Genomic DNA, 72089 nt, shown 5'->3' with positions numbered 1-72089 from the left:
CTTGGGCCTACAAGTACAACAAACTGAGTTTGGGATATTCATCCATCAGACTAAATATGTTGGTGACATCTTGAGCCGGTTCCAGATGTCTGATGCAATGCCCATTGGTACCCCATTGCCGACAAATCACGGAATTACTCCAGACTTGAAGGGTGAAGCTGTTAGTCCTTCATATTACCGCGCAATGATCGGATCTCTTATGTACCTCACAGCATCAAGGCCAGACATAATGTACCCAACGTGCCTGCTTGCCAGATATCAAGTCAATCCGAAGGCCTCACATCTTGCAGCTGTAAAAAGGATTTTTCGTTATTTGAAGGGTTGCCCTGACACCGGTCTATGGTACCCTAGGGATAATAACTTTGAATTGGTCGCTTTCAGTGATTCTGATTTTGGCGGATGCAAAATCGACGGCAAATCCACAACGACTGGATGTCAGTTTTTAGGAAATCGCCTAGTCACATGGCAGTGCAAGAAGCAGACTTGTGTCGCTACATCCACATGCGAAGCTGAATACATTGCTGCCTCGAGTTGTTGCTCCCAAGTTCTTTGGATCCAACAACAATTACGCGACTACGGTTTTGAATTCCTAACTACTCCTATTTACATTGATAATTCTGCTGCTTTACAGATCACTAGAAATCCTGTGCAGCACTCAAAGACCAAACACATCGAAATCAAATATCACTTCATACGTGATTGCTTTGATAAAAGGCTAATCGATGTTGTTAAGGTCCACACCGATGACCAACGGGCCGACTTATTTACCAAAGCATTTGACAAATCAGGATTTGACTTTTTATTATTGGTAAACGGCATTAAGGTCAAGCAAGAGTAAAACCAACATCGGAAAATCACTTTTGTAAATATCTTTGTGTTTTAAATTTGTCTTAGTTTATTGATTTTAGGGGGAGTAAATCCAAAATCTGAAAATCCAAAAACATCGAAAAATTTCAAAAACACAAAAACAATAGAAAAACAAAAATGAGTTTCCTGGCGAGCAAAAGAGAAAATGATAGTACATCAGTGGTCTATCCAAACCTCTTTAAACCTTAAATGAAAAACGATAAGCAGCTCTATATAAGATGTATCGGTAGGCTCACAATCATTTTAAAGTGTGCAGGGTGATATAAATCTTAAATCGACTGAAGACCAGGTGGGAACCATTCATTGGCATATGGTCTTAGTACCGAAATTTCGTTTGATAGATTGCCGAGGTTCTGAGATATTCGGTCTTTATGCTGCTTATCATCTGGGTATCATGGTTGTATCTTTTACCGAATAATAACGGGGACGCAAGTCTAGATCTTCCATGATACTATACATACGTGTACATAATACATACTCCATTCGACCTCAATAAGTGATAAACAATCACATGTCCAAACAAATAAGTGATAAAATATCACATTTATCCGGGAGTCAAGTTCGTCTCTCTGCTGTACGGAAGTACTGACCTGTTCACGGACTTGCTCCTGTGCCCTCATGCATATGAAAATCAAGTTCCTCATAAATAAGTGATTATATCACATAGGGCTTGTTTTCAAATCAAAATAAGTGAGAATCTCACATCATATACGGTCAAACAGATGATAATCGGTATACTCACCGGTAAGATGAACCCTCGTGCATACCTTGATACGGGAATGTGTCGTGATGTGGATGAACACCGGTCGGTAAGTATAAATCATACCTTAACGTATCCCCTCGCCATGATTACATCTGATAAGTTGAGTTTAAGTGGACAACAATACCGATAATTGTTATAGGATGCTTATCTTAATGTTAATTAATTGAACAACAAGAGTGTTTTGGCATGACCGTACACTGATATGATTCTCTTACCCTCGAAATTCGCAAAAAGAATGTGTGTATATATTTATTTACTGCTTTCAGTCTTTACATTTCAAATATTAAAAATACCAAAAAGATTTTAGGTGAGTTTTTAATATAAACTTTATAAAAGCCAAAAAGATTTTATTTCTATTTTATTTTCGATCGTACGATGTTGGAGCTCGAGTCTTCGTTACCTGAAACCTGAACGAAAACCGAATTGACTAAAGCTTCATAAACGGTCGAAATTTGCATGCTTTGAAAGTTAAAGACTAAAATTGACAAATTTATTAAACTTTCAAACTGTCGGACGGTGTTTGATTGTGACATGGTCATTCGTGTGTCATTTGTTTATACTAACCATATTCCAAGCAGTTGTTCTCATTACGCGTTTAGATTTCTTGCATGTGCAGATTCTAAAGGCAAGGAGAACATGGTCGATGACAAGCTTTGGAATGAAGACACGACGTGAAGGCAATCAAAAGATGAAGATGATCGAGTTGCCGCGGACCATCATCAACACCACAAGGATCTTTAGCTTTGAAGATCAAGTCATTCACGAGCATAACTCAAGGGGGAGCTTATGTTAAGGGGGAGTTTGTCAACACACCTCCTACATGATACAGGTAGTTTGTTGATACACTTTCTGCTTTCAAGACGTGAAGGCTTTCAAGATCCTCCGACATTGAAGACTTAAAAGGACATCAGAGTCTTGAAGACACGAAGATCAAAGATGATCAAGTTCGAGACAAAGCTACAGCCAAGGGGGAGTTTGTTGGTGCACTTGTGTCTGTACTTTGTCTGTGTTCGGTCACGATGTAAAACGATGTTCCTTGTTAGTCATGTAAGTTTGACCAAGTCAACCGTCCTCCTGGTTTGAGTTGGCCAAACAGTTAGTATATGGTTGTACAATGTTTGTGTCGAAGGATGGACCATCGAAGGATTGCTTCAATCCTTCGATGACCTCGAAAGATATGCTTCGATGGATGTTTGATGGACCTCGATAGATCATCCTTCGAGGTCCCTGTGTATCCTTCGATAGCTTTATGCTCGATAGATCATCTATCGAGCAGTCATCCTGATCCTTCGACAAGACTTGCTGTGTTTGGGTATAAATACCCATGCAATGTGTTCATTTGTAGTTAGATGCACACAGAGAGATAGAAAGATATTGAGAGCATTCTGTTCAGGAACACACACACACTAGAGGGTTTGCAAAACTGATTTGTAAACATTGTGCTTGTAACCGGAACCTTTCATTCGCATTAATACAAGTGGTGTTAATCGGTAAATCTTTGTGTGTTTGTGTTTGTGCTTGTGCTTGTTTCATCCCGGTTTGCTCACTAGCTTGGATTCCGCACTTGCTAGTGTGTTAGTATAACAAGGTTAAGGTTGAATCTCATCCTCCGAGAGGGACCTACACTTCAAAGATCACAGCTTTCATAGAGGAGACCGAGAATAAACCGCTAGAATCTTCGGTCCGGATCCATTTATCGGCTCAGAAGAAGGCTGAAAAATGCGAGAGATGATGCAGCAGGTCCGCAAGGCTGAAGAATGATGAGTTCTATACTTGTATTAGATTACCTGTACATAAAATCAAGAAAGTGATTGCTCATGCACTACATGATTCAACTACCAGTTCAGTGGTGCAATGTATCAAACACCTGGAGTGCATTGTACAAACTTACATTAAAAATTTGGTTTAAAACAAGTCACGAATAGAATCTACTTCCACTTCCATAAAAATAACAACTCCAAAAATACTCAATAGTATTTCGTTCCAATAAAAGAAAAAAAAAGCTATTTTCAAACTAACATTTTCTTGTTTAAGAGACCAATAAATTATCAGTGCCTATCTCAAGTGTGGATGAATAGGTATCAATGTCTGGTTGTCCATCTCTTCATATTGATGACGTGTTTGGTTCATATGTTACGAGTTAGGGGTTAAAATATGCTTTGTGTCAGTACGTCATCATGCGCATTCGATTAGTATCGGTTAGGTTCGTAATATTATTAGTATGCTACATGGACTCGGTACAGAAATTAGCACATATTTTACATGGACCGAAAACAAAAAAATGAACGGTACCGACAGTGATGTTGTCCTAATGGTATCGACAAGTTCAGATTGTCATGGTACTAGTAATGATATTTGTTTATCATCACAGATAGAGTTGTATAACGCAAATTATCGAAACCGAAAACCATAAAAATGAATACAGGTACATGTACCAATGTTGTTCGGTTGGACACTTCGGTTATCAAAAGAAAAAAAACAGTAAAAATAAGTACCAGTATAGATACCGATGTTTTTCAGTCGGTTTTGGTTTAGTTGACTACGGTAGCGGCACAAAATTCATTACCAAACAAAAAACCATACTGATGAGTACATGTACCGATGTTGTTCGGTACGGCATACTCCTCGAAACGAGTTAAACTAAGAATAGAGCTTGAGCTTAATTATGCTCGTTTACACTATGTAAGATCTATATATTTTCGGTTTCACATGAGTTAAATATATGCAGTTTTCTATATGAATATTGGACTATTGGAGTAGATAGTCTTAGCATGTGCAAACTCCCTTTTATGTGTAGTGTATGGAACGAATATGTTGAAATGATATTTGGTGGCTTTCACCTTTGCTTCTCAAAAATAAATGATTACCCATTGAGTGATGGATACTTTTGGTGCTATTGTTTAAAAAGAAAAAAAAACAATCATCTAGACACAACTCAGAGATGCACCAAGTAGTATAAGTACACGCAAACCAACTATAATTATGAAAAATGTTAGTGTTGTCACATATCTAAACTTCAATTGCCAAATTACAACCAATTAAAACTCATAAGTACCCGAGTACTCATTATTCAATTCCACATGCAATTTTTTTTTTTAATAGCAATGCTTACTCCTACTCTGTTACATAAATAATCCTAAACTAATTGCATATGCCAAAGTTTAAACCTGAAACCTCTCCTTTAAAAGGCAGTGCCTCGACAAAGTAGGCTAGCCACACATTGACAATTCCACATACATGCAAGAAGAAAAATGACTAATCGCCAACACAAATTAGAAGAGTAAGGACGTTTCCCTTTCAATACTGGACCCATCAATTGGGGTCAAATCAACTTGTAGTATGCGGGTCTACTAGGTGTAACCCATGATTATATACACAACCTAACCGGATTCATGGAATCCGGATTGTATGCTCTGCTTACGTGGTGAGTTGTCTGGAGTACATGTGTAGGTGACCACCAATAATACAAAATGGCTATGTCCTAAGAGCATTCACATCCAATCCACTAAAAATATACATACATTCCACTAAAAACAACTTCTATATCAATATATTTCCACTAAAAACAAATACTTTTTTCTCTCTCATTTTCAATATATATTACATTTTCTCTCTCCTTCACTCACAACCACTTTCAATATATATTAAAAAAGTAAAGGGGGTGAACAGTGTCCCCCCAAATATACAGATGAACAGTAACATTTTCTCTCTCCTCCACTCACAACCACCTTTTATACTTGTTATATTTTAAAAACTCCCCAGACAGATTTTGGTGGTTTGGATGAGAATGCTCTAAGGGGTCCACTCCTCTTTTTTTATAAGACTGCGGGGTATGGGGCAGGGGTTTGGGCGTGGGTGGGCTGAAAACGCCCAAGCCACCACCCCGGGTGGGCATGGGTTTGGGCGTGGCCCCTTTTTCGTGGGTTTGAAGCCGGGCGTGGGGCGGTCTGGCCAAGCTGACATGGCGGGCTCTAATTGGACAAACCAAAGAAGCCGTTGGGCTAGCCGTTGATTTAACTATCAATGGCTCAGATCTAGCGAAGCCCACCAAACCCACGCCCCCAACCCCCGCCCCACCATACCCTGTTTAAATGTGGGTCGCCCCATGTCTGCCACCCCAAGCCACGTGTCAACAAATGCCCTAACCCAAGCCCAACCCCCGCCCCACCATACCCCGCAGTCTAATGGCGTGTAATGGGATAGAGTGCATAGATTAATAATTAATTTTGTTCTGTTTTGTATGACTAGTTTCTTTGTAGATTGACATGATATATTATTTTGGGATGAGGGGTTGGAATAATATAATATAACTATGATGATATTTAAAAGATCGTCAAAATAGGAGGGGGGAAATGTAACATAAACAGACATAAATGTTTCCAACATGTGTTCATGTCTTCTAACATGTATATTTTCGTTTTATATGGCAGTTGGTGGAACTTCTAGACAGTCCGTTACATAATTACTTCAAGCAGAATGACTGCTTGAATTTTTTCTTTTGTTTTCGCTGGATTCTTATTCAATTCAAAAGGTAAGTTTATTCTTTACCCTGTGCCCAATTTACAGTTTCCGGATCAAAGTTGTGCGTCTTATTACTATAAACAAGAAAAATTGGGTGGGGACCCACAAAAGAGAAATTTGATTATACTTGAAGACAGGGGCGGACCCACCACCATGCCAAGGTGGGCGGGCGCACCCCCGAGAAAAAGTTTTTTTTATGTAAATTTCCGAAGAAAATCCCGTCCGCACCCCTTGGAATTTTTCGTCCGCACCCCTTGAGTAAAAAATATTATGGATTTATATTACAATTTTTTTAATAAAGTCTGATTTTTTATAAAAAAAAACTACCCAACAATAAACAAAAAGCCCATTTGTCCATTAGTCTATTACCCAATACCCAACAATAAACAATTAAGATTTAGCCCAAACCCCTTCAATTTCCTGATTTCCTCCTCCCGCCCTTCTGATTCTGCCCAGCGACTTCTTCAGCAAGCCAGCAGCAACAGCAGCCAGCGACTTCCATAATTCCGGCCAGAAACTGACCGGAATCCAGCAGGCAGCAGCAACACAGCAGCGACATCATCAAAGGGTTAGTTTTTTGGTTTTTTTTTATGATTTTACTTGATGATTTACTGCCTTAGATGATTTTTATGATGCTTTTTTTGATGATTTTACGTGATGATTTACTGCCTTAGATGATTTTTTTGATGATTATGTTATTTAGATGATTTTTAGGGGTGATTAAACAATTCTAGGGCTTGATGATTATGTTATTTAGATGATTTTTAGGGCCTTAGGGGTGATTTTTAGATGATTTTATAGAGCGATGAACTTATGGATCAATTTGTTTGTGATAGGAACCATGAGTAGAGACGTTATGGCGCGATTTCTTTTGTTTTACATGACCCGACCCGAACCGACCCGATATGAACCGATTTTTTTATTTTATATACCTAGGGGCCTAAAATTTTAAAACAGTTCCGCACCCCCATGGAAAAATTCCTGGGTCCGCCACTGCTTGAAGAAGTCTATATGCCTGTAAAATACCAAGGGAAATGAGGAATATGCAATGCTGTATACATTCTTCTATAATAATAACTTAATTTTGAATTCTTTTATATATATACATATATATATTGGAAAGACCAAGATTCTGTGGTAATTGACGTTGGTAATGTTATCTCAGGGAGTTTGAATACGAGACAACGCTAAGGTTATGGGAGGTTTTATGGACTCACTACCCTAGCGAGCATCTTCATCTATACGTATGCGTCGCTATCCTTAAAAGACACCGGGCCAAAATAATGGGCGAGCAAATGGACATTGACACCCTTCTAAAGTTCATCAACGAATTAAGCGGTCAAATCGACCTGGATCTCGTTCTTCGCGATGCAGAGGCTCTATGTGTGTATGCCGGTGAGAACGGTGTCGCCTCGATCCCGCCAGGAACCCCGCCGTCATTATCATCCCAAGATGCTTCGATTTATCAACAACAAGACGATGAGGTGCTGTAAAAAAGGATGCCCAGTGAACATAAATAAAAGCACATCAGAAAGTAGAGTGTTATACTGATGTTTAAGCCTTTGTTTTCTGCATGTTGATTTCTATATCGAAGAAAGTAATTAGTTTTGCAATTTGTAAACACAAAACAAGACATTCGTACTTCTATTACAATCTTAGATAATATACCGTTGATTTTGTGTTATGATACGTGCATGAACCCGGTTCTCAGTAGATTACTACCACTATTCTTATTCCTTAGTATTTTATGTTTTTCTTGCTGTTGTGATTTCTTGTGCCACACTTTATGCTTGTTGGATACTATAGTCTGCATGTCAACAAAGCCGCGGGTTTGTGAGGGAGCAGCCTGAACATGATCTATGTAATTCAATTATCTAAATGAGTTATAAACAGGTTGCAGTCTTGTAGATCATAAATGGGTTGTAATCATGTTGCAAATAGGTTAAAGTGGTCATACACAGGTTAGTTAGATGAAATAAATCTGTTAAACGAGTTGGACTTGCAAAACATGTTTTTTTGTGCATTAGTAGACGGTTGGCGAGACAACCTATTTAATTAAATGAGTTAAATATGTCTAACCCAAATATTATCTATTTATTAAATGGCTTAGATTACTCGGTGTGGGGACGTCCCCGGGCCGTCGCCGGCACACCGCCCCTGGGTCTCAAATATTTACACGTTACGAAGTGTTAACCCAACATTAGGCGAATTGCGAGGCTCTCCTAACGTTTTTGGAGGTAAATCTCTCAATCAAGTCTTATAGTCCATATTTTCTGATATTTCATTTTGAATAGCTATCATTGTCAACCTGATAAAATGGATTAATTTCAAGTATTAAAACTGAGTGAGCCATTAAGAATTTGTGTCTTTAAAAATGGCTTAAACATACTGGCTTTTTATTAAATACTTCCTCCGTCCCACTAAAAGTGTCATATTTTGAATTTTCAAAGTCTTTATTTATAAACTTTGACCTTAAATAATTTTGTTTGTGTTAGATAATACTTGATGAAAGTTATATGATTTGAGTGTGTTTTACAAGTGTTTTTATCGGGTTAATTTTCATCAAGTTTTATGTAACACAAAAAATATATAATTAAAGTCAAAGTTTATAAATAAAGACTTTGAAAATTCAAAATAAGACACATTTAATGGGACGGAGGGAGTATATATATATAAATTTAAAAAAATATGGCCCATGGATGCGATCACCCACCTGTTAGCCTATCTTGTATAAAGAGATTTGAAGAGGACAAAGTGTAAATATTTTACATTGAGGCACTACCAGTTTAGCAGCCATGTTTCCTTGTGATATGTGACACAATCTCAACAAGATATTGTCACTTGAGAGCTTGTCACGTTTTCTATTAACTCATCAAATCTGTTGCATACTAAAAATAAACATAATCACCAGATTCATATACTAAAATAAACATAGCCTTTAAAAAAAAAAAACTAAAAATAAACATAATCACCAGATTCATATACAAAAACCTTCCCATTGCACTATAACAACTTCCTAAAAGGTTTCTCCTCCCTAAACTTCTGATTCATCATCAAACAAAGGTTCATCATCTTACTTTTGAATAATCCTTCTTTCGAGGACCTGAACCATCTTCTCAAATTCCCTCACACACGTTACAACAGCTTGATGATCAAAACGCCCGATGACGATCAATCTTCCTATTTCTTTGTCGTTGGAAACAGATTCAACACCCGGAACACTAGAAACTGTCTTCTCTATCTTTTTTATTTCACTTTCACTATTAAAGTTCACTCCCAGCGTTACTTTCCATTTCTGGAAAAAAATAAAAATAAAAATGAAAAGAAACAGAAATAAGAATTTGCTAATGGATGTAACATTAAAAGCAAACAAAATTACGGGGATGACAAAAAACAAAAATAAAGGTGTATACATACACTCTGATTGGGGTTTCGGAACTTATTGAATTCCTCAAAGTCATATTTTAAAGCACTATCTGTTGTTCTCCATCTTCGTGAATCTATGACAATGAGTGCTTAGCATTATGCATCGTAATATCAAATATTAATATCAGTTGTTCAAATAACTAGGAACTTACCAGTAATATGAATATCGTGTCCAAAACAAACAGCAGGGATGATTGAGTTGAAGAAATTACGACGGCAAAGATAGTAGGCTCCTTTGGTTACCTCGAATCGAGACAGATCTCCTCCAATCACTTCTTCCTCACTCTTTTCTTCTTCTCTCTCTATTTCACCGCCATCCTTGTACACAAGGCTCGCACCATATCCACTTATTATTATTGTTCCTTCCTCCGTCAGGATATCCACATAAACGTCATCACCAGCGTCTAATAAGTTGCCAATTGGCCAATAACTTAACCACACAACATCTTCATCAACTCTGGGTTTGCAATACACCACAGGGCTGTATACCCAGGTGACACCCCTGGTTCGGTTATTGATTCTGGCGAACAAAGGATATCTATCTTCACCACCTGATGATCTGTATAAGGCCGTTACATTTAATCCATGAATTTTATGCTTCTTTGGATGCTTCTAGTTTGTGGTTATTTATTTTGGTTTCGGGTTTAGGTCGGTTGCATACCCTAGTATAATATTTCCATCTTATCATTTTGGCTACACACCTCAGTGTTTTCATGGACACCTTCCATAAGACTCTAATCCTCAAGTAGTGAGTCGAATTTGTATGACTAGAAATCTTGTGCAAAGAATTCCTCACCACACACAAGTTTTCTTATAGCTTGTTACATAGTTATAGGTTTTGAGTTAACACAATGATAAAACCAAGAAATGTTTGATAGCCTTCCATGCACTAACGGAGGTTATTGGTGGCCCGGGGTTCCCATGCCGACCCCGTCGATTTTTCGCACGTAGTGTTACTTTTACTGATTTTTTTTAGTGTAAAATATTGGATTTATAAGAGTCTGGCCTCCACTGATTTTTCGTTAAGCTCCGTCACTGGTCCATGCTTTGACTAGATGATTGCGAAGGTGGCACTGTTGGCCCGAACTGGATCTTGATCTCTAAATGAGCGTGATAAACTTTGAATAACAATAACTTGTAATAATCGAATGAACGTATATACAAATCGAATTGAGTGTAGTTACAAATGAATCTACATGTCCCTATTTATAGTTTTCTACCGGTACGAGTGAATGGTTGCGTCTCTTCGTGAAAGGACACGTCTCTTGGATGTATGGTTGTGATTGAATCATGAAGAGGTATGTCGAATCTTGTCCACTCGATCCAACAGTTGCGTCTTTCCCTTTGTTGCCTTGATACCGAATCGAAATGGTGTGTGTAGAGAGACACACCTTTTCGGTTATTAGGGTAGTTTCCCTCTTCCATGTTGTCAACTTTGGTCCTCGTACTTTATAACCGCTACATAATATATATACTATACCTATCTAACTAACTATGGTGTTAAGAGATTAACCGGTTTCATTCACCCCCTTAATCTCGAACATCCATGAGTTGTTTTAAGTCTTGAATTCCGAGCAGTTCCCTCATTGTAGCAAACTTGATCCTTGCTAGTGCTTTTGTTAGTATATCTGCTCGTTGTAGTTCTCCACTTATGTGTTCCACAGTGATATCTTCGTTTTCAACACATTCTCTTATGAAGTGATAGCGTGTGTCAATGTGCTTGCTTCTTCCGTGAAAGACTGGGTTTCTTATGAGTGCTATTGCTGAAACATTATCTACTCTGAGTGTTATCTTCTCTTCCTTCTAGCCTGTGATTTCACTTAACAATCTTTTAAGCCATAGTGCTTGGCATGCTGCTGCAGTGGCTGCCATGAATTCTGATTCGCATGATGATAGTGCCACTGTTTGTTGTTTCTGTGTACACCAGGTTATAGGTGATTCTCCAACGTAGAATACCAGACCACTTGTTCCTTTTCCTTTGTCTGTATTAACTCCAAAACTACTGTCACTATAACCTGTGATCTTACATCCTCCTTGCCTTTTGTAGATGATTCTATGCTCTTTAGTTCCTTTGATGTAACGTAGTATTTGCTTTACTGCTTTCAGGTGTTGTTCCTTTGGTTCTTGCATGAATCTACTAAGTAGACTGACTGGGTAACAGAGATCTGGTCTTGTAAGTAGTAAGTACCTGAGAGAACCTATCAGGCTTCTGTAATGTGTTGCATCTACTAGATCTCCTTCTTCAGTCTTTGTTAATTGAGTTCCTGGAGTCATGGGCGTCTTCGTGTCATTGCAGGATAACATATCAGCATCTTTGAGTATCTTATTGATATATCCTGTTTGCTTGATGCCTATCTCACCCCCTGCTTGAATTACTTCTATTCCCAGATAGTATGCTAGCAATCCTAGATCGCTCATATCGAATTTGTTCTTCATCTGAGATTTGAAGATGTCTATCTCCTTCTTTGATGTTCCAGTGACTATCAAGTCATCAACATAGACTCCAACTATTAGCGTAGAGGCTTCACATGTCCTTGTATAGATTGCATTTTCTAAAGTGCACTTCTTGAAGTTAAGTGACTTTAGGGTTTGATCTAACTTTGTATTCCAAGCTCTTGGTGCTTGTCTCAATCCATACAGTGCTTTTGATAGTCTGTAAACCTTTCCTTCATTTCCTGGCTTTATAAATCCTTCTGGTTGTGATACATAGACTTCCTCCTTGAGATCTCCGTGTAAGAATGCAGATTTCACATCTAGATGATGTACCTCCCAACCTTGATATGCTGCTAAAGCCAACATTAGTCGTACTGTTTCCATACGTGCTACTGGTGCAAAGACTTCGTCAAAGTCTATTCCGTGTTGCTGAACGTATCCTTTTGCAACTAGCCTTGCTTTGTGTCTAACAATGTTTCCGTTTGCATCTTTCTTAGTCTTGAATACCCACTTTAAACCTATTGCCTTGTGATCTCTTGGCAATTCCGTCAAATTCCAAGTGTTATTCTTGTTTATTGAGTCTAACTCAACCTTCATTGCTTCAATCCATTTTTTGTCACTAGATGCTTCCTTGTAATTCCTTGGTTCTTCTTCAGCGAGCAATAATTCATGTGGATCTAGTTGAATTTTTTACTAGGAGGACATTGTGTTACTGTAACATGTGGTCCTGTCTTTCCCAAAAACTTACTAGTCGAATTTTCAAAGACTTTACTGATTAATGATTGATTAACATTCTTAATCGGAAAATCTTTGTCTGAATAAATCTTATCATCCCCAACCAACGTGTACAGCAAATTCTCACTCTCCGACTCCTTTTCAGAAGAGGACTCGATTGCAACAGTCTTAGCGGGTTTTGCAGGAGGATCACATAGAATGTAATTCTCGAGAGGTATGTCCTCATCTTTGACTACCGCATTAGACTTTGCTGTGACAGCATCATCAGATTCATCATCAGAAGAATCAGCATCCTCAATAATGACAGGAGGATCCTGATTCAGCTCAGCAGAAGACACACATGTATCTGCTGAAGTATCTGAATCTGGTGATACTTCTTTCTTGTATCCGAGTCCAGTGGCAAACTCCTTCACATCGAGAGGAACAGATGGTTCAAAGAACACTCTATCCTCCTCATCAGGCATTGCATCATAATTGTGTCTAACTGGTGGTGGACATTTTTTATAGCCTATGCATGTGACATCCCTTTTCTCCTTCTGAACGTCAATGATGTGATCTAACACATAGCTAGAGCTCAAATAACTGTCTAGCTTAAGTTGGATCGCATCACTTTCGGTTTTCACACAAGCCATCTCTTTTTGCATAATCTCAAGGCGAGATATACACAAATTAATGTCAGTTTGTTTTCTTGAAACCATTTTTGTCAACTCGGTTTTATCTTTCTTTAACTTTTCAATTACCGACTTAAATTCCTTTTCATGGTTTTCGTAAAACATGTTGGCTTCAGTGCACTTCGAAAGATCCACAGTCAACTTCTGGTTGTGGATGAATGTCACATCATATTTCTCTTGCAAAGCCTCGTGTTTGCTTTGCAAGTTACACCACTTATCCTTTAAAGAAACATGTTTGTCTTGCAAGTCAAACAAACTAGCTTGTAAAGCATCATGTTTGCCTTGCAACTCAGACATGTTTGCTTCTAAATCATCACATTTAGCACGCAAACTATCACAGTTATCACAATTAATAGCGGTGGGTTCATCGACACATACCTGACTTGATGAACTGTCGACATTAGCCATAAAGGCTGAATGGAGAGAAGACGAAGAATAAGCAGCTTGATCCACCAAAATAGATCTTCTATCAGTTCTTGCTGCAACTTCCTCCAAAAGCTCATCAATATTTGCATCGACTGACGCACTTGATGTCTCACCCACATTCTCATCGCCTGACCTTGAGGATTCTTCATCTGAACTCCTGCTATACCCGGAGGAGTCTTCATCCTCAGAAGATTCACCACCATTGGCGGAAGATTCTCCACCATTGGTGTGAGCGAGATCCTCTACAACCTTAGCAAAACATGCTGTGCCATCCGGAGCATCACCATTCAGTTGGATTGACCAATCACAACCTTCATCTACCTGAACCACAAGTGCCTGGTTGGCATTTGATGGTCCCGCTTGACTTTGGTTGTTAACCGGTACCAATTTGCGCTCATTGTTCCTTGCTTGGTTCTGATTTGCCCGGTTGCCTTGACCTCTGAAGGGATTTTGATTCCCATGTTGAGAAGGCCTCGTACATTCACGCTTGAAATGGCCACGTTCTCCACAATTGAAGCACTTCACAGCCTGTTTATCGAACCCATACTTGGTGTCTTTCTTGCTTTCCAAGCTGGTTCTGCCTGTTCTCTCCATGAAATCCTTTGCTCGTCTAACAGCACTGGCAAAGGCCCACTTGATATCCATCATCTCCATCTTCTCTTCATCGATCTGCTGATAGTCTTCTTGTGTCAGATTAATGTTACCAATCTGACCTTCCACTAGCCCGCAGTACGCACTCACTAAAGTGTTAAGCAGCTCCATGTGTTCCTTAGCTACTTCCACACTGACTTTTGAGAAGCTTGAAGTGTTGAGCCGCACTGTATCTGGCTTTGATTGCTGACCAGCAGATGATGTACCTCCATAACATGCTTGAGCAGGAGGAGGTGGTTGAATTGGATTTCCATACATGTCTGTGGTGGGAGGTGGCTTAACAGGAACTTGTACTGTATTGCCATACATATCCGTGCTTGTGACAAAAGCTGTCTGCAGTGGAGCATGTGAACCAGGGTTGCTTGGCACAATGGATCTTGCAGAAGAAGTGCTTGAAGTTCCATAGTACATTTCAGGATTCTGTGGCACTGGAACTCTTTTTGCCTTTAAGGTTTCCTCCTGATCCTTGTTCTCTAAGAGCTGCACGAAGTCGTTGATGTTTGTGGTAGCCAAAACCCCGTTATATTTCAAAATTTCCAAGAAACTGTTCCATTGGGGAGGCAACGCATCAGCAAACTTCTTCACCACTTCTGTTTGAGTTGTCGCTACTCCAAAATTGTTCAACTCAGTAAGCAAGTGATAGAACCGGCTTGTCATGTCTCCCAAAGACTCCTTATCAATACATGTGAAACCGTCAAATTCTTTCTTGAGAAGATCATGACGCAATTGGCGTGTTGCTTCATTTCCTACTCCTCTGGTCTTCAACCCGTCCCACAACTTCTTTGTTGTCTTGAAACTGACAAACTGGTGATAAATATCCTTGCTTAACGCCTGAGTGAGAATGGCGTATGCTTTCTTTTCCAGATCATATGTTTTCTTCTGATCCTCTGGAAGGTCGGCAAAAGTAGCAGTCGACGAAGCAGCAACCTCTATAGCTTGATCGAAATCTGTGGTGAAACGTATCCACAGCTCTGTATTTTGACCAAGAACATATGTACGGAATCTGTCAGCCCAACCCGGATATTCGTTTAAGTGCATCAACTTCGGAGGTCGATTCAAACTTCCTGTTTCGCTTTCGCTCAATAAGATACTTTGAATGCTTGGAGTTTGATTCGATACTAATGCCCATTGACCTGACGATATGGCATTTGCTTGCGAAGATGTTGACACTGGAGACTCGGCCCATGAAGGAGATAGACTTGTACACGTGTACTTTCCACTATCTGGAGCCGGAGTACCCCACCATGAGGGAGTGGAACCTGTACTTGTATATTTTCCACTGTCTGGAGCCGGATTTCCCCACCAACTCGGATTCATGATTGATAAGAAAAATAAATTCTATATCAATATCTCGAAAGATGACAACAGTCGACGGATCCAAGCTCGAAAGATCTGAAAAACACAAACTTGTTAAATCCAAACAGACCACAATCGAAAGATCAACACTTGTTCGAAGGATCAACAGTGTTCGAAAGATCACTGTTGAATTTCGAACAATGATTTCGAAAGATTCACTATTTCGAAAGATTCACAATTGAAAGATCCTTATCTTTCGAATATATATCCTTATCTTTCGAATATATATCCTTCGAATAGATTCACTGGATCGAAGGATAGGTCTCAGACTTCGAAAGACTTGTTCGAAAGATGTTTATCTATCGAAGCTTCCTTGATCGAAAGATGATCTTTCTATTTCGAACGATATCCTTCGATCGCTTCTGACACAGCTGACACTGAGATGACAGGTTGGTGAGAAAGGTGATGGGTTGGTAGAGATCTTTCGGCAGAAAGGTATGGTCAGACTGTACCTTTCTACCAAACCAGACTTTTCAAATAAAATATTCCCAAAATGGAAAATCTTATCCAGAAAATCCGGTCACCGGAACACACCGGAATTTGGCCGGAAATCACCAAAAATTCTTAAAAACAAGTTTTAAGTTACCCAACCCGACCTTGAACACACCCGGTTGGTTTAGAACACGTTTTTATGTTTATAAATGCAAGAAAACCACCAAAAACGGGTACTAAACCAAGTGTCCAAACACACCAAGACTTGAACAAACCCGGTTTTTAACAAGGTAAAGAGCCTTGGCTCTGATACCACTTGTAGGTCCCTCGTGGAGGATGAGGTCAAACCTTAACCTTGTTATGTTAACACACTAGCAAGTGCGGAATCCAAGCTAGAGTGCAACAGAGTTGAAACAAGCACAAACACAAGACACACAAGATTCACCGATTAACACCACTTGTATTAATGCGAATGAAAGGTTCTGGTTACAAGCTCAATGTTTACAAATCAGTTTTGCAAACTCTCAAAGTGTGTGTGTGTTCTTGACAGAATGCTCTCACTATCTCTCGAGTGTCTATCTTTCTGTCTTCTGTCTCTGCCAAATGAACACACACTGCATGGATATATATATACCCAGCACTGGTTGTCTGTCCGAAGGATCAGATAGGTGATCGAAGGATCATCTATCGATGTCAAACCTGTCGAAGGATCTGCATTTACCTCGAAGGATAATCTATCGAACATCCATCGAAGGTTCATCTTTCAAGCTCATCGAAGGATCTTACTATCCTTCGATGAGTCATCCTTCGACACAGACATATTAACCATTTTCTAACTGTTTGTCCAAGTCAAACCAGGAGGATGGTTGACTTGGTCAAACTTACAAGACTAACAAGGACATCGTTTTACATCGTGACCGAATACAGACAAAGTACAGACACAAGTGCACCAACAGGGGCAAAAGTGAAAGTGCACTAATTTAAACGAGATTTACATTCGGATGGGAAGGGGCCAAATCTACAAGTCTTGGGCTTTGCTTACATTGTTGGCCACATGCTAGTGCAAGTGCAGAAAGAAAAAAAAACCATCTTGGGAACTGAACCGGCCCATTGGTTTGAAATTGGTTTTTAACGACATATGTTGAAATGGGCCAAACTACATCCCAACTGATTAGAAGCTAGTTTCAAATCGGCCAATCCTTACCTTTATTCTCCAAAAACCGCGTTGAAACATGATCATTGGTTCAATCCAACCGGTGTAAAGAAGAGAACTATTTGTATATGATTTGCTAAATTTGTGTGGGATACTTAGAATTTTAAGCATTGTTGCCACATAAAGAGTGTAAACATCACTCTCGTGCCCTGTAAATGAAGCTGATCCACAAATTGCAAGAATTCCAAAGGCCTAAATAAAATCGGAAGTTAGTATAAATATGTAATTGGCTTTTCTAGGTTACCCGAATTACCACCATTCCTATCCGAAAACCAAATCACTAATATTTGTTGGTGCACTTGTGTCTGTACTTTGTCTGTTTTCGGTCACGATGTAAACGATGTCCTTGTCAGTCCTGTAAGTTGACCAAGTCAACCGTCCTCCTGGTTTGACTTGGCCAACCGTTAGTAAACTGATTGTTTTGTCTGTGTCGAAGGATAGCTCCTCAAAGGATAATGTTGATCCTTCGAGGTGCTCGAAAGATGAACCTTCGATGGATGATCGATAGATCATCCTTCGAGGTAGATGCTGATCCTTCGAAAGCATTGTAATCGATAGATGATCCTTCGACCATCTATCGGATCCTTCGGACCAGACATGCTGGGCTGGGTATATATATACCCATGCAGTGTATGTGTTAGATAGCTTAGATAGATGCACACCGAGAGATAGAAAGTTTGAGAGCATTCTGTCAAAACACACACACACACACTTTGAGAGTTTGCAAAGCTTATTTGTAAACATTGTGCTTGTAACCGGAACCTTTCATACGCATTAATACAAGTGGTGTTAATCGGTGAATCCTTGTGTGTTTGTGTTTATACTTGCTTCATCCCGGTTTGCTTGCTAGCTTGGATTCCGCACTCGCTAGTGGGTTAGTATAACAAGGTTTAGGTTCGTCATCCTCCGAAGAGGGACCTACAAGTGGTATCAGAGCCGTGGCTCTTTACCTTGTTTAAAACCGGGTTTGTTCAAGTTCTTGGTGTGTTTTGGACACTTGGTTTAGTACCCGTTTTTGTTGGTTTTCTTGCATCTTTAAACTGAAAAACGCGTTCTAAACCTTCGGGAGTGTTCAAGGTTGGGTTGGGTAACTTAAAAACTTGTTTTTAAGTGATTTGGTGTTTTTCCGGCCAAAATTCCGGTCATAATTCCGGTGACTGATTTTCTGGATAAGGTTTCCTTTTTGGGAATATTTTATTTCAAAATCAAAGTTGGTAGAAAGGTTGGTCTGACCATACCCTTTTGCCGAAAGTTGACTTCACCAACCCATCACCTTTTCACCAACCTGTCACATCAGTGTCAGTGTGTCAGAAGCATTCGAAAGATATCCTTCGACATCGAAAGACCATCTTTCGATATAAGACAGTTCGATAGATAAGCATCTTTCGAACAGTCTTTCGAAATCGGAAGATTATCCTTCGATTCAGAGAATCTTTTCGAAAGATAGTTATCCGAAAGATAAGGATCTTTCAAATTGTGAATCTTTCGAAATAAGCATTCGAAAGATTAGGATCTTTCAAGTGTGAATCTTTCGAGATAACTACTCGAAAGATAAGGATCTGTCAATTGTGAATCTTTCGAAGACTTTGCTCGAAACTCAACAGTGATCTTTCGAACACTGTTGATCCTTCGAACAAATCTTGATCTTTCGAACAAGGTTGTATCTTTCAATTCTTGTCTGTTTGAAATTAACAGTTTGTGTTGTGTAGATTTTAAATTAGTATTTCACCAAAATGAGTTGTACAAGTCCTTGGGATTGGAGTTTGGACTCACAATCTAGTCAAGAACTAACTTCTGCTGCAGCTTGGGCGAAAAGTATGTTTCCATCGCCATCAATCAGTCCAAGTCAATGGGCCTTGGTATCCAATCAAAGTCAAAGCATTCAAAATCTTCTGCTTAGTGAAAGCGAAACGGGCAGCAACAATCGTCCACCAAAGTTGAACCATATGAACGACTTTCCATCATGGAAAAACCGCTTTCACACGTATGTTCAGGGGCAAAGCACCGATCTTTGGACGTGTTTCATCAATCCATTCAATGCAAATCTTGAGGTTGCAGCGTCCACTTCAGAAGGTTATGCTAACATGCTCGAAAATGATAAGAAGTCTTATGAATTGGAGAAAAAGGCCTTTGCTACCCTTACACAAGCACTCAATAAAGATATTTATCATCAGTTCTCCTACTGCAAGAACACGAAAACATTGTGGGATGCCTTAGTTGCTAGAGGAGAAGGCAAAGCAGCTACTCGAAAGTCTCGTCATGATTTGTTGAAGAAAGAGTTTGACTCGTTTCAGTTTTTGGAAAACGAGACTCTAAATGATATGACAACACGTTTCTATCATCTGATCAGTGAAATGTGTGCTTACGGGGTTATAGCTACTCAACAAGACATGGTGAATAAGTTTGCTGACGCCTTACCTCCAAAGTGGAGTTCTTTCATTGAGTTGTTGAAGCACACTGGAACTCTAGACACGGTTAACATTTATGAGTTCATTCAGAAACTGGAACATAAGAATGATGAAGAAATCAGGAAAGCAAAGCGAGCTCCCGTTCCTCAGAATACAGAAATGTATCTTCCAGGCTTCGACACCTTAGCAAGATCCGCTGCAGCTCAGCAACCTAAACTGCAAACTGCATTCGTGTCCAACACAAGTGCTCTTCCTTTTCCTCAATCCAATCCTGCTCCGGGTTTTGATCCGAGATCTTACATTCCAGTTCCATCGCAGCCACCAGTTCAACCACCACAACAACACGCTCATTTCACAAACAATCCTCAACCTCCAAACCCTAACACTGTTCGTGTTGACACTTCAAATCTTTCCCAAGTTAGTATTGAAGTAGCAAAGGAGCATGTAGAACTTATCAATACTATGGTCAGTGCCTACTGTGGGTTAGTTGCGGGTCAGATTGGAAACATCAACATGACACATGAAGATTATCAACAGATTGACAAAGATGAAATGGAGTTGATGGATATTAAGTGGGCGTTTGCTAGTGCAGTTAGAAGGGCCAAAGACTTCATGGCTCGTACTGGTAGAACTTCGTTGGAAGGAAAGAAAGACACGAAGTATGGGTTTGATATTAATGCTGTCACATGCTTTAATTGTGGCGAGAAAGGGCACTTCAAACGTGAGTGCACTCGGCCAACAAAACAAGGCAATCATAACCCATTTAGAAACCAAGACAGGAGGATTGTGGCAGTCAACAACAATCAGAACCAGCCTGGACCATCAAATACCAATCGGGCTTTGACAGTTCAAGCTGATGAAGGATGTGACTGGTCTGTGCAGTTTGGTGACGGTGATCAAGGAAGTGGAACAGCTTGTTATGCAAAGATCATCAATCAAGGGTCCTCTGAAAGTGATGACAGTTCTGGTTATTCTGGAAGTTCTGATGAAGAAGGCTCTGTTTCTGGGGATAATCAATCAGAGTCTGATGTGAAGGAGGAAGCAGGTTCTGGTATTGAGGAGTTATTGAATGAAGCTGATGAGCTTAAATGTCAGAAATCAATTCTGATTAGGAGGGCTGCTACTGCATCAAAGGAAATGGAGAAGTTCTTTTCTGAAGATGGAGCCTTTTCTTTTCAAACTGCCCTTATGGCAAACGTCTCAGCCTCTTCAAGTCAGGTAAATTCTGAACCTCCTGCTCCTAGTATTTGCAAATCATGTGCTGACATGAAGCTTGAATCAGAGAAGCTTCATAGTCATAATCAAAATTTGGTTATTGAACTATCGAAATGCAAAGAGGCAAACATGGCTTTGACTCGGAATGAAAAAGAATTTAAATCTGTAATAGAAACATTAAAGAAAAGTGTGTCCGAGGTTAACAAAGTGGTTTACCATAAACAAATGAGTATAAATGAATACATAAACCTTGTTGAGGAAACCAAGAAGCAACTAGCCATTGCCAAAAGTGAGCATGATGCGATCAAACAGAAATTGGAAAGTTATTCTAACTCTCGATTTGTGCTTGATCACATCATCGATGTTCAACAACTGAAGGGAAATCAGAAAGGCATAGGGTATAAGAAATGTCCACCCCCTTTGATAAACAATTATACCAAGATGCCTGATGAAGAGGAAATGCCTCGGTATGAACCCAGTGTGCCTCTTGATGTTGAGGAATTTGCTACTGGCCTAGGGTTCAAACCGAACAATTCCTCAAACACATCCGCAAAACAACAAGAAACTTCAACATTCATGAATCAAGGTCCTCCAATTATTGAGGATTATGAGTCATTGGATGATGAACCTGAATTGGTTGTAAGTGATCAGGATAAATCACTTGGTAAAATGAAAGGAGTAGTCGTTCCCATTGAGAATCACATCCTGTGTGATCCTGATACTCCTACTGTTTCATCAGTCGAGAAACAAGTGATAGATCCTGTTAAGGTTGAAAAACAGTCGGTGTCTACTGTTAAAAGCAGTAATGTGTTGTATACATTGGTTGGAGATAATAAAATCTACTCAGATCACGTTTTTCCAATTAAAAAGGTAAATCAATCTTTGATTGATAAAGTCTTTGAAGACAACACGAACAAATTTTTGGGAAAAACACTTCCGGGAATTGTTGTAACACAATGTGATCCAATTCCTAAGGCTGAGATTAGAAAACAGTTTGGTAATCAAAAATCTTCAACCACACAACAACCTAATGCTTCTAATGGTAAACAACCAGTCAAACGAGCTCAAAAGCATAAAGTCTCTCAGATGAAGTCTGAAACAAAAGGAGCTCGATTTCAAAAGAAAGCAAAAGATGTCAAGTTCGTGTCATCCAAGGGTACTGATAAGATTGAAACTTTTGAGAACAAATCTAACACAGATTTTGTAAAACAAGTCACAATCTTAAAACGTAACAGTGATAACAATTACACTCAACATACAAACGGGTGTGATGAAAAGACTAGTACCTCTGGTTCCACGACTTCGACATCTTGTGGTCAATCAAGTTCTCCTAAGCTTGTTGAAAGGAGAACATGTTTTAAATGTAGAGAAATTGGGCACATCATCAGAAACTGCCCAAATGCTCCAAAGAACAAATTTGTTGAGAAAACTCCACCTGAAACAATTCATCCTCAACGTCGGTCAGTTTCACCTAAACATGATAAACGAACTGTAAAAGAACAAGAAACTAAACAACGACGTAAGAACATGAAAACTGTTGAAAAGGTCTTAAAATCTGAAGTTAAAACAGTTCAAAGGGAACCAAGTGTGTCACAACCTGCAAAACCAGAATCTTCAAAAACTGGTAGGCAAAAACAACCTTGGTTACCTAAGAAGGGTGACAATTCAGGGGGAGGAGTTGTTCTTAAAAACCATCAAGAGATTGATATCACGTTTCGTGATGCTCAGGGACGACCCAAGACCACTAAGGCTTGGGTCCCCATCCTCAACTGATCTTTGAATGACATGTGCAGGGTGCTCTAGGAGGAACTATTAACAGTCATTGGATTGTTGATAGTGGGGCATCTAGGCACATGACTGGCGACTTACGGCTTCTGTACGACGTGAGAAATATTAGAGGAGGCTATGTCGCATTTGCGGGAGATAAAGGTGGATATATCACTGGAGAGGGAAGTGTCTCCAATGGTATTGTATGTTTCGACAAGATCAACTACGTTAAGCAAATTGATCATAATCTTCTGAGCGTGTCGCAAATCTGCGATAAAAAGTTCACCGTGCATTTTGATGATGCCGGCTGTTATGTGCTTAAACCCGGATTCAAAATTCCACAAGAATGGATTCTCTTATCGGCTCCGAGAGTTAATGATCTTTACATTCTCGATATGAGCCAGGCGATTACAACATCTGCACAAGTCACTTGCTTTGTCTCAAAAGCCACTGAAAAGGAGTCAATATCATGGCACAGAAGAATGGGGCACATTCACTTGAGGAAAATGAACCATTTGGTTAGAAACAATCTTGTGAATGGTGTGCCTGTAAGAAGTTTTCATTTACAAGATATCTGTGTCTCGTGCCAAAAGGGGAAGCAAACGAAGAAATCCCATCCTTTGAAGAAAATCAACACGGTCAGCATGCCGCTCGAACGTCTTCATATGGACCTCTTTGGACCTATGAAACACAAGACAATGTTCGGTGATGCATATTGTCTAGTAGTTACTGATGACTACTCTAGATTTTCTTGGGTATCCTTCATGGCACACAAGAGTGAAACTCCTGGCATCCTCAAGGATCTTCTCACTATGTTGGAGAATCTCTATTCGTTGAAAGTGAAAAGGATCCGAAGCGACAATGGAACCGAATTCAAGAATCAAGTTATGGATGAGTTTTGTACTTCTAAAGGCATTCTTCATGAGTACAGTTCTCGTTATACTCCACAACAAAATGGTGTCGCAGAGAGGAAGAATCGAACGATTATAGAAACTGCAAGAACAATGTTAGTTGAGTCGGAACTCCCTATTCAATTCTGGGGAGAGGCTGTGTCGACTGCGTGCTACACATTAAACAGAGTTCTTACAGTAAAGAGACATGGCAAAACTTGCTTCGAACTCCTTCAGAAAAGGAAACCGGATCTTTCTTACCTAGAACCCTTTGGTGGTCCCTGTACCATGATTGAACCAGATGGAAAATTTGGAGCGAAGGCTATCGAGGGCTATTTCCTTGGATACCAAACTCCAAACTTCCGTGTCTGGAATCTGGCTACCAAGAAGATTGAGCTATGGAGTGAGGTAAGAGTTCAAAGGTATACGAGTCCTGTTAGGGCTCCGGGTGATCCGTGGATGTTCGATTATGATGGACTATTTGACTCCTTCAATCTGCCAACCTTTGACGAAGAATCAGCAGCGGCCAGGATGTTGTTGGAAAGTGACAACGCTGCTGTCTCGCCTTTGGTTAGACCTATTGTTGTTGACCCTCAAGGTTCTTCATCGGTTAACAATACGGTTCAAAATGAGGTATATGAAGATGCTGATGATTATAATGAGTCTTTAGAAGATGATGAATATCATGATGCAGCTGAAGGATCTTCAGCTCCAGTTGCTCCTGTTCAAGGTGCTTCTGTTGATACACCTCATGTGCAGAGTGTGGATACTGCTAAAGGGAATGCATCCACCTCTACACACATCCATGGTGTGGAGTTGGTTGTCGATCTTAATTTTAACAATTTGGGTATCAATGCTCGTGTGCCAGATAATCCTGAAATGAGGATTCATGATACCCATCCCCAGCAGAACATAATAGGAGATGTCCATCGCGGTGCGCAGACGCGTAATCAGCTGAGAAACAACCGGAATGCTGGTTTGTATTCAGCTATAAGAGAATCTGGTCAACAGAATGACTGGTCCTTCGCGTGTTACGTGTCACAAGAAGAACCAAAATCGTGGAAAGAAGCGATGAAAGACAGCTCTTGGGTTGAAGCCATGCAGGAAGAATTGCTGCAATTTCAAGCTTGGTGTTTGGAAGCTTGTCGAAAAACCTGAGAACTACAAGAAGATTGGTACTCGATGGGTCTTCAAATGCAAGAAAGACGACCATGGCGTGGTTATTCGAAACAAAGCACGTTTAGTCGTTCAAGGTTTTCGTCAGATAGAAGGCATCGATTACAACGAAGTCTATGCACCAGTGGCACGTCTCGAAGCTATTCGGATCTTTCTAGCCTATGCGTCCTTCAAAGGATTCAAGGTTTACCAAATGGACGTGAAAAGTGCATTTTTACATGGTGTGGTAGAAGAAGAGGTGTATGTCGAACAGCCTCCAGGTTTTGAAGATCCTATCCATCCCGATCGGGTTTGGTTGCTCAACAAAGCTCCCTATGGTCTTCATCAAGCACCGCGAGCTTGGTATGCAACCTTATCAAACTATCTGCTGGAGAACGGTTTTCGACGGGGTCTTATCGATTGTACTCTCTTCATCAAAGAACAAGATGGAGATCTTCTTCTGGTACAGGTGTACGTTGATGATATTATTTTTGGTTCTACTAATGATGTCTTGTGCAGGAAATTCGAGCGCATTATGCAGGATAAGTTCGAGATGAGTGCTATGGGGGAAATGAACTTCTTCTTGGGCCTACAAGTACAACAAACGGAGTCTGGGATATTCATCCATCAGACTAAATATGTTGGTGACATCTTGAGCCGGTTCCAGATGTCTGATGCAACGCCCACTGGTACCCCATTGCCAACAAATCACGGAATTACTCCAGATTTGAAGGGAGAACCTGTTAGCCCCTCAAACTACCACGCTATGATCGGATCTCTTATGTACCTCACAGCATCGAGACCAGACATAATGTACCCAACATGCCTGCTTGCCAGATACCAAGTGAATCCGAAGGCCTCACATCTTGCTGCTGTCAAAAGGATTTTTCGTTATTTGAAGGGTTACCCTGACACCGGTCTATGGTACCCTAGGGATAATAACTTTGAATTGGTAGCTTTCAGTGATTCTGATTTTGGCGGATGCAAAATCGACGGCAAATCCACAACGGCTGGATGTCAGTTTTTAGGGAATCGCCTAGTCACATGGCAGTGCAAGAAGCAGACGTGTGTCGCAACATCAACATGCGAAGCTGAATATATTGCTGCCTCAAGTTGTTGCTCCCAAGTTCTGTGGATCCAACAACAATTGCGGGACTACGGTTTTGAATTCCTAACTACTCCTATTTCCGTTGACAATTCTGCTGCATTACAGATTACTAGAAATCCTGTGCAGCACTCAAAGACCAAACACATCGAAATCAAGTATCACTTCATACGTGATTGCTTTGAGAAAAGATTAATCGATGTTGTTAAGGTCCACACCGATGACCAACGTGCCGACCTTTTTACCAAAGCTTTTGAAAAATCAAGATTTGACTTCTTATTATTGTTAAACGGCATTAAGGTCAAGCAAGAGTAAACCAACGTCGGAAAATCATTTTTGTAAATACCTTTGTGTTTCTAAATTTGTCTTAGTTTATTGATTTTAGGGGGAGTAAATCCAAAAATATGAAAATCCAAAAACATCGAAAAATTTCAAAAACACAAAAACAATAGAAAATCAAAAATGAGTTTCCTGGCGAGAAAAAGAGAAAATGGTAGTACATCAGTTGTCTATCCAAACCTCTTTAAACCTTAAATGAAAAACGATAAGCAGCTCTATATAACATGTATCGGTAGGCTCACAATCATTTTAAAGTGTGCAGGGTGATATAAATCTTAAACCGACTGAAGACCAGGTGGGAACCATTCATTGGCATATGGTCTTAGTACCGAAATTTCGTTTGATAGATTGCCGAGGTTCTGAGATATTCGGTCTTTATGCTGCTTATCATCTGGGTATCATGGTTGTATCTTTTACCAAAAAATAACGGGGACGCAAGTCTAGATATTCCATGATACTATACATACGTGTACATAATACATACTGCATTCGACCTCAATAAGTGATAAACAATCACATGTCCAAATCAAATAAGTGATAAAGTATCACATTTATCCGGGAGTCAAGTTCGTCTCTCTGCTGTACGAAAGTACTGACCTGTTCACGGACTTGCTCCTGTGCCCTCATGCATATGAAAATCAAGTTCCTCATCAATAAGTGATTCTATCACATAGGGCTTGTTTTCAAATCAAAATAAGTGAGAATCTCACATCATATACGGTCAAACAGATGATAATCGGTATACTCACCGGTAAGATGAATCCTCGTGCATACCTTGATACGGGAATGTGTCGTGATGTGGATGAACACCGGTCGGTAAGTATAAATCATACCTTAACGTATCCCCTCGCCATGATTACATCTGATAAGTTGAGCTTAAGTGGACAACAATGTGACAACCGGTAATTAACGGCTCTTAATTACGCGATTAACAAACGTTCAAGGCGATGCTAAATAGAGTTTAAGACGCAAATTACATTAATTAGGCCTTTGGAGTGCCAAGGAACCTCCATCCGACTTTACAGTGCGCGAACGCTGGTTTACGGAGAAACCTGTTAAACGTTAGACGACAACGAATTCAAACCGAACGAAATACTGACAACGCCAACAAATGCGAACCTTGTACATATATTTTTTTTCTAGATGAATTTGGTTATACAAAAGACCACTTACATCTTTATTATTTTTTTTTATTCATCTTTTAGTTTCAAAAACACATATATGTACATATTTTTAAGAGTATGTGAGTGTGTATATATATATACACAATACACACTTGGTGTATATTTTATATTAGTAACTTTTTTTAGAAACCTAAATAAGTAGAGAAGATTTATCTTGTTGAATTCCAACTTTTACTAAGTCTACACTCAAACCCAACCATCATCACCAACCCACTCCACTCATCACGTCAGATCATTTTAGCCATTCCGTTGAACTATTTATGTGAGTAACAATACCATTATCAAACATATCTTGGACCAATCACATCACTCTAAACAATGGTGTCACATGCATTGTCCAAAACATGTAGCCACCATCATATTGTAGGCTACAGAAGATCAACAATACTTGAAGTTCTAGATGTGACAAAAAAATATATATATAATAAACAACTGATCATGCCATAACTTTTGTTTTGAAAATTCTTAAGATTTCAATCAACGAGCCATGATATGGTCAAATGATTATTTTATTTCAAAAAAAAAAAATGCCAAGATTTTTCTTAAATACATCACCAAACACTAGATGCATCAAACCCTTTTCATCATTTTCCCCTCATATCTCTCTCGGCTCTATACACACCAAACCAAACCCACCCTTTACCTTTCCCATAATCTTGTCTAAACCTACTTCTCCGTCTCCCACAAGTCTGGTTCTGGCGACGGTTTCGGCTGGTTCTCCTCCCACAAGACACCTGCACAACCCCCTCTTCACTATTAAAACACCACACAGTCCCCGTTTTGCCTTGAGTTAATGGCCGGCCACCACCAACCGGTGGTGGCGTACGGCGATGCTGCGACGAAACGAGAACAGGGAGAGAGAGAGAGGGGAAGCCGGAGAGAGAAGTGACGGAGCAAGAGGGAGAGAAAGGCGGCGACAACGATGGACGGCGGAGCCGCCCCTCCGGTTACCCGAAAAGCTGTTAACGGCGACTAGCGGCAGACAAGCGGTTGTGATGGAGTTCTCCGACGACTTTTGACGGTAAACCCTCTCAACTCCTTCCTTTTTTTTTCTTTAAAACTTCCAAAAAGATTCAAGTGTTGACAGGAGATTCTTTTTTTATTTTCGGTCGTTTTTCCGACGATGATTAATGATGATGTTACTGTGGAGGTGGCTGATGGCGGCTGTGGCCGCCGGAGCCACACCTGCCGGCAACAGCTGAAGCGGTGGTGGTGAGCGAGTGGTGATGTTTCAGATTCAAGCCAAACGGCTGAAGTAATGATGACACGGTTCAGATTCGAGGTTATGTTCGGATTCAGGTTTGGTTTGTTTCAGGTCAGCGGGTTCGAAGATGATCCAGCTTTGTGTTCGGGTTATTTCAGGTTTCACAGCTTGGGGTGTTTTTGAGTGTATTGGTTCAGTTTGGTTTGGTTAAGTCAGATTTCAAATTCGGTTCAGTCAACTCGCGATGCGGGTCAAATCAGTACGAGTTCGGGTCAACTCGGTCAAACCGAGTTAACTCGGTCAACAACAGTCAACGGACCTGGTTCTGGTCAACGTTAGTCAACAGACGACTCGACTTGGTTCAGTGTTGATATTCGGGTCAACAGTCAAACTACCGGTCAACATCAGGTCAACGTGAGGTCAAACGCAGTCGACACAAGACCCGGTAAAGTTTAACAACGCGTTGAACTTTCATATGCATACGTTGGTATAGATTTTAGTCAGTTTACGTGAACCGAGTTCGAGCCGATTAAATAACGCTTATACATTAGTTATTTTTTTATGTTTTGGCGCTTGACAAAAATTACATATATATTGTTAGATGACAATTGTTGAATTTTGACAAAAGAACGACAACTTGTGTTGTTGGGGTTATTCCAAAAACAGAGGAAACTCTGTCCGGTTTTCCTAAAAATCCGAAACGCGACACATGATTTTATTCCAAAAACGACGTTTATCGAGGTTCAGTTAATTTTTATAAAATAAGTATAAAAGTGTACTTCTTTTGGCGATGCTTTACAACGCGAGTTACTAGTTAACAACAACCGATAACTTGTGTAAAATAAATTTAATTATCTATATTTATTTCAAAACACATTGAAAACTCGAACACTTTTATAAAATAACTATAATTAGTTATATTTATTTCAAACGTCGACCCTAAACTCTCTTACGAACTAAATATAATTTCTATATTTATTTCAAACGTTTAATATTCGGGAGTCGTATATTATAAATATAATTATTTATATTTCTTTCAAACGTCTAGAATCCAAATTCTTGTAAAGGGAATATAATTGTTTATATTCGTTTCAAAGGTCAAGTTTTCGAATATATATATATATATATATATATATATATATTTATCTATTTCCATCCTACGAAAATTACAACGGTATATTACCGTATCATATACGACACAACAAGACGCTCCCTTATCCGTATACGTATTTCTATTCGCGACAACTAACACGACTTAGCATATTTATATTTAAACATATAAATATATGTACCCTAAACCATTCGAGAACTATGTTGTTTCCGAGACTTAGTTTTATCCCGATTATAAACGGGATCAAATAACCATAAATTAGTTATTCTAAATCAAGATGATAACACGTCTCTAGAATCGTTTGTTAACGATTCGGTAGAGCTCGGACACGTAGTTTATCTACGTTGTCTTATGTAGAAACTTATAATTATTCCTTGATTAGGAATGCTTTAGTTGCACGCTAGCGAGTTCACACTCTCGGAATGACATCACAGAATCACGTTAAGCTAGCTTCGCACAAGGAATATTCAGGTGAGTTCATAACCCCCACTTTTTACTGTTTTACATTTTTTTTATAAATGTTTTCGGGGGTGGAAAGACATGCAAGTTTTGCAAAAACACAATGTTTCGATAAACAAAAATCTCATGTTTCTAAACCATTTCGTAACAGGATTTCAACGAACTCAAATGGTTTACCAAAAGGTTTGATCCAAACTTACCGCTTCTTACAACAATACAAGGATTTCGAAACATGCATGAGTTTCAATGACGTGGGCAAAGGCCCAAGGACATGGGCAAAGGCCCAATGACATGGGCAAAGGCCCAATAACACTAGGTGTGTAGCTATGGAATTAGATGATAACAGATCACTGTGCATAAGTAGGAGGATGACATTAGTAACCATTAATCACGTAGTGACCAAGGTGCAAAAGGTATAGATCTATCGAGTTTGAGGCGCGCTCCACTCCGGGTTTGTTAACCCTTTATGAGTGCTTTTGTGATCCCAATTGATAACAAAGTTGTCTCGGTTTGGTTACTTACTTATGGCATAGGTCAGTGTATTAGCTACACACTGATTGATCCTTAGATTCCATAGGTATCCTACATACTATGATTTCAATACCGGTTTACAAAGATAACAAAAATCGTTTCAATACCAGCTTACAGATATGACAGAAAATATTTCATTACTGGTTTACAAACTCAACAGTTACATATATCGGTTTATAAACATAACAAAAAAACATTTCGTTACCGATATACAAAGACGACATTTCAAATGCTTTGAGATATTAAGATCTCATAAACCGGTTTTTCAAATGCAAGATTTCAAGTGTTTTAAAACGCATTTGATACAAAACAAACAAACTATGAACTCGCTCAACTTTATGTTGATTTTTCGCATGTTCTTTCTCAGGTTGCATTTTACAAACTACGGAACGGTTGGAATAGAAGAACCCATGGGAATTCGAGTACTTAGCGGCCGTTCACTGTTTAGAAGTCTTAGCTCAAATACTTCCGCTGTGCAATGAAGATACCAGTCCAGTCACGCCAGCTCTGATATTTTGGGGGTGTGACGAACAATACCGATAATTGTTATAGGATGCTTATCTTAATGTTAACTAACTGAACAATAAGAGCGTTTTGGCATGACCGTACACTGATATGATTCTCTTACCCTCGAAACTCACAAAAAGAATGTTTGTATATATTTATTTACTGCTTTCAGTCTTTACGTTTCAAATATTCAAAAATACCAAAAGATTTTAAGTGTGTTTTAATATAAACTTTTTAAAAGCCAAAAAGATTTTATTTCTACTTTATTTTCGATCGTACGATGTTGGAACTCGAGTCTTCGTTGCCTGAAACCTGAACGAAAGCCGAATTGACTAAATCTTCATAAACGGTCGAAATTTGCAGATTTTGAAAGTTAGAAACTGAAATTGATAAATTTGTAAAACTTTCAAACTGTCGGACGGTGTTTGATTGTGACATGGTCATATGTGTGTCATTGGTTTATGATTAACTATATTCCAAGCAGTTGTTCTCATTACGCGTTTAGATTTCTTGCATGTGCAGATTCTAAAGGCTAGGAGAACATGGTCGATGACAAAGCTTCGGAATGAAGACACGACGTGAAGGCACTCAAGTGATGAAAATGATCGAGTAGCCGCTGGCCATCATCAACACCACAAGGATCTCACTTCATAAAGATCAAGTATTTCACGAGCATAACTCAAGGGGGAGCTTATGTTAAGGGGGAGTTTGTCAACACACTTCCTACATGATACGGGTAGTTTGTTGATACACTCTCTGCTTTCAAGACGTGAAGACTTTGAAGATCCTCCGACATTGATGACTTGAAAGGACATCAAGGTCTTGAAGACATGAAGATCAAAGATGATCAACATCGAGACGAATTTACAACCATAGAAGATCAAGACAAAGCTACAGCCAAGGGGGAGTTTGTTGGTGCACTTGTGTCTGTACTTTGTCTGTTTTTGGTCACGATGTAAACGATGTCCTTGTCAGTCCTGTAAGTTGACCAAGTCAACCGTCCTCCTGGTTTGACTTGGCCAACAGTTAGTAAACTGATTGTTTTGTCTGTGTCGAAGGATAGCTCCTCAAAGGATAATGTTGATCCTTCGAGGTGCTCGAAAGATGAACCTTCGATGGATGATCGATAGATCATCCTTCGAGGTAGATGCTGATCCTTCGAAAGCATTGTAATCGATAGATGATCCTTCGACCATCTATCGGATCCTTCGGACCAGACATGCTGGGCTGGGTATATATATACCCATGCAGTGTATGTGTTAGATAGCTTAGATAGATGCACACCGAGAGATAGAAAGTTTGAGAGCATTCTGTCAAAACACACACACACACTTTGAGAGTTTGCAAAGCTTATTTGTAAACATTGTGCTTGTAACCGGAACCTTTCATACGCATTAATACAAGTGGTGTTAATCGGTGAATCCTTGTGTGTTTGTGTTTATACTTGCTTCATCCCGGTTTGCTTGCTAGCTTGGATTCCGCACTCGCTAGTGGGTTAGTATAACAAGGTTTAGGTTCGTCATCCTCCGAAGAGGGACCTACAATATTACTTCAAGTCAGTGGTGGAACTAGCCCAAAATGTTAGGGATATCCTATTTTTTTTAGGATCAGGGGTATCCTTTATATAACGGAAACGAACTTGAGTGGTATTTTTACACTACCGAAATGGAGTTAAGTGGTACTTTTACACTACGTAGACAGGGTTGAGGGGTAGCAACTAACACTTTAAATCCGCCACTGCTTCAGGTGCGGGTTCAAGGTTTTTCAGTTTTATGGGTATTCTCTAACTCGGGTCAGGTTTTACATATGAACTCGACTCATAAGAATCGAGTTCATATGTAAAATTTGTCATGTTTTAAAAAATTATTTATGATTAAATATGATTAGAGAACTCACTTCATTAAAATAATTAACGTGTTTATGATTACAAAATTATATGAAATAATTACCAAACTAGTTGGGTTGGGTCGGGTCAAGTCCCTTGTTTATTTTCTTCGTGATGTGGTACAACTTTTGTATAAGGTTGTGTCTAGTATGCTTTGTTTATACTGACAAGGGGTCATATTGATTAAAATCCATTATTCCAAAAAAGAATATAAACAAAATTTGGTCTTTACACACAACATAGATCCTCATTTGCAAACATGTTTGTTTAATATATAAATAATCAAATATATGTAATGTAAAATATATAAAAAATTAAGATGTATTTAAACGTTTCGGTCCGGTTTGATTTTATAAGGTTTGAAAATTTTTAAACCAAAAACCAAACCATATGTCACGGTTTGAAACATTTAAAACCAACCGACGGAAGTTAATAACCCGACCTGAACCGTCAAAACCAGCTTCGGACTGACCAAACCCAATCAATTGTTTTGACTTTTTTTACAACAAAAACCTGTTTTGGCTTTTGTTGACCCAAACCAGTTTGAAAAGGTTGTCGATTGGGTTGGAGCCTATTGGGTCGAGGGCCCACAGAGATATAAATTACCACGTAACCCGAATGCATGGCATCTTCTTCTTCTCGCTGAATATTCAAAACCCTAGCTACTTCTCTGGCGGATCATAAGAAGTAACTGTTTACATGGACAAACTTCCTGAGTCTCTGCTACTCGAAATCCTGAGTCGACTCGACAACTCAGCCGACGTTGCTCGCTGCCGAGTCGCTTCCAAGGCTTTCAATAATATCTTTCCAGACCTTCGATCAATTAAGCTACTATGCTCGAGGAAATGGTGCAAGAATTCAAGCTCCATGACTTCGATTTGTTTCAAGAAGGTTTTTGTGGATCTTATTTCTAAACTGAGAGTTGTTGAATCGGTGTGTATCCGCCTTCAGGAGGCGGTTGATGTTGATCCCGCTGACAAAGATTTTGCAAAGGAGTGGCTGCCTATGGTTTCCCAAACCTTGAAATCGCTTTCGTTATCTGGTCTTCCTTTTCCTAGATTAAGCCAATTGAATATTTTGCCTCTGATTTCGAAGTATTGTAAGTTTAATATTTTCTAGTGATTTATTTGTTGAGTTGTATGTACAATTATGGCCGTTTGATTAGTCTCCTCTTTGAATATTTGGTCGTTCTGCTTTGTTTGTCGCAGGTCATAATCTTGCTGAGTTAAATCTAAGGTCTGCATGGCTGTCTGTGTACAACTTGAATCCAATGCCAATGCTAACTAGTTTGACACTTTCATACACAATATTACAAGACCAACACCTAAACCAGTTTAATAAGTGTTTCCCTAATCTTCATGTTCTTAAGTTGGAAGGAGTTACAGGACTTAAAGAGCCTAAGATCCACCTTCTCAACCTCCAAACCTGTCATTGGTATGATAATAATCAACTATCTTTGACTCTGATAACACCAAACCTCATCACACTCAGAATTGAATGTCTTTGTTACACTGCAATTCATGTTGAAGCTCCCATGTTATCTCACTTTCATCTTATCCTTAATACCCTTAAACATGCTGGCTTCTTACTTTCAGAATTCCCGACCACAAAAACAGTAGAAACTTTTATATTGGATTCGAGAAGCAAAGCACCAGGAGACGCTAGATATTCAAAATTAACCCTAGGGAAGGTGTTCCGGGTTTTTCCGAACGTGAGTTCTCTACGTATTAATTCAGGTGCTTGGTCCGAATTAGATGGTTGGGAGATTTTGGATGGGAGGATAGGATTGAAAACAATTTGTGCATATCTGAAGTTATTTGACCCGTCCTTGACTTTCTCATATGTTGCGCGCGGGTTGGACCGATGCGTAGGCTTGTCAGAGGTCTCGTTGCTTATCCACCGTGGTGTTGATGGTACTCAATATAAAAGTTTCATGTTTAAGTGCATGGCTCGTTGGCCTGGGTTGAAGTGGCGGTGGGGAATATGGGGTGAAGATATGGAAGATTTTTGGATAACAAATGCTATAGATATCTAACTAAACACCACAAATCATCTAAGAAGCTCCACTTGTAATGAGGTAAGATCCATCATATGCCATTTGTAATTATTTATATTGATGCAGGCTTTTTAACGTGTTTAGTTTATGTTATAGGCTACGGTCATGGGCGGATCTTAGTGGAGCCGTGGCAGGGCCACGGCCCTGGCAAGTTTTTCGGCCGTAGTGCTAATTTTTCGCATTTCGATCGAAATTTTGTATATATACTATGTTCGGTCCTGGCAAGTTTTTCGGCCGTAGTGCTAATTTTAGTGTCCGTGTCTTTCGGCCCTGGCAGGTTCAACGGGCAAGATCCGCCACTGGCTACGGTGTTTTTATGAATTATAACCTATAGATGAAGAAAATAGCTCTAAATATTAGACTTATGAGTTGTATTGCTTTATTATTCTCATCATGTTTAAACTTTCAACATTTCGGACTTAGATTGTGGGAACTTGAAGATTTTTGAAATGCATGCCAAAATATGCTGGTCGGGCTCATCGATTATTTTTATTGTTTGGTTTCTAGTAAACAAGTAAGGTTTTGTGGTCTGTTAATTAGACTTCGTTTTATCATTAGTTTAGTCATCTGAGTGTGTATCTAGAAATCTTCAAAGATAAGTGACATGATGGATCTTTTCCCATCTGAGTGTGGCTTTAAAATACACCTTGATAGATCTTTTCCCATCTGATTACCACGTCTTTGACAGCCTCAAAATGGCTGTTGTATACAGCAGAAAATAATAAGGGTGGTGGGTGTGGGGGGCGCCACCCGGCCACCTCAGCCTCTATAGCGTCCCCAGGGGCTCCATGACCACACCCTCCATGTTAAGGAGGGGGCGCCATCAACCTTCAGCCAACATGATGGCGAGAGAGGAGGGGGTTATCAGCTGGGGCCCACTTGTTTGCACCAATCAAGTTTTTTTTTTCTCTCTATAGCGCCCCTAGGGGGTTATACCACACCCTCCATGTTAAAGTGGGGGTTATAAAGCCACTTGGCTGACGTGGCGCCTACGTGGCGTTGAGATGTCCTTTATAACCCCCAACCCACACCCTCCAGCCTAAGAATAGGTTGTCTTTAAGTGTGTGTTCGATTTTGAGTTAGGGTGAGCTCTTGGTTTATTTCTTTTTGTGTTTGGTGAGCGTGTGACGCCGTGCTTGCGATATGCGCATATAATGTATATATGTGTGGGCACTTGAGGGGCAAAAGTGAAAGTGTACTAACTTTAACGAGATTTTTATTCTGATGGGAAGGGGCCTAATCTACAAGTCTTTGGCTTTGCTTACATTGTTGGTCGGCCACATGTTAGTGCAAGTGCAGAAAGAAAAAAAAACTGTGTTGGGAATTGAACCAGCCCATTGGTTTGAAATTGGTTTTTAACGATATACGTCGAAATGGGCCAAACTACAACCCAACTGATTAGAAGCTCGTTTCAAATCGGTCAATCCTGACCTTTATTCTCCAAAAACCGTGTTGAAACATGAATTGGTTCAATCTAAACTGGTGTAGCCATTGAAAGCAGAGAACTATTTGTATATGATTTGATAAAATTGTGTGGGATACTTAGAATTGTAAGCGTTGTTGCCACATCAAGAGTGTAAACGTCACTCTCGTGCCCTGTAAACGAAGCTGCTCTGCAAATTGCAAGAATTCCAAAGGCCTAAATAAAATCAGATGTTAGTATAAATATGTAATCGGCTTTTCTAGGTTACCCGAATTACCACCATTCCTATCCGAAAACCGAATCACTTATATTACTTCAGGTGCGGGTTCAAGGTTTTTCAGATACGGGTTTTATGGGTATTCTCTAACTCGGGTAAGGTTTTGGGTAAAAACGACAATCCTACCGTCATTGACTTTCTCACAAGTGGTTGAGTCATGTAAAATTTGTCATGTTTTTTGATTACAAATTTTTTTATGATTAAATACGATTAGAGAACTCACTTCATTAAAATAATTAACATGTTTATGATTACAAAATTATATGAAATAATTACCAAACTAGTTGGGTTGGGTTGGGTCAAGTGCCTTGTTGATTTTCTTCATGAGGTGGTACAACTTTTGTATAAGGTTGTGTCTAGTATGCTTTGTTTATACTGACAAGGGGTCATATTGATTATTTTGGATATTAAAGAACCATAAGTTTAAAGTTTATAAGCTGAAAGGATCGTCTAGCTCAAATGATGAAGCACTCATTGCTCATACATAAAAAAGAGCACCTGTATAGAAGAAATGAATTCAAATCAAATTTCTTTAATTTGTTGTATCTCTCTAATCACTTTCAACCATTTTGTGATGCCTCTCCTTCATTCTACAGGAATTGGGTGTGCCTCACCGACTTGTGATAATCGAGTGTAGATGTATAGATCTCGATGTCTTATGGTTTATCCTCATCGTATTGATTTAGCTAGTGCAAAAAAAAAAAAAAAAAAAAAAAAAAAAAAAAAAAAAACTTTAGGTAGAAAGTGGACACGTCTAACATAATTACAAGATTAAATATATAAGAGTAAATTCCAAGTTTTGTTCTTTATGTTTATAGCAAATTGCAGCCGGTGTCCTTTCTCTTTAAAATTGATGAATTTAATGTTCTAAAATTTTGTACGTTATGTTTTTTAGGCGAAACTTAATTAGATTTTTTTGGCTAAATCAAATTACAAAAGTGTATTTTAGTCTTTTTATTTATTTATTTAATATTATTTAAAAAATAAAACAAATATTATTATATTTATTATTATTATTATTATTATTATTATTATTATTATTATTATTATTATTATTATTATTATTATATCCATAATTCTCTCGATCTCTCTACCACTACCACCTCCCACCACCACCACTTGCCAATGCACCACCATCACCACCAACCCACCATCAAGGATTATTTTGACTTTGTTTCCAATTAAAGGTTTGACATCACAATGTTTTTTTTTTTAGAATTGTTTTGACTTTGTTAAAAGAAAATTGATGTTCAAAAGTTATACAGGCCTAAGACTTAACTGATCCGGTTCCAACTTGCGTATTGAAGCCACTGGTTAAGGACCGGTAATCTATTGAACACAAGTTACTCTCAAACCGAAACAATTGACCAAAATCAGTTTCTTTTCGTTAGCTTACCTATTTCACATAACCGATCATATCTGGTTTACCCATCGACCCTAATGATTATGTGTTTTGTAGGTGTGAACAATGTATGCAAAGCGAGATTGAGTTGAAAACTACGATAGGTCCAAGTTTTACAATGCTTAGCATTAATTTCTTTAAATGGTAATCCCAACATGAGAGGGGAAAGATGTGTGGATTAGGTAATGGGTGCAACAGGAGTGTGTTTTGTAAAATTAATAAAATACCTTTTTAACTAACATGCATTTTTAACTGAGTTAGAGTCATAGACCAAACTGACAATAAAGTGGAAACCTCAGAGAGGAAAATAGTACTTTTTAAACTATTAGGGCAAAAACATTAAAATGGTCAAAACACAGGAAGCAAAAACGAAATTTACTCTTTATATAAAGATATAAACATAGGATTTATATAAGAGTTGATAAACCGACTCATAAGTTATGAATATATAAACATAGGTAGTTCATTTATATAAGAGTCAATAAACCGACTCATAAAATGAGTCAAAGACGGTTTGTGAACTCCCGTTTTGCAACATAAATGTAGACAAAAAAGTATTAATCCAAATCAAGATGTGCACAAACCAAAAAATAATAATAAAAGAATATATATAATCGAACTTAACTGAAACTAGTAAAGGAAATTTATAGATAAGACTGAGAGAATTGGTATTCTATTTTATTGATTAAAACGAGATATAATAAATTAACTTGTAACCTTAGTGATTAATACATAAATGATTATCTTAATTCAAAAAAGTTAAAATATAATTCTATAGGGAAAAGATCAATTAGAAAGTTAATTTTCGCTAGAAAGGATAGGAAGCCATAGGATTATGACAAATGACAAACTTTAAAATAAAGAGAAAGGGTATTTTAGTCAATCCAACTTCTTCTTCTTCCTTTTTCAAAACCCAGTAAATTCAAAAACCCACCATTTTCAAAACCCACCATCTTCAACTAGTTCTTCACTTTCTATCTCAATAATCACTACATTATAGTGCGATTTTCATCACCAATCAATGATTCAGAACTCGATCAACGTGTTCTTCAGCTTTTTTTTTTGAAGAAAACCCAGTTTAATTTCATAAAAAAACTCGTTTTTTCCGGTGATTTTGGAGATAATCACTCGATTCGTTCGATTCGAGCGTTGATAAGTGTTTCTATCATTCAAAATTTGTCAATTGATGAAGAAATCGGCTTCGATCCATGTAAGAAATTCTTTAATTTCATTTTCATGATCTGGGTTTTTGATTTAGTCATTGCGTTTTACGATCTTTGCGGGGGTCCGGGGGCGGCAGCCCCTGGCGGGGTCCAAGGGGCATCCAAGCGGCAGCCACTGAAATTTTTTTTTTTTCAATTAAATTGCTGTACTAAAAACGCATCAGAAAAATTAATTTTCCATAAATTGGCTCATTTAGGTAAAACACATTTTTTAGGTGTTTTCAGTCCATTGCGTTTTAGAATGAGTCATTTTTAAGTGTTTTCTGGCCATTGCGTTTTACATATAAGACATTTCTTTGTGTTTTTGATGTATTGCGTTTTAGGTAAAACACTTTTTTATGTGTTTCAGTCCATTGCGTTTTAGAAAACAAACATTTTAAGTGTATTCTGGCCATTGCGTTTTACAAATAAGTCATTTCTTTGTGTTTTTGGTGCATTGCGTTTTAGGTAAAACACATTTTTATGTGTTTTCTGGCCATTGCGTTTTACAAAAAAGACATTTCTTTGTGTTTTCTGGCCATTGCGTTTTACAAATAAGTCATTTCTTTGTGTTTTTGGTGCATTGCGTTTTAGAAAAATGTCATTTTTTAGGTTTTTTTCTTCATTGCGTTTTACGTAACTGGTGGTTTTTCTATTGCGTTTTACGCAACTGGGTTTTAAATTTTTTTTTTAAATATAGCAATAGTATACTCGTTTTAAAGATAAAAAAACGCTCGTTTTTTTTGGTGCAATTTTTATAAAAAAATAATGTCGTATGAAAGAGTTATTAACGTTTAAAAAATGGGGGGGATTTGGATGAGAGAGAAACTATTGGCTTGGATTGACTAGAATGCCCTTGAACAAACTCACGCGCCTCTTTTCTTTCTTTCAATTTCCCTAATTTAATCTTAGCCCTTGATTAACTTAATGGATGGTCAAGATCACTTCCTATCCTTCCTAGCCAAATAAACTTCCTATTGTATCTCCACTCTAATTCTATAATTAATATATCCCTGTGTACCTTAATTCTAAACTTTAATTATTATTCCATAAAATCGTAAATTCCCAAATTCTAAATATTAAAATATAATTCTTGTGTTTTTTCAGTAATGTTAATGCATGCAACCAACTATATGATTATTATTGTTTTTGACATGTAACAAGATGCGATCGAAATATTTTTAAAAAAAAAAAAAAAAAAAAAAACCTCCAATCTAAACAGTAGATTAATTCTTTTAATTGATACTTATCTTATAATTCAAAATCTTCTATGATCGCGGTCAATCGATTTTTTGAAGGAATACGTATTCCACTAGAATACATACAATTAGTTTAGTTAGTTAGTTTTGTATATAAAATTCCCCCCATCTCGTCACTTTCAAACACACCATTTGTTGAAATATCAGTTCACCAAGCTTTGAATCATGGATTACACAACCCTAGACCTCACCCTTGTCTCCGCAAAGGGACTAACCAAGGCCGGCAAATTGAGTGTTTACGCCGTTGCATCCATCTCCGACTCTCGCACAGTGTTCAGCAAGGTTCAAAAGTTCAAAACCCCGTTTCACAAAGATGGTGGTTTGGACCCCACGTGGAATTTCCCCATGAAGTTCACCCTTAACAAAGCCGCGGGCCCCACGACGCTCGTCGTAAAGATCAAGGGTGCCAGAATGTTGGTTGATAAGAATTTGGGTGAAGTTCGTGTTCCTATCAAAGAGCTTCTTGTAGGCGAAGGGAAAACGATGCAGATTGTGAGTTATCATATGATAGGACGGGATGGTGAAGTGAAAGGTGTTGTAAGTTTTTCCTATAAATTTGGGGAAAAAACTTTCGGTGGTTATTCGAGTGGAAAGGGTGTTAGATCCGGGTATCAACCGCAGGCAGTGCAGGGAGCGGGTGGACATTCTAGCAGTGATGTTGCTAACAGCGCTGGCTGCGGTGGTGTGAGACGTGCAAAGTCTTTTCCCACGTTCTCCAAGCGTGTCTTTAGAAGTCGCGTCCTTGCACCTTTAGTTCGTTGATTTCCATTTTCTATATTTAGGATGTTACTTCTCTAACATAAGATAGTGTTTGAAATTGTTTTGATCAATCATAAGTTGTTTGTTTGATGGTTCGCAAAATAGATTATCTTTTTTTTTTTTTGAAAGGTGCAAAATAGATTATCTAAAACTTACTAAACTGACTTAATGAACTTCTGAATTAGAATGTGTTTGTGTTCTGTTTCAGCTAGTCCAAAGCTGGTTATCCGAAACTGTTTTTTTTTTTTGTGGAATTTGATTCCTTATTGCTATGCCAGATTTTAGAGGCATTTAGAAGAAATTTATCATTAGGTATCTCTGCCATCCATATAATTTCATACAAAGCTCCTAAAAAGGTCTTAACTAGTTAGAGGCCTAGTCATAAAGTCCCTTTGTGGGTGTTATGCGACACCTATCGTGTCACGTCACACAAGGGCTTTATGGGGCGTTATATCACTAGAGACCGTAGTCATAAATCCCTTAACCATCATTACTCAATTAATTATTTTTCAATTTTTTTAATTAACTAATTTTTTTAATTAAAAACCATTTCATTAAATAAAAAAAACATTACAATAAAATAAAAAAACATTAAAATAAAATAAAATAAAAACATTACACTAAAATAAAATAAAATTACACAATCAAAGGTTATATTTTTTTTCGATTCCCTCCTTTTGTGCCAACGCCATAAAAGGTTATATGTAACATCTCGAAAATTCATGTCCATTAAAATGAAGACACGTGTCATGTGGGACAAACGTGTCAGGAACCCGGATCAAATAAGGATGTGTGGTAGGATTTAAAAAGGGTGTCATGTTATTAAAATACATCTGAACGACCCAAGGACGACATGTTATTAAAATACCTCTGAGCGGCCCAAGTCATAAAATCCCAAGATCCTTAAATCATTTTGATAAACATCCGATATGTACAACCGGTTGATCTAAATAAATAAAATTCCATTTTTATATGGAAAATTAGATTTTAAAGATATTGCTATGACATTCGGAAGTTGGATTTTAATTTAAAAAGGAATTGGATTTGAACAAATTCATGCCTATTAAATTTCCGACATTTCCAAAGCTTGGGACAAAAAGCCAAAGTGGTGTAAAGGCATGCAAAGCATGCAAGGTCTGAGATAATGGTCCCTACACTGCAGTAAAAGCATGAGAATTCGACACTACACAATTGCATGGTCAATACTTGGAAATTTGCAAGATTTTTGGCTTCTGGCCATCGGTTACGGACCGTATGGCTTTAAGCTTACGGTCCGTAAGGTGCCTATCTGGGCGATTTCAGCAAGGGTCGGTTACGGACCGCAACCGTTCAAGCATACGGTCTGCAAGAGCTGCATACGGACCACAAGAGCTTAGCCTGTCGCTGGCAGCAGAAAATGGACAGCTGCCTGTTCAGCCTGTTGCACCGCCTTAGTAATGTGGTTTTCGAATTCAGGAGCATGATAGGCAGTATTTAGCCACATAGGGGCACCTGGGATCATCTCACAACACATGTAGACTTCCTTGGCAAGATCTTGTGACATTTAGTTCACTATAAAAGGAGCTTTAGTTGTGACCATTTGGTTCATTCATTTGCAAAAGTTCACAAGTTCATCTTTGGAGCTCTCTGGACATCAAGCCAACTTCCTAGTGATCTCTAGCAGTAATTAGGACTCTTGTAAGTGTCCTTAATCCCTTATTAGTTCAGTTTAGCTTAGTATTTAGCTAAAAGTCAAACCATCGTAATTAAGGTTTGACTTCGAGATTAAGCCATAATTACTCAGTCAAATCTCGAATTTAAAATACCTATAAGTAGGTAATTATGTGGGTAACAAACCCTTAAAAGGGTATTTTCAGATTCCCACTCTAACTATGATAATTGTCGACTCAAAGTTTACCTTAAAAAGTCAACAAAATGTTTACTTTCAAATTAATGCATAATTAGCAATGTAGGATACATGCAGCTTGTTTGATCATTAATATAACTTGGTAACTAATATAAGAACATGTCCCAACATGTTCAACTCGACAATTTTCAGTTTAGGCTCGATTTGGAGCCGAAAGTCGCATAGTTTGACTTATGCTTTGACTTTCAGTTCTGACCCGTTTAAGTCAAGTCTAAGATTACTTTAGAGCTTCTTTTGGACCTATGTACATGTTAGTATAATCTCCTGTGATTATACAACTTGGTTCATTAAATATCATATTCACATGCATGTTTCCGTTAAATGCTTATATGTTGACCATTATGCACAAATGACCTTAAAATATGATTTTTGAAAATATAAAAGGATAGACACCTTAGCTACTGATTTATAAACTTGCACCTAAAATTTGAGATCAGTTTAAGGTATAGATTAAGAGTTATGCTCATTAGCGTAATTAGAAGCTTCTTTAGTAATTAAATGGCGTAAATTGCATATAGCCAATCTAAACCCAAATTTTTATATAAAACTTTATGCCTACTGGTATAAAATAATATTTTGGGATTTTAAAGATTTTTATTCAATTTTAGGCCGAGCATAACTTAGTGTTCTAAGCTTAATTCGGCTAATGCCGGTTTTGCCCTTTTGGGCTATAAAATGAGTTTTATAAACCCTATTGACCCCAAACCTTTTTCTACTGATCTAATATGTTAAATAAAGTATTTTGAGCCTTCTGGAATTTTAAAAATATCAGCTTTTTATACAAAACCCGGAAATGGCTCCAAATCGCCTTTTTAAGCGTTTTTAACGCATAAGTATGTACTAGAACCCTTTTAAGCATATGGGGTTGAAACCTACTGATGTATTCAGTAAATTTTTATATTTTAACAGTAGGCAAATATTATAAACTCAGAATTCTAGTTTTAACCTTTTAGGCATATGTGAAATTACCAAAACGCCCCTACGGTGCCTAGAATGATTAAGGTTGACAAATTTCACATATGATTAATACCCTACTGTTATAACTTAATAAAAAGAGTATATTTACTGATTTATTCAGACCTGTAAATCAGAATATTATTTAAACTCTTTTACACCCTTTTAAAATGACCAAATGCCCTTATGAGGCATAGTTTGGGTTTAAAACCATTTGGGGCATAATGGAAGGTATCTTACGGATATCACAACATGTTTAAGGCATATTAACTTAGGAAACTTGTATATGACTCTTATGGTTACCCGTTACGCACTTATGCGTTCGGATCGGTTTATGTAACTAGTTTACCCCTTTTAGCCGAAACGGGTCAAACCATATCATTTCGGTCTCAAAATCTAGAATGTGATTAAGTTACCCATATTAAACAAGTATGCAAGCTTGTTGGGTCAAAACCACATTCTAAAACGGTCTTCGCCTTATCGTGCGTTTAAACCGTGATCGTCATTTAAAACTAACCGGTCTAAGCTTAGGTTAAAAGACCCGTTAGGATTCTAATAGGTTATTAAAAACCTTCATTCCAGATATTGGAGCCTAGTAAAAGCTATCTGTACTTGCTGATTTGATACGGCTGGGATTAAATTTATATTTAGCTTAGGTAAATACTTTTAACTTATTTTCCCTATACGGGCTTGGGGTACGGTATATAAAATACTACTTGGTCGGGTAATTGACCTTAACCGGTCGGTGGTTAAGAGCAGTCAAATGACCCGTTTGAAAATGTTGTTTTGTTTGTTTAACGCCTTTGGGGGTTTAATGACCATGTCCCGGATATCCTTGGCATCATTCAAAGAATGGCCACGACCTTAGCACACGGGTGTAGGCGTACACCCGTAGTGCATTAAATTCAATAAAGTATAACAGTCGGTACGAGAAGAAATCTCACGGCGGAACTATACTATGTGGTGTGTCTATTAATCTTTAACCCGACACGACCCGGACAACTGAACGCCTAACAAAAATGTAATTCTTTTACAAGATTATAAGCAAATAATGATCCCAAGTTATAAAAAGTTTTGTGCCGCGGGCATTCAAACCAATTTTAAACCTTTTCAAAATGAGTCAGTTAAATTGTATTTACCAGTGTAAACTGACGTATTTTCCAAAAAGGCTAAGTGCAGGTACTACGCGTAATAGGCTGGCCAGTCCTTAGCATCAATAAAAGCCTCGCAAGCTTAGGATGCATGAAGTCTGTTGAATAAAAGTTTCCTCTTTGTTTGATCCGCCTGTGGATCTATTTCAACTGTTTGTGATACTGGATATTACAATTTTATTTGGTTGAAATAAATCTATCTTTTGCTTCCGCTGTGCATTTACATTTTGTATTGTTTGACTATGATGATATCAACTATGTCACGGAACCCTCACCGGGCCCACCGGTGACACGTGGAAAAATAGGGGTGTGACATTATATTTTTTTTCGATTCGCTCATTTTGGCCCATTTGGGGCTATTCCGAAGAATTTGACAACACTTTAAGTACATGAAATTGCCATGACTTTGTGTATACTCGATTAAGGCCGCTTGTGTAATGTTCTCGTCCTTGCTTCCACTTTTCCATCCGGCAAAATTGCGTTGGTAAACGGTTTGAAAATTCGTGCACTTCTTGTTGATATCGGTCCACTTGCCCGATATCGAGTCCGCTGGCCGGTATTCGTCTCCTCTACCCATGAGCCGGAATAAAAGTTCTCGGATTCGGTTCCAAAAAATAGTTTTACTTTGATTGTTTGCTAAAAAAACAAATAATTAGTCCAAAAAAATAATAATTAAAAAACAGTAAATAAAAAACCGAAAATAAAAAAAAAACTGAAAATAAAAAGGTTCATGAACTCGGTATTGAGACGACTCCATTCCGTCCGTGTTTTGATTCGGGTTCCAACCATATAGATTTGGGTCTCATGAGAGTGGTTGGTTCAAAAGGTTCTTGAACCCGGTATTATGTTGATTAAAATCGACAAAACCGGATCCGAAAGGGGTGGGTCGAGTGGGAACCGGAGACACGGGGCGGGTAGGATTGCTGCTTTGGTTCGGGTCCGCACTCGAACGGGGAGGAATAAAACCGCGGTTGAAGGGTTGCATTGTATAAAAATTCTAGATTTAAAAAAAAAGTAGAGAAAAATAGGGTTTGAAGGTATGTTGGTTTATAAAAAAATGGGTGATGGGGTTATATTTATAGGAAAGATGGAAAATTAATTGAATTTAATTTTTTTTTTACTTTATGACCGTTTGCAACGGTCAAAATTTGAAAATTCTCCTTCATCAGCCGCTATCAACATCACGTTGGCATCAAATTTGAACCCCATAGCGCCGCCTGTAATGGTGTGGCGGGCGCTATGGGACACTATAGCTCACAAAAATCCCCCATCACGTCTCACTACGGATAGTCTGAGAGAGTGGAACTTCATTTTGGGTTGGTTCAAATGAATGACAGAAAGTTTGATTGGATAGCTAATAACTTGTTTATGAGGAAAGAGGACAATCAATTAAATTCAATATACATTTTTTTAATGGCGAAACTTTTATAGAAATATAGAAACGGGCTTGCAAGAAACTTGAACACCCAAAATTACAAGATCATATCCCTATATTGAAATCGCACCATCTAATCCCAATTGAGGTTACAAAATTTGAACCTACTTTGATCCATATGAAGGAGAGTTCTTTAATGTTGTCCACCATTCTACTAATAGGAATATTATTATTGTTGAATGCTTCTCCACTTCCAGATAACCTAACAGGTTGTCAAGCACATCGCTCCTATCACCTTCTTCCAATCTTTCGGACCATCACATTTGTTTCCGGATTCAAGTAAAGATTGAATAGAACATGTCCACGTAGGAACTAGGAGTTTAAGCCACACAAAAACGTTCCACCAAATGGACCGAACCACCAAACAATCTGCCAGAACATGAGTCGTAGATTCCACGGCGATCCCGCAAATATAGCAAGTAGAATCTAGAAGTGCGACACCTCGTTCGGCCAAAATTAGCTTCCAAGAAAGAATACAGTAAAAAATCAAGTTGATTAGTGGATAAAAACATTCACTAAATTACTAAACGCTATGATTAGATTTTAAGTAACTAAAATTAAAATGGTAATATAAAGTAATTATACAATTCAAACAAAGCGTTTAACAATCAGTTTGATTTGAAGATTTAATCACGGCTTACATCATGAACCCCTCATCAAGAATAAAGTGATAATCCGAAATCAAACTTTTTTTGTTAAGATTATGTGTAGTGGGCCTTACCCCACAACCACATCACACCCTTGGGGCGCGAAACACCGCTACACACATGCTATTGGGGGAGCCCATATATGTGAGAGGCGTTGTCTGGATAACAATTGTGACCAATGGTGAGAGATAATGTCACAGTGGCGGAACTATCCCATTAAATCAGAGGTATCCAAAAAAAATTACCGTGCAATGATACGATGTTATGAAAACGATAACGGCGACATTAAATAAAGTATAATCTGGAAATCCATCTCCGACGAACGTTCAGGCAAACTCACCGGCATAAACATAGCGGCGACATGCGTATTAACGACGACCTCATTACCGGCAAACATGTCGCCGCTAATGCCTATAGCGACGATTTTCGAGTCGACTTACGTCACCGCTAAAGCTATATTTCTTGTAGTGTTTATTAGCTTCTTTGTAAACACCAATACAATTGACATTAGTGTGTTTGTTTATTTGAGTATAAACTCTATTTTTCTTATGTTCTTAAAGCTTTTCTCTTAAACTGCATAAACGAAAATTCTGCATAAACTAGAATAGTAAAAGTATAAAATTTTGCATAAAATTAAACTGGGCTTATCATAAAGAAACGTATTTTGTGTTTTTTTGGCCTAATCTAATCAGATGGGCTTATCTAATCAATTGGGTCATTGTTTCAATCGGGCTTCATTATTTTATAAGTTTGGGTTAGTTAGGGTATACTTATATTATTTTAGGAGTATCTTTTGTATAAAAACGAAAAAAAAGTAAAAAAAAAAAATACACAATGCATACGGACTTCAGCTGTAGCCCGTGCTACGGCTCACATAATACTAGTTCCGCCTCTGGATAATGATGTGAGGCCCTGTTAAGTCAAACACTACTTTACTGATTACCAATTTCAAAATGCAATAAAAATTCAAATTGATAAGCAATTAACTAAACTACTAAACGCTATAATGTCAAGTAATCATAATTCAATTGGCAATATAAAGTAATTATATAATTCAAAACAAATTGTTGGAACAATCAGTTTGATTTGAAGATTTAAGCATGATGTGACAACTCGTACGTCTGACGTCTCTCCACGAATCGTTTCTTTTACGTTTCACTTTACATTGTAACTAGTAAAATTTCTCAGCGCTTTGTGCTGAAAATACAATTTGTATCAATTTATTTCTTGAAATCCAGTTAGTATCGATTCTTTTTTTGAAATCCAGTCGGTATCCATTCGTTTCTTTCTTTACGGCATCACTTTGGTATCCATTCATTTTTTACGGCATCGTTTTGATTCATTCTTTACCATACTATCTTTGGCTTAGGCTTTGGTGCCTTTTCTTCCTCTATAGCTTGGACTACAGGTTTGGGTGCCTCCTTGTTCTAACTTCTTTCTTGGGCTTGGGTTTTGGTTTCACCTCTGTTTTTGTTTTGGCCAAAGTAAGAGAAACAACGGGCCCTATATTTTTACCAAATACCACCTCTCCACGTGAGAATACTCAGATGTGAAGCTCTTTGGCATTAAATGTTGAAAACTGAAAAGACAACACCAAGTTACATGTTGTGATAATGTCAATCAATGTGACGCCATCACCAAACATGAAAGTGTGTAAAGTTAGATACTTGTTCAAAGCATCAAGACCTCTCTTCAAACCAAAATCTCACACTTCAGACTTGTATGTTTATAAAATCAACTCCACTATTGGCAATAATAATAGAACCTATAAACGCTTCAGTTCCTATTGTCAAAAGCAAGACAACCATCAAACTAACAGCATTGGTGTCTCCTTAATTTACACTAACTTAAGCGCCTAATTCTCACAAACTTTGATTAGTAAAACTTAAGCACCTCTCAGACCTCTGACTGCCACCTCCATTGCCATTGTCCAGCATCAACCTCCACCATCCCTACACTAACATGTGTTACCAAACACTATCAACCATCTATCAACCATCACTGTTCACCGCTGGCCGGACTTCCCCAATAGTTAACTTTCCAAGCTTTTATTCCCGACTCCGATACTCTGCCGATAACAACAAACAATATCCAGCGACGTCCTTGCCGCTGGCGGTCATTACCGTCGTTGGAACCACACCACAACCCTTAACAAATAACAACTTAACGTCACTGACGGTCTCTCTTGCGTTTCTCTCTTTCTTCTGTGTCTCTTTCACTTTCTACTTTCAATCCTATACTATCTCTTGACACATAGACGCTAACAATCAGATTGGGGGCTCATGAGTCTACTAACAGTGACTGATCATATGCAGTCAGTAAAAGGCAATATCACAAAACTTTCTGCAATTCTTGATCAAATATAACCACAAAGATCATACACCCACTAAAATTGATCACAAGAACATAACAATTGCTAAAAAAAAAAATTAGGCTCATGAGTCAATTAACAGTAACTGATCATATGCAGTCAGTAAAAGCAATATCACAAAAATTCAGCAATTCTGATCAAATATGACCACAAAGATCATAAAAAATGAACAAATTAAATCCAAGATTTAAAGCATTTAAATACCCATTAAACTAATATCAAGAACATAACAATTCCTACAAAAAAGAATAATAAAAATCATACCTTTATGTTGTAAAGACAAAGGAAAATCAACCCAAAACTGAGGGCGAACAGAAACCTCTCGAACAAAATCAACAACATCATCAGTAACCCCCACAGCATCAACCGGATCAAGATCACCTTTTTTATCAAACTGAAACAAATTGGAAGCCAATTTAGAAATCCCAGTGACAGCTTTGTTGGGCGATAACAGAGTCTTTAAACTATCCCCAATTTCAGCAAGATCGTTCTTAAACTCTTCGTACGATGACGGTGACACATCGGAGCGCAGTGGCAGCGGCGGCGTAGGGGAAGAGTAAGGTTGTTGTGGGGTGGAGCAAGAAAGGAGGCGACGTTGTGGACGGTGGCGGATCTTGACCTAAAACTCAGCATGGGCCGATGTTTTTTGGAGATAAAATCAGCCTGGGCCGAACCAATACACATTTGAAAAAATTATCGAAAACCTGAAATTTAACACTACTGGGCGAAAAAACCGCACGGGCCGAGGCCCCGTCCGGCCTCCTCTAAGCTCCTCCCCTGGTTGTGGAGTTGACGGCCGATGGTTTGTGTGATGACGGAGGAGATGTCTTCATCGCAAAACCATCGCCGCGGCCGATAAACATCACCTTCACCATCATCATTATCGGACCACCGGTCACCTCATCATCGAAACCCACCTCTGTTTCCCCTTCCTCGAACAAAATCGATCATCGCAACTCTAACGCCGGCGTCCGTTGCTGTCGCATAAAGACATATCACCGTCTCGCAGGAATCCTTACCATCGTCTCCACAGAACAGAACGGCCGGCCGGAGAGCATGGCCGACCTTTCATCTCCGCCGATCTACTCCCTCTCTCTCTCTCTCTCTATCAGTTATCTCTCTCACTCACTCTCTTTGTCTCTGCTGCTTCTAAAGCAAGAAAGTGAAGAAGTAAAGCATGTGACGCCGTTAATAATCAACTATTCATCACTGTTCATCGGTTATGTTGTAAATTAATACATATATGAACTAGTGCTATGCGCCGCCCGTGTTGCGGGGCGCTAAACCGAATATTTTTTAGTTTAATAATATGTACGCCTTTATTTCGGTCACTTATACATGCTACTTATAACACGATATCAAAAAAAGATACATCGAGTGAACCAATTAAACCAAAACACTATCATAGTTTTGCCAAAAAAATAACTAAAACGATGGCAAGCATGTGATTTAGAGCTGAGAGCAAAACAATAATTTGTTAGGACCAATTAGCGAGTGCTAGACAGCTGTTTGACACTAATAAAAACTACACTGAGTCAACCAAGTAAAATAAAACACTACCAAAGTTTTGTCCAAAAAAATCATGGCAATATTGCAATTTTTAACTGGGGTAAAATTGTAATTTTGAAATGGAGGCAAAATCATATTTTGAACTGAGGGCAAAACCGTAATTTTATTTTGAACTGGGGGCAATATCATAATAATTTTTAACTGAGGGAAAAATCGTAATTTTAAGCTGCGGGCAAGACCATAATTTTATTTTGAACTGAGGGTAAAATCGTAATTTTTGACAGAGGGAAAAATCGTAATTTTAAGCTGCGGGCAAAAGCAAAATTTTATTTTGAACTGGGGCGAAATCGTAATTTTAAACTGAGGATAAAATCATAATTTGACAGGACCATAGCCGGGGGCAAAATCGTAATTGTTAACTGAGGTTAAAATCGTAATTTTAAGCTAGGGGTAAAACCAAAAGTGTATTTGTTTGGCTGAAGAATCGAACCCGAAAGCCAGCTTTAATTAAGGTGTCATCAAACCAATATACCAAACTAAAATTTATTTAAATATTTGAAAATTAATTTATATATCATGGGAAGAAAACAATGGCTATTAAAAAAATTTAAAACCCAGCCGGCCTCCTCACCAATTGAAGCCTGGAGCCGACCACCTCCACCATTTGGAGGCGGGTACTATTCCCTGCCAGGAAAATGTAGTTATAGGAAATTAGGAGAAATAAATAAATAAACGAGAATTTATATTAATATCATTTTGAGTTGTTTGTAATTTTATGTGAATGTACGCATATTATAAATGAACCAGCTGCACACTTAAGTCACCTTGCACACCTTCAAATAACTAATAACTGGATAATTCTGTCACACCCTAACCGATGGCGGAATCATTGGGGTGCGACACTGAGCGAAACAGATTGTCCAGAAGTTTCCATAACAACTATTAATACAAATTCAGTTTAAAATGATACGTCCCATACCGTATCCCGAATAAATAACAAGTTATTACAGATAACATCCAAACAATTAATCCTGTTCTGACAACTCAGATTCAAATTAAACATAAATTTTGTTCAATGCCCCTAAAGACCCAGACTGACAAGATCTACAAACAACTATGCACTAGCAGCTTGTTCTTGACAGACAACTATTTGTTGGGGGCCTCTAAAGACTTATTCTAGCTTCACTTCCCTAGCAAGCAAATACCTTAAACACCTGTCACATACGTTAAAATAAGGTCAATACATGAAATGTAAAGGTGAGCATACAAGTTTGATAACAACATATAGAGTTCGAATAGTTTACGCATAACCAGCACGTACACAGAGGGAAATGATGCATGTAAATTATCGACATGGACCTATCGATACCAATGACTGCGGGTTGACTGTCCGAGACAGTTCGGAATACATGATTACCACCGTAATCCATGCAAGTAATTGTCCTTAACAACCCCGGTGTGAACGGGTGCTGAGTCCAAACTATAGTACTACGTTGCTAAGGCAGGTAGACAGCATTCCACGTGTAAACATAACAACAAGCATACATTTAGTCACGTAATACATGCAATCGGTTAGCGTTCAAATAGTTTGAATAGTGTGTTCGATTGTGATTTTGATAAGTAACGTATGTAACACCCAAAAGTGCTAAAGCAAAAAAAGGGATTCGAGTATACTCACAGTGGTTGGTTATGGATTGAAGGGAGCGCTGAGAGTAGGGTTAGCCTGAATAGTTCGATAGCACAACAATGAGTAACGCGGAAATGCAAACAAGTGAAGATGGATCGAATAGTCTGCTCGGTCGAACAACAGGTTCGATCGAACGGGCTGTTCGATCGGCTTGAAAGTCCGTTTGAACAGTCCTGTTCGATCGGCTGGTAGGCTCGATCGGCTGGGCCATTCGAGTGGATTGTTTCTTCCTCTGATGTGTTTGTGTAAGATGGTTTGAACTTTTGAAGTTTTCGTTGTAGTGTTTGAGAACACTGAAGTGTTCTTGCCTTTCAGGTCGATCGAACGAACGGTCTGTTCGATCGGCCGGCTTAACCGATCGGTTAGGAACTTCAGAAGTGGTGCTCAGCAGAATGTCGCTCGATCGAACAGTCTGTTCGATCGGCTGGCATTCCATACTACGAACGAGTTGCAAAATCGATTAAGTGTTGAAGCATAGTATCTCATGATCCGAAGAGTAATGTTTACCAATCGAGTGGCGTATTCGATCGAACATCACTTCGTCAATAGCATACTTCATGAAATTTGAAAACTGTGGAACCATGTGCTAGCCGATCGGCTGGCCCGGCCGATCGGCTGGTATGTTCGATCGGCTGGGCTGTTCGTTCGAACAGCCTAGTCGTTCGGCCAGCAATTCTGACCTGGTCGGCCTTTCGTCTAACACTTGGCTGTTGGATTACTTGTCATGATTTTAAGGTATTCTGACAGCGAGTTAAACCATAGGACGTGGGTTCTTACTTGCTTCACCGGTTCGGACAGGAATCACCCAAGTCCGGCCGGTGAACTGTTCGGAACGGTAGTTTGATGTTTAACCCGAAATCGGTGAACCTTGTAGATAGTATCTGAATCTTGAACCTTTTAACCGTTAGAATGATTAGTTAGTTGGTTCGAGCTCCGTTTCTATCAGTTTTGAGGTTTTGAGTGTAAAATGTTGAAGAAAAGTTGGAAATCCTTCTATGAAGTGTTAAGATTCTTACAAATCTTAGTTTGTTTATGTGGAAATCGATCAGATCTAAGCTATTCATGGTTGAATGTGGCCAAGGTATGATGTTCTTCAAGAACACCATGATGACATCACCCAAGAACACTTAGATCTTGGTGATTTCACGGTTAGAAATCAAGTTTTGAAAGATAGAAAGGTGTAGAATCACGTAATGATAAAAAACGTACAAGAATTAGAGTGAAAACTTACCGGAGTTGAGAGAAATATGAGAAAAGGTGAAGAACAAGGCTGGTTCGGTCAGAGCTTTCCAAAAATAGAAAGGGTGATAATGACAGGGCTATTTATAGGCCTCCCAAAGAGGAAAGTGTCAACCGATCGGCCAGGATCTCCGATCGAATGGTCTGCTCGATCGGCCAGGAAAGTGCTAGCCGATCGACTGGCCTGTTCGATAAGGATGCTTCCTGTTCGATCAGTAACCCATTTTCGAATGTTTCGCGACGGTTTTCGATGTTTCGATTTCGATGGATGATGATACGAATACGATAGAGTTCCTAGTCAAATTACTTTCAGTCCCAACTACTATATCTAACATACAATCATCTATAAGTCACGTTTCGATGTCGGTTTTGATTGAGTTCGATTGCTTTTCAAGTTTCGATTCGAGTTTCGATTGATTCGATTGAATACCACACAAAACATAAAGTAAACATGCACAAGTAACACATAAGGCACACACACACGTAAGTATTACCATACCAGTTTCGCGTAGTTCGAGTCTCGAGTTCGATTGATTGATTTGATTAACTTAATTACTGATTGATTAACTTTATCGCATTGTTACTTCCTATTATTCACAGTCGTAAATCGGTTGCATTGATTAAACATTCAATCACTTCATTTAGACAACACTTACTCCACATAATACAAATAAAACACAAAATCGACTAATTACAGTCAAAGAAGTCAAAGTTGACTTGGACTTTGACTTTGACTTTGACATTCGAAAAAACGGGGTGTTACAGCCTCCCTTTGTTTCGGGAATTTCGTCCCGAAATTAGGCTCGAAGCTGCACATCACCGCGAGTCATTTTACCAATTTGATGCTTCAGATCTATCTAAACAACTGTGGGTACTTGGCCTTCATGTCGCTCTCGAATTCCCAAGTGAACTCCGCGCCTCGCTTACCTTCCCATCGGACTTTCACGATAAGGATGCGTGAGCGCTTGAGTTGCTTGGTTTGGCGATCCATGATTTCGACAGGCTTTTCCACGAAGTGTAAGGTTTCGTTGACCTGAAGATCGTCGAGTGGTACGATTAGATCATGATCAGCAAGGCATTTTCGGAGGTTAGACACATGGAAATTCGGGTGGACGTTACTGAGTTCCTCCGGTAGTTCGAGTCTGTAGGCAACTTTTCCGATCCTTTCCAGAATCTTAAAAGGTCTAACATATCGAGGCGCTAGTTTCCCTTTCTTGCCGAATCTGACTACACCCTTCCAAGGGGATACCTTTAGGAGTACGTAGTCGCCAACGTCAAATTCAAGGGGCTTGCGTCTTCTATCGGCATAACTTTTCTGTCTGTTCCGAGCTTTCACCAAGTTGTCTCGAATCTGGTGGATTTTGTCAGTCGTTTCTTGTAGGATCTCGGGACCGGTTAGTTGCGAATGACCGATCTCGTGCCACACAATAGGCGATCGACATCTCCTACCATATAAGGCTTCGAAAGGTGCCATTTGAATGCTGGCATGATAGCTGTTATTATACGAGAATTCGACTAGTGGTAGGTGTTGTTCCAACTACCACCAAAATCTATGACACACGCTCGGAGCATGTCTTCAAGAGTACGGATCGTTCTTCCAGTCTGTCCGTCGGTTTGTGGATGGAATGCAGTACTCAGATTAAGCGACGTACCAAGAGCCGCTTGAAAAGTTTCCCACAATCGAGAAGTAAACCGAGCGTCACGGTCAGAGATGATGTCGCGAGGGGTACCATGATTACAAATGATCTCGTTAGTGTAGATTTGGGCTAGTCGTTCCACCTTGTAGTCTTCTCGTATTGGCAAAAAGTGGGCTGATTTGGTTAGACGATCAACTATAACCCAAATACTGTCGTGACCTGATGGCGTGGGCGGGAGTTTTGTTATAAAATCCATAGCTATACTCTCCCACTTCCATATAGGTATCGGCGGTCGTTCGAGTAAGCCAGAAGGTTTTTGATGTTCAGCCTTGACTCTTGCGCAAGTTAAGCAACTTCCAACAGCGATATCCCGTTTCATGCCCGGCCACCAGTACTTATAACGCAGGTCCTGGTACATCTTCTCAGCACCGGGATGAATGGAGTATCGGGACTTGTGGGCCTCATTCATGATAATCTTTCGCAAATCGGTCCGCTTAGGGATCCAAATTCGGTCCAGATAATAGAATATCCCATCTGATTTGCTTACTAACTGAGCTCCATCGTGGTAGATCCTCTCTCTCTTCAATGTACGCTCGTTAAAGCAAGCATGTTGAGCTTCGCGAATAAGGGCTTCGAGGTTTTGCTGGGCTTGGATGTTTCGGATACTGAGCACGTAACTCTTTCTGCTGAGCGCATCGGCAACAACATTTGCCTTGCCTGGGTGATAACGAATCTCACAGTCGTAATCGTTGAGGAGTTCTACCCATCTGCGTTGACGCATATTAAGTACCCTTTGATTGAAGATATGTTGTAAACTCCTGTGATCAGTGTAGATTGTACACTTAGTGCCATACAGTTAGTGTCGCCAAATCTTTAATGCAAAGACAACCGCGCCTAGCTCGAGGTCATGGGTTGTATAGTTCTTCTCGTGGATCTTGAGCTATCGAGATGCGTAAGCTATAACCTTGTCTCGCTGCATGAGGACACAACCAAGACCTAGGTTGGAAGCATCACAGTAGACAATGAAATCGTTGCTTCCATCAGGCAGCGTAAGAATCGGAGCGTTTCACGGCATGTGCTTGAGGGTTTGAAAGGCAGATTCTTGTGCGGTTCCCCACACAAAAGGCTTGTCTTTATGAGTAAGAGCGGTAAGCGGCACAACGATTTTGGAGAATCCTTCAATAAATCGTCGATAATAGCCCGCTAGTCCGAGAAAGGAACGAACTTCAGACGGGTTCTTAGGCGTAATCCAACTTTTAACGGCTTCAATCTTCGCGGGATCAACGTGTATTCCCTGACTATTCACGATGTGACCCAGAAACTGAACCTCCTCTAACCAGAATACACACTTGGAGAACTTGGCGTAGAGGTGGTTCCCCTGAAGTAACTCGAGAACCAAACGTAGATGTTGCGCGTGTTCGGCTTTCGATTTGGAATAGATCAAGACATCGTCAATGAACACGATGACGAAACGGTCTAAGAAAGGCTTACACACGCGATTCATCAGATCCATAAAGACCACGGGTGCGTTAGTTAAACCAAAAGGCATAACAACGAATTCATAATGGCCATAACGGGTTCGAAAAGCGGTTTTGGGGATGTCTTCCTCTTGAATCCGCAATTGTTGATAGCCTGAACGTAGATCGATCTTCGAGAAACACTTGACACCTTGCAGCTGATCAAACAAGTCGTCGATTCGGGGCAAAGGGTATCGATTCTTAATGGTTAGCTTATTCAATTCCCTATAATTGATGCACATCCGGAACGACCTGTCCTTCTTTTTGACGAAAAGGACTGGCGCGCCCCAAGGAGAGGTGCTTGGGAGAATAAAGCCTTTTTCGAGTAATTCCTGGAGTTGATTCGAGAGTTCCCGCATTTCGGATGGAGCGAGTCGATACGGAGCTTTGTCAACGGGGTTAGCTCCAGGAATGAGGTCAATACGGAAGTCGATATCACGACTTGGCGGTAGTCCGGGGAGATCGTTAGGGAACACCTGAGGAAACTCACGGACCACTGGAACATCTTTGACTTCAACTTTCTTTTTTTTTTCCTTCTCCGCTACCACAATGTTGGCCAAGAAGGCTCGGTATTCCTTGCGGAGATACTTGCTGGCTTGAATACACGACATAAGCTTGAGACCTTTCGACGCTGTTTCACCGTATACACATAGAAGATCACCATTCGTAAGCGAGAATCGAATCATCTTTTCAAAGCACACAACTTCAGCATGGTTTTCGCGAAGAAAGTCCATGCCTACTATGACATCAAAACTTCCGAGTTGCATTGGAATAAGATCGATTGGAAAGATGTGATTGTTGAGCTCGAGAGTACAATCACGAAGAACAGAGTTAACTGCGACAGTTCTTCCTATAGCGACTTCGACTTCGAATGACGAGGACAGATAAGAGCGCTTACGACTAAGGACTTCTCGAATTCAAACGACACAAAGCAGTTATCGGCTCCAGTATCAAACAAACATGATGCATAAATACCATTCACAAGGAACGTACCATTAACCACGTTGTTATCCGCCTGAGCCTGACGGGCATTGATGTTGAAGGTTCGAGCATGGGCTGCTTGCTGCTGTTGCTGAGGCTGCTGTTGTTGTTGCTGGGGCTGCTGGGGTTATTGCTTAACCACCCTGTTCGGGCACCTGTTTGCAAAGTGGTTAGGATCACCACATGCAAAGCAGACTCGAGCATTGACTGCAGGTGCTTGAGCTGCTTGTTGGCCTTGAGGGGCGGGGAGTAGAGCTTGGTTGACAGTAGCTTGAACTGGGGCTTGACGGGGACCAATGTGTCAGTTCGCAGTGAAATGACCGTAAAGGTTGCAGTGAGCGCAAAAACAACAGGCTAGACCCACTGGATGATGATACGAGCATGTCGGGCAGAGCGGGTGAGGGCCTGTGTATGCACGCTTCGCTGGCGGTGCATTGATCACTGGAGCTGAGCGGTGGTGCTGTTGCTGCTGAGCTGGTACAGCTTGTAGAGGAGCAGCAGTTGTTGCGGCAGCACAGCTCTTGTTGCTGGAGCTGTTGTTGTTGTGCTTCTTCTTTCTTCTTGATGACTTGGAGGGTTGAGCAGATGAGTCGGTGGGTGCTGCGGTGGCTTGGTGCAGAGACTTGGTTTGCTTATCCCAAAAACCAGACTTCACTCGCTTCTCATTGATCTCAGCGGCGAGTAGGTAAGTCTCTTCAATCGTTGCTGGCTTGGCGGCGTGAACAAAGTCGGCTACACAGTCGGGCAGGGCTCGAATGTACTTCTTGAAGGTTTGATCTGGGGTCTTGACTTGATCAGGACAGATGATGCTAAGTTGTTTAAAGCGAGCCGTCAGGGCAGCGTTGTCTCCATCCTTCTGCTTAATGTTCCAAAACTCGTCCTCCAGCTTTTGGCGTTCATGGGGAGGGCAAAATTCATCCATCATAATGGCTTTCAGCTCTTTCCATGTCAGCTCGTAAGCTGCATCATTTCCGCGCTTGTTTCGTTCGGCCGTCCACCAGTCTAGAGCACGGGACTGGAAGACGCCCGTAGCATTGAGTGTGCGGAGATTCTCAGGACAGCCGCTTTGGCGCAGGGCGACTTCTATGGAATCAAACCATTGAAACATAGCGGTGGGGCCATCTTCTCTAGTAAATTCCTTTGGTCTGCATGCCTTGAACTGTTTGAAGCTGAAAACAGTCTTGGCAGCATCTTTGGGAGCTTCAGTTCTCGACTCCTCAGATGATTTGCTAACGTTTTCGTAAACATCGCTCACAGCTTTTGCTACTTGTTTGGCGATGATAGCAGCAAGACGTGTAACGCTCCGCTTTTTCACAACTTTCCTAATTTAGAAAGCGAGCCATGAAAATTTTTTTTTAGAAACTTGTCCGTTTCGAAATGGTTAATCATAGAGAAACCTTTTATTTTTCTATATAAAGATGGTTATATATTCTTTGTTTAAGTAACTAAAGTAATTAATTTTTATTATTTAAAAGTTTACTTTTATAATAATCTAGTTAACCTCGTTAAATTTTTTTAAAATGAGTAAACTAACCTAGTTAATTCTGTTGTTAAGTTGGTTCTTTTAAAGATAGCATAACCTAACCAAATTAATCAAAACATAGGGACTGAGTGTGCAATTTCTCCAACTACTAAAAGCAGTTAAAATAAAGGGTCTCCAAGCCCAAGCTCACTAATGAAAACCTAGATTTAAATAAGATGTCAACCCTAACTTTTTTTTCTCAGCCGCATAAGGTTTGTTCCCTCTTGAAATACTCTGAAACCTTATCTTTCAATCCACCATCACTGTAATCTCTAAACACCCCCAATTCCTTCAACACACTCCCTCTCGATTCTATTTATAGCAACAAACACACATATGAGAACCCCCCCTCAACATAGCACAACACCCACAACAGCCCTCTCCCCTCTCGATACCCTCACACATCTCGACACCCATTTAAACACCCTCACAATCCCATAACATTCTTTCGAATCACCTGCACTCTCGCCGGAAAACGCACACGTGCCAGAGAAGGTCGGAGTTCCGCTGCATACGTTCGTAGTTCACAACGGGACTTACTCGTGTTCGTCTCGTTTTACACACCCAAAACCTTTTTACGAGACCTTGGAAGGAAAGAAAACAGGTTCTACGACCCGCCACAAATTCGCTGGAGTTCCACAGACGTTGTTGGATATCGGAACGCGCCGGAAGGCGATACGAGTTCACGCCATTTCCGTTTCGGGTTATAATACACTTGCACGCCACCGGAGTTACGTATTCTGCCGGAGCATTTGGAACTCGCCGGAGTTCATCGGAGTTCACGTCGGAGATTCCCGACGGAACCGCATAACGTCGTGTTCGGAATTCCCTCTCTTCCTTACTTAACGGTATACCTCTCTTTAATCCCTTGTTTTCTTGTTCGATCAACTGTTGAGGTGCCATACATTCTCAATGTTTATGAACTCCAAATCAACTAAAGATGTGGAACAAGATGTCCCAGTCTGCATATTATTACCCAAATGATGGAGTTAAATAAACTCCCATGTCTTGTTCTGTTTCTTTAAAAATAATCAAAAGACGACATCGGCAATTTAGTTTTATTTGATGATAGTGTATGTAAAATTTAATAAAGAAGGGAGCCATGGAGATAAAGTAAGCTCGCCGAATTGCCGCAAATTTCGGAAGATGAAACGTTGATTTGAAAACAGATGCTTATTTATTAATATATGTGTATCATACTTTTCTTTTAATTGTTCATTTACGTAACAAAAAAAAAAATAGGACAAAATAGAACATGCATATGTATTTTAAAAGAACATAATAATAGTTAACAAAACATAAAGATTTTTTTTATATACATTTTTGTTATTACTATTGTTAATAAGTTTATGTAGTTATGAATATTACATATGTAAGTCATAAATATAAATATTGAAATATTTATTTAGACTTATAGTAATCACCTCTCGTGTGGTATTTTAAATATCTAGGATAATCGATTCCATTCGTTCGTTGGATTTCTCATTCTTTACTCGTACGTTATTTCAAGGAATCCCCATACGCAACCAATGTGAGTATACTCGATCCCTTTTTGCTTTAAACACTTTTGGGATGCAACATGTATTCTATATTCAAACACATGACACTTGAAACTTATTTGAAACATGCTCTATCCATTTAAACATGAAACATGAAACTTGTGATACTTGAGACTATTTTGTGCTATGTGAACGTTTAATCCCTGTGTGTAGTTCCGCCTTAACAATAGTAGCGCTATAGGGGTAATGCACCTCCCCGTTAGTCTTTGGGGTATTGTTAGGAGGAGACATATTAACCTCCCGTGAAACTTTGGGTTAGGTACTTTAACGCATTGGAAACTTGGGCTATCACTTGGACTGCGTAAACTAGCATGGCTGAAACTATTTTAATATCATGTTGGATATGAGTTTTTATTCTATTATGCTATGTAAACAAACTTGTATACTCGCTCTTTGCTTTTGCATTGAACTCTATTTTAATATATGTTGCAGGTTAATTGTTGGGGAGATATTCAAGATGAAACAAGATTTAGGGTGGACTAGATACACACCTAGATTAACCCATCTTTTACTGTTATGTTTTGTTATGAAACAATGTTGTTATTTCTATTTGAATCTTGTATGACGTTTAGTATTGAAATGAAATTTGAATTTAATTAAATATTGTCACATAGTGTTATGAAGTCTCTTGCAATCTATACACACTTCGTCTCATCCCGATGTTTCCGCCATCGGTTGGGGTGTGACAGATTGGTATCAGAGCCATAACTATAGGGAATTAGGAAAAGTATGAATGCTTTAACCTAGTCTATAGTTTTAGAGCTTTATTCGTATGTTTACTTGAAACTACTTGCATGCTACTTTATTTGCCTTATTTATTCTCTTTTTGATCTTTTAAACATATATGTCACTTATTTGTTAATACTTGACATGCCATCCTTACGTGTTAATATTTGTTTCATTGTGTGTTAATGCTTGTCTATTATGCTCGATACTTGTTGTATTATGTGTTGATACTTGTTTTATTGTTCTAATCCTTATGTGTTACTCTCGACATGCCTTCTTATGTGTTTATGCTTGTTCGTTTGTCCTTTTAACATACGCTCTCCCTAAGGCATTTTACTCGATTTTTCTTAAACTCGAAAACACTCATATTATACAAAAGAGACGAGTTTACCAAAATAGGCGTGAAACCCACAATTTGGTAAACGACTCTCATTCTACCTTTAATCTATTTTGCACGAAATTTCACCATAAAGCTAGGAGTGACATCCACAACTTAATGGTAATTTCCATTTCAACTCTAGTGGACCCTCGTCAAAGTGTCAAAATTTTATTTTGATCGACGAGTACCAACCACATTTAGGGTATGAAATCGTCAAGCTAGGGGTGAAACCCGCACCTAGTCGACTAGTCCCACTCCTTGATTTTTACATAAATCTCGCCAAGTCTCGAATTTTCGATTGAATTGGGGCATGTAGTAACCGGAAGGGTGAATACCGTTAACCGACTTGTCGGCAAGAGTATACCATCTATTAGGCCAAAGCATGCTCTTCAATTTCAAATGACCTTTCGACCACTCTGGTTAGTCAACGTTCCGTTTTGGAACCATCCAAGTCTCTTTTTATCGAACTTACGCCTTATTATTTTCGATCTTTTATGATGAAATTCTCTCTTGTCAATTTTGAACTATTTGTGAGATTTCACTTTTGCGCATACATCATACTATTACTTTTCATACGATTACGCATTATTAGCATGCATAATTTCTCGTAATTTTATTTACATTTTTCTTTTTGTAACAACAAGTGGAGACATATCGTCGAGATAGGAGTGATTTCCTTACCTTGACGATTAACTTCGCTTTCTGTCTCATAATACAACGATCTCACCAACAGTTTGGGGTGATTCCCTTACCTAGGTGATCGTTACCAATACTTTCTTTTAATATACTATAATATGTAAACACAATCATGCCTACGTCTAATCATTTATCGTTACAAATCTTCAATCATTTCAAAATACATTGTTTATATGAACGAATTTCTTATTCTACAATCTATTTACATATCGCTAACACCCACAAAATTCTTAGCTTTTACCATAAACGCTTATTCCCCGATTTTCAAAATTTCACGAAATGCTACTTATCAACCTAGTCGGTCTAATAAATCCATTGCCCACAAAATTTCGTATTCCACGTAATTACTAAAACACACCCATCTCACATATCATTAAACTAGAGATTTTCTATTTTTAATTGAGAATCAAATCAACTTTTTTCGCACACACCTATAAAATATTACCAGTATTATTTAAGCACTTACTAAAACTCATTTTCAAAACCAATAAAACATTTTTCAACAAGCACTAAGTTCGTATACCAAATTCCTTTTTCTAAGGATAAACTTTTTCTCAAGAATCTATAAACTTCAAAACTTTCTAATACAAAGTTACTTAAAACGATGCAAGCTTGCTAATCCCAAGAACTTTTCAAAACCTCGCTCGATACGCCAATTAAATTCAAAACACGTGGGCAAGGAAACTTCATAAGAACCGACAAATTTTCAACTATGTAAATTCCTTTAAAACCATAATAAGCATTTCCTTTCTTTTACAAAGTATCCTTTCGTATAATCCAAGGATGTTTTCTTTTATATTCTCTTTACATTCACAAACTAGATTTTACATTCCATGACAACTCAATCTATTTTAACTTCACGTTTTGCGCAAACAACTATATATGCATATCATTTTACACGTTTTAGTCAATATCTCACAACAATTTCACGCGTGTCACTCGTTCTTTTTTTTCCTTTCATACTCAAAACTTTTAAATCTTTTACGCGCATAAACTCATGTATTTTGATTTATACTTTAAACAAAATCGTCATTTCCTACACCCATACTTATGCATTTTGTGCCTTCACTTATGTTCACGCTTACACATTTATGTTATAATCATGATTCACAATTCATACGTTTTACGTTTATACATACATTCACAATTACACATTTACGTTGTACTTACATTCATGTTTATACTACATTCACATTCACATTCATGTTGATACATTTTATGTTTTCAAATGCGCTTATACAACTTCGTTTACACTTATATTCATACATATATTTTTATTCCTACTTAAACCTTCATGTTTTACACCTATATACACGTTCATATCTATGCTTATACATCTTATGTTCACACTTATACTCGTATTCATGCTCATACGCTTTGTGTTTATACTCATACTCATGTTTGTACTCACCTTTATGCTCATTTTTGATACACGTTATGCTTATACTTATGCTCACACTCTTGTCATACGTTTTGTGTTTGTGCGCACATGCGTATTCATATTTAAACTTATGCTATGCTTATGCTTCATTTATACACACGATTTATACTTTCGCACCCATACGTGAGCGAAACCCGAAGGATTCGCTTACGTTGGACTTATACTATTTGGAACGTAAACATGCTTATATGCTACATTTCTGTACTCACGCATTTTTGTTTTCAAAATTTATGTATACCTTGAGTCATACGTAACTAGTACAAGCTATGCGGATCATGCGACGGTAAATATAATCGCGGGTGCACACGGGATTATAGTGATGGGCGTATGAGAAACCATAGAGTGTACTACTGTGTATGGTAAGACAACGGGATGTAACATGACACCGAATACGAAACGGACGTAACGTGGTCAATACATGGTGAATACGCCGTTGGTACTTCCTATATATAAGTGTTTTCACTATGTTACCAAACTTTCGTAAAACGTGCCGTGAGAAATTCAGTGTTTTGTAGACCTTTTGGACCTAATACAAACTTTAAACAACTCACAAACGCATTATATCCGATTAACCATGACGAGAATTCATTCTTAACACGATACTTTTGCCTATCCGATACTTATGCTATTCTTATACTCATGATCGTCATTAGATCAATCGTTCACCATATACCCCAATTATTCTCTGCTGTCTCAAACTTCAAAGCCTCAATTTTAAACAATCCTCCTCGGTTTGCCAAAAACCCTTTCGAGTCTTACTCTTGAATAAATTTCGGGACGAAATTTCCTAAAGGAGGGGAGACTGTAACGCTCCGCTTTTTCACAACTTTCCTAATTTAGAAAGCGAGCCATGAAAATTTTTTTTTAGAAACTTGTCCGTTTCGAAATGGTTAATCATAGAGAAACCTTTTATTTTTCTATATAAAGATGGTTATATATTCTTTGTTTAAGTAACTAAAGTAATTAATTTTTATTATTTAAAAGTTTACTTTTATAATAATCTAGTTAACCTCGTTAAATTTTTTTAAAATGAGTAAACTAACCTAGTTAATTCTGTTGTTAAGTTGGTTCTTTTAAAGATAGCATAACCTAACCAAATTAATCAAAACATAGGGACTGAGTGTGCAATTTCTCCAACTACTAAAAGCAGTTAAAATAAAGGGTCTCCAAGCCCAAGCTCACTAATGAAAACCTAGATTTAAATAAGATGTCAACCCTAACTTTTTTTTCTCAGCCGCATAAGGTTTGTTCCCTCTTGAAATACTCTGAAACCTTATCTTTCAATCCACCATCACTGTAATCTCTAAACACCCCCAATTCCTTCAACACACTCCCTCTCGATTCTATTTATAGCAACAAACACACATATGAGAACCCCCCCTCAACATAGCACAACACCCACAACAGCCCTCTCCCCTCTCGATACCCTCACACATCTCGACACCCATTTAAACACCCTCACAATCCCATAACATTCTTTCGAATCACCTGCACTCTCGCCGGAAAACGCACACGTGCCAGAGAAGGTCGGAGTTCCGCTGCATACGTTCGTAGTTCACAACGGGACTTACTCGTGTTCGTCTCGTTTTACACACCCAAAACCTTTTTACGAGACCTTGGAAGGAAAGAAAACAGGTTCTACGACCCGCCACAAATTCGCTGGAGTTCCACAGACGTTGTTGGATATCGGAACGCGCCGGAAGGCGATACGAGTTCACGCCATTTCCGTTTCGGGTTATAATACACTTGCACGCCACCGGAGTTACGTATTCTGCCGGAGCATTTGGAACTCGCCGGAGTTCATCGGAGTTCACGTCGGAGATTCCCGACGGAACCGCATAACGTCGTGTTCGGAATTCCCTCTCTTCCTTACTTAACGGTATACCTCTCTTTAATCCCTTGTTTTCTTGTTCGATCAACTGTTGAGGTGCCATACATTCTCAATGTTTATGAACTCCAAATCAACTAAAGATGTGGAACAAGATGTCCCAGTCTGCATATTATTACCCAAATGATGGAGTTAAATAAACTCCCATGTCTTGTTCTGTTTCTTTAAAAATAATCAAAAGACGACATCGGCAATTTAGTTTTATTTGATGATAGTGTATGTAAAATTTAATAAAGAAGGGAGCCATGGAGATAAAGTAAGCTCGCCGAATTGCCGCAAATTTCGGAAGATGAAACGTTGATTTGAAAACAGATGCTTATTTATTAATATATGTGTATCATACTTTTCTTTTAATTGTTCATTTACGTAACAAAAAAAAAAATAGGACAAAATAGAACATGCATATGTATTTTAAAAGAACATAATAATAGTTAACAAAACATAAAGATTTTTTTATATACATTTTTGTTATTACTATTGTTAATAAGTTTATGTAGTTATGAATATTACATATGTAAGTCATAAATATAAATATTGAAATATTTATTTAGACTTATAGTAATCACCTCTCGTGTGGTATTTTAAATATCTAGGATAATCGATTCCATTCGTTCGTTGGATTTCTCATTCTTTACTCGTACGTTATTTCAAGGAATCCCCATACGCAACCAATGTGAGTATACTCGATCCCTTTTTGCTTTAAACACTTTTGGGATGCAACATGTATTCTATATTCAAACACATGACACTTGAAACTTATTTGAAACATGCTCTATCCATTTAAACATGAAACATGAAACTTGTGATACTTGAGACTATTTTGTGCTATGTGAACGTTTAATCCCTGTGTGTAGTTCCGCCTTAACAATAGTAGCGCTATAGGGGTAATGCACCTCCCCGTTAGTCTTTGGGGTATTGTTAGGAGGAGACATATTAACCTCCCGTGAAACTTTGGGTTAGGTACTTTAACGCATTGGAAACTTGGGCTATCACTTGGACTGCGTAAACTAGCATGGCTGAAACTATTTTAATATCATGTTGGATATGAGTTTTTATTCTATTATGCTATGTAAACAAACTTGTATACTCGCTCTTTGCTTTTGCATTGAACTCTATTTTAATATATGTTGCAGGTTAATTGTTGGGGAGATATTCAAGATGAAACAAGATTTAGGGTGGACTAGATACACACCTAGATTAACCCATCTTTTACTGTTATGTTTTGTTATGAAACAATGTTGTTATTTCTATTTGAATCTTGTATGACGTTTAGTATTGAAATGAAATTTGAATTTAATTAAATATTGTCACATAGTGTTATGAAGTCTCTTGCAATCTATACACACTTCGTCTCATCCCGATGTTTCCGCCATCGGTTGGGGTGTGACAAGACGTCTGTCTCTCTTTTCTTGGCGAGTAAGTGGGGTTCGGTGTCCGGATGACGACATGGTCTGCAACAGACATCGTCGTAGGTCTCAGACACATCAAAATCGAATCTCACCTCACACGTCTACTACTTACTAAAGCTCAGGAACACGCCGAAACACGTATCACATAAACACATAGGCACATAACCACAGATACACGTAAGCACAGAAGCACATAAGCACGTAGGCACGTAAAGCACAGAGTCACATAAACACAGAAGCACATAAGCACCTAGGTATTTGATCACAGATGCAGTCAGAATACAGAAACCTATTATTCAAAGCTCGTGTGTCGTTCGTATAGCGATCGCGCATAGCATACTGGATAGCATCGTATAATATAGTCTACCTTAGTCATAGCATAGCATAATACCGTCTATATCGTAATTGGATATCGAATTGAGATAGAATAGCAATGCGAGTCGTGTGTGTTGATTGAAATGGCAGCAAAATCGAATAATATCCAGGGTATAAACACACAAACAGATAAAGCACATATAAACACATAAAATCAACGAGTCAAAATACCAAAAATCGGAAATTGGATCGTCTGCGGCTACTAGACATCGACTACCCAAAGTGATTCGACTATTCACATTAGACTTGTCGTCACTTTCGACTTTAAGGGTCGTGTTTCTTCCTCGATTCTCGGGCATTCCACACGCGTCCTCTAGGTCATACTTGTGAGTTCAAGTCATTGGAGTCCGTTGAAGCTTTGGTGAGATGAGAGCATGCCCGGAATAAATCGCCGAGGTTAGGGTCTCACCCCTGGCTTAGCAATTTCTTCCTTGTTTTTAGAAATTCTAAGGAGAATTTTCATCAAAATGGGGATTTCACTCCTGATTTGGTATAATTCTCCTCGTATGTTATTGAAAATATCAGAATATGCATGAGTAAATGGATAAAAATAATCATAAGTCAGGCAATTTAGTCGAGAGTTTGCGGTTTTCACACCTATTCCTGACCAAATTGCTTAACTTTTATTGAAAATTCGAGTGTAGTGATAACGAAGAATTGCAGAATAAAGCACATAAACTCGGTCTGATGGTTCCTAACTATAGTGTAGGTCTCTATGACAGCGACCCAGACTAGGTCGTGTCTAGCCTAATTCCCTATAGTTATGGCTCTGATACCAATCTGTCACACCCCAACCGATGGCGGAATCATCGGGGCGCGGCACTGAGCGAAGCAGATTGTCCAGAAGTTTCCACAACAACTATTAATACAAATTCAGTTTAAAATGATACGTCCCATACCGTATCCCGAATAAATAACAAGTTATTACAGATAACATCCAAACAATTAATCCTGTTCCGACAACTCAGATTCAAATTAAACATAAATATTGTTCAATGCCCCTAAAGACCCAGACTGACAAGATCTACAAACAACTATGCACTAACAGCTTGTTCTTGACAGACAACTATTTGTTGGGGGCCTCTAAAGACTTATTCTAGCTTCACTTCCCTAGCAAGCAAATACCTTAAACACCTGTCACATATGTTAAAATACGGTCAATACATGAAATGTAAAGGTGAGCATACAAGTTTGATAATAGCATATAGAGTTCGAATAGTTTACACATAACCAGCACGTACACAGAGGGAAATGATGCATGTAAATTATCGACATGGACCTATCGATACCAATGACTGCGGGTTGACTGTCCGAGACAGTTCGGAATACATGATTACCACCGTAATCCATGCAAGTAATTGTCCTTAACAACCCCCATGTGAACGGGTGCTGAGTCCAAACTATAGTACTACGTTGCTAAGGCAGGTAGACAGCATTCCACGTGTAAACATAACAACAAGCATACATTTAGTCACGTAATACATGCAATCAGTTAGCGTTCAAATAGTTTGAATAGTGTGTTCGATTGTGATTTTGATAAGTAACGTATGTAACACCCAAAAGTGCTAAAGCAAAAAGGGATTCGAGTATACTCACAGTGGTTGGTTATGGATTGAAGGGAGCGCTGAGAGTAGGGTTAGCCTGAATAGTTCGATAGCACAACAATGAGTAATGCGGAAATGCAAACAAGTGTAGATGGATCGAATAGTCTGGTCGGTCGAACAACAGGTTCGATCGAACGGGCTATTCAATCGGCTTGAAAGTCCGTTTGAACAGTCCTGTTTGATCGGCCGGTAGGCTCGATCGTCTGGGCCATTCGAGTGGATTGTTTCTTCCTCTGATGTGTTTGTGTAAGATGGTTTGAACTTTTGAAGTTTTCGTTGTAGTATTTGAGAACACTGAAGTGTTCTTACCTTTCAGGTCGATCGAACGAATGGTCTGTTCGATCGGTCGGCTTAACCGATCGGTTAGGAACTTCAGAAGTAGTTCTCAGCAGAATGTCGCTCGATCGAACAGTCTGTTCGATCGGCTGGCATTCCATACTACGAACGAGTTGCAAAATCGATTAAGTGTTGAAGCATAGTATCTCATGATCCGAAGAGTAATGTTTACCAATCGAGTGGCGTATTCGATCGAACATCACTTCGTCAATAGCATACTTCATGAAATTTGAAAAGTGTGGAACCATGTGCTAGCCGATCGGCTGGCCCGGCCGATCGGCTGGTATGTTCGATCGGCTGGGCTGTTCGTTCGAACAGCCTAGTCGTTCGGCCAGCAATTCTGACCTGGTCGGCCTTTCATCTAACACTTGACTGTTGGATTACTTGTCATGATTTTAAGGTATTCTGACAGCGAGTTAAACCATAGGACGTGGGTTCTTACTTGCTTCACCGGTTCGGTGAACCTTGTAGATAGTATCTGAATCTTGAACCTTTTAACCGTTAGAATGATTAGTTAGTTGGTTCGAGCTCCGTTTCTATCAGTTTTGAGGTTTTGAGTGTAAAATGTTGAAGAAAAGTTGGAAATCCTTCCATGAAGTGTTAAGATTCTTACAAATCTTAGTTTGTTTATGTGGAAATCGATCAGATCTAAGCTATTCATGGTTGAATGTGGCCAAGGTATGATGTTCTTCAAGAACACCATGATGACATCACCCAAGAACACTTAGATCTTGGTGATTCACGGTTAGAAATCAAGTTTTGAAAGATAGAAAGGTGTAGAATCACGTAATGATAAAAAACGTACAAGAATTAGAGTGAAAACTTACCGGAGTTGAGAGAAATCTGAGAAAAGGTGAAGAACAAGGCTGGTTCGGTCAGAGCTTTCCAAAAATAGAAAGGGTGATAATGACAGGGCTATTTATAGGCCTCCCAAAGAGGAAAGTGTCAACCGATCGGCCAGGATCTCCGATCGAATGGTCTGCTCGATCGGCCAGGAAAGTGCTAGCCGATCGACTGGCCTGTTCGATCAGGATCCTTCCTGTTCGATCAGTAACCCCTTTTCGAATGTTTCGCGGCGGTTTTCGATGTTTCGATTTCGATGGACGATGATACGAATACGATAGAGTTCCTAGTAAAATTACTTTCAGTCCCAACTACTATATCTAACATACAATCATCTATAAGTCACGTTTCGATGTCGGTTTCGATTGAGTTCGATTGCTTTTCGAGTTTTGATTCGAGTTTCGATTGATTCGATTGAATACCACACAAAACATAAAGTAAACATGCACAAGTAACACATAAGGCACACACACACGTAAGTATTACCATACCAGTTTCGCATAGTTCGAGTCTCGAGTTCGATTGATTGATTTGATTAACTTGATTACTGATTGATTAACTTTATCGCATTGTTACTTCCTATTATTCACAGTCGTAAATCGGTCGCATTGATTAAACATTCGATCATTTCATTTAGACAACACT

General features: G+C 38.9%; 3 protein-coding genes and 2 long non-coding RNA genes across 6 annotated transcripts; 3 read left to right on the top strand and 2 right to left on the bottom strand.

Moving 5' to 3' along the window:
• Window positions 1-9181: 9181 nt before the first annotated feature.
• On the bottom strand, window positions 9182-10305 carry LOC110928425. Its single transcript, XM_022171439.2, has 4 exons — window positions 10279-10305; window positions 9730-10189; window positions 9569-9651; window positions 9182-9446 (listed from the first exon to the last, which is right to left on the bottom strand). The coding sequence occupies exons 1-4, from the start codon at window positions 10303-10305 to the stop codon at window positions 9225-9227; spliced, it is 792 nt and encodes a 263-aa protein (XP_022027131.1). The 3' UTR covers window positions 9182-9224.
• Window positions 10306-27990: 17685 nt separating this feature from the next.
• Window positions 27991-31290, top strand: LOC118490111. Of its 2 annotated transcripts, none has more exons than XR_004888163.1 (3): window positions 27991-29206; window positions 30255-30343; window positions 31230-31290. It is a non-coding gene; the product is annotated as an uncharacterized LOC118490111 (long non-coding RNA). The 2 variants fall into 2 exon arrangements; XR_004888164.1 differs by having other exon boundaries at window positions 30483-31278.
• A 2831-nt stretch (window positions 31291-34121) lies between these two features.
• Window positions 34122-35289, top strand: LOC110928426 (F-box/LRR-repeat protein At4g29420). The gene is made up of 2 exons (XM_022171440.1): window positions 34122-34353; window positions 34463-35289. The coding sequence occupies exons 1-2, from the start codon at window positions 34122-34124 to the stop codon at window positions 35287-35289; spliced, it is 1059 nt and encodes a 352-aa protein (XP_022027132.1).
• Window positions 35290-41038: 5749 nt separating this feature from the next.
• Window positions 41039-41635, top strand: LOC110928428 (protein SRC2). Its single transcript, XM_022171441.2, has one exon. The coding sequence runs from the start codon at window positions 41039-41041 to the stop codon at window positions 41633-41635; it is 597 nt and encodes a 198-aa protein (XP_022027133.1).
• Window positions 41636-47032: 5397 nt separating this feature from the next.
• Window positions 47033-50712, bottom strand: LOC110928511. The gene is made up of 2 exons (XR_002586424.2): window positions 50361-50712; window positions 47033-47538 (listed from the first exon to the last, which is right to left on the bottom strand). It is a non-coding gene; the product is annotated as an uncharacterized LOC110928511 (long non-coding RNA).
• Window positions 50713-72089: the final 21377 nt, after the last annotated feature.

This window comes from Helianthus annuus, chromosome 3, assembly GCF_002127325.2.
Source record: "Helianthus annuus cultivar XRQ/B chromosome 3, HanXRQr2.0-SUNRISE, whole genome shotgun sequence".
Classification (NCBI taxonomy): domain Eukaryota; kingdom Viridiplantae; phylum Streptophyta; class Magnoliopsida; order Asterales; family Asteraceae; genus Helianthus; species Helianthus annuus.
The sequence above is the reverse complement of the archived record's forward strand: the minus strand, read 5'-3'. Positions and strand labels throughout refer to the sequence as shown.

Excerpts from the sequence above, each read along its gene's own strand:
- LOC110928425 (XM_022171439.2), bottom strand. The coding sequence starts at position 10,305 with ATGGAAGGTGTCCATGAAAACACTGAG. Across the intron at positions 10,190-10,278 it reads GTGTCCATGAAAACACTGAG|AAGCATCCAAAGAAGCATAA; the intron begins GTGTGTAGCCAA and ends ACCACAAACTAG. Across the intron at positions 9,652-9,729 it reads ACACGATATTCATATTACTG|ATTCACGAAGATGGAGAACA; the intron begins GTAAGTTCCTAG and ends TCATTGTCATAG.
- LOC110928426 (XM_022171440.1), top strand. The coding sequence starts at position 34,122 with ATGACTTCGATTTGTTTCAAGAAGGTTTTTGTGGATCTTATTTCTAAA. Across the intron at positions 34,354-34,462 it reads GCCTCTGATTTCGAAGTATT|GTCATAATCTTGCTGAGTTA; the intron begins GTAAGTTTAATA and ends TGTTTGTCGCAG.
- LOC110928428 (XM_022171441.2), top strand. The coding sequence starts at position 41,039 with ATGGATTACACAACCCTAGACCTCACCCTTGTCTCCGCAAAGGGACTA.